Source organism: Perca fluviatilis, chromosome 23 (assembly GCF_010015445.1).
Source record: "Perca fluviatilis chromosome 23, GENO_Pfluv_1.0, whole genome shotgun sequence".
NCBI lineage: Eukaryota > Metazoa > Chordata > Actinopteri > Perciformes > Percidae > Perca > Perca fluviatilis.
The window spans coordinates 23,016,510-23,076,906 of NC_053134.1; the positions used below are offsets into that span (position 1 = coordinate 23,016,510).

Below are 60,397 nucleotides of genomic sequence, written 5' to 3' on the forward strand. Positions count from 1 at the left end.
ATTTCATGTGACAAATAAAATTGATTGATTTACTTTACAGTGTCAATACAATAGAATAATAAAACAAGGCACTGAGGCCACATTCAATTAGGTTCCTGCTCATACGGCAACCGATGCACATATTAGTCTCTCAAAATCAGAAGGGGGATGAGAAGCACGTGACCAGTGGCCGCTATGCTTGCGAGAAACTGAGCTCCTACACTCGCCTCCCTATTTCATTAAATAACCAGGTCTATTACTTTTTCTAAGACGCCAAATCGTTTTGTCTGTTGTCATGGTGACTCGGTGTAACTCCTGCAGGCACGAAAGAGCGGGTCTCGTCGTCTGGGCTGTTTACTCGTTTGGAGAAATTCGCTAGTGTGTCTGCGGCTAATGGAGTGGTGGCAAATGTTAACACGTTCTCTAATATGGAGGAATTAATCCACCGGGTCTTGGAGAAGCAGCTAAGTGTGCTTAAATCAGTTATCTACAGCGCAGTGAAGGAAGCGCTGGCCGAAATAAATGCCTCACAGCAACACATCACTAATTTGGGTCATACACAAAAGGGCAAAGATCCTACGGAGTGCTCAAACTACAGGCCCATCAGCATCATTTGGACGGATATTAAGCTCTATTCCAAAGTCTTTGCACTATGCCCCAGAATGCTTTATTGAGAAGCTAGTCCATCCCAACCAATCGGGGTTTATATCAAAGCGTCATGCTGCAGACAATATACGCAGATTACTCCATGTAATAGAAGAAGCCAAAAACCTTCCAACAATGGCAGAAGTTTTATCACTGGACGCGGAATAGGCTTTTGACCGCCTAGAGTGGAACTACTTGTGGCAAGTAATGGAGAGGCTTGGTTTGGGAGCCAAATTCATTGACAAACCAAGCCTCTCCATTACTTGCCACAATTGACCTTGAAGACTCAAGGCTCAGTCATCTAAATCATCATGATAAAATCAACTGGAATAAATCTAATCTTCTTCTGTTGAACAACGGACAGGTGATATCAGCTATTAGTGATACAATACCAACCCAAAGCAAAATTACATTTTTGGGCATCACCGTTCATGCATCGCTACAGCGAGTTGTCCAGGACAACTATAAAACTATACTAATAGCGTTCAAAGGGATCTGACTAATTGGTCTGCTCTGCCGGCATCGCTATAGTCCAGGATTGCTGTTGTTAAAATGAACATAGTTCCTCGTGTGAATTTCTTAAGTACAATGATCCCCTCATTTATGAAGCGTGCGTACGACCTAAAACAGGCGTAGGACGGGCGTACGCCGATTCCTACGCAAAGCTCGGCATTTATCACTTTGAACGTGAACGTAGGCTGCGATAAATTCTCACGTCTTGTCTGAACTCATGTACGCAAGTTTTCGAGTCAGTGTGGACTTGCGGTGCAGCATATAATCAGGAGAAGAAGTCATTTGTTGATCACTTATCAGCAATGGCAGATCTGGCTCTTTTAGAAGACCTCTAAGCGCCGGTACAACAGTGCCAGACCTACCAACAACATGTACGCATTTTTCGTACTCGGCATGCATTTTGACCCTTAAGTATGCTTGTACTACGATTTGCTACTCTCTAGGTACGCATTTTGTTGCATCTCGCCGGTTTCAGTTTCTATGCAATCTACATCTATGACGTTGATTCTGCCGCTGAGCAGTGGAGTGAAAAGCTTTCGGCCAATCAGAGCGCTGCATTTTAACCCTCCGCCCACCTGCCCCTCCTAGCCAAATGCTTCGCGCGTTTAATTCAATTCAGTGCCTCAACAAACCAGGCTGTAGTGTTGGGAGTAACTCGTTACAATTCAGTGGTTGAAATGACTGCAGAGACGGATACATTTGCGACACAGACATTATTTTCCGGAGTTTTTTATGCCGTGTTGAAGCGAGCTGTCCCATAACTGTTCCCTGTGGTCAGAGCCAGAACCAGACGGTAACGGACAACATCTGTGTCCTGTCAGTGGCGACAGCAATGTGACCGAGCAACTGACCGATAACGTCGGGAATTAATTTTAGTCTCGCTACACGTGATATTACATTTTATCAGCGATGGAAAGTAACAATAGCCTACCGTCGGCTACTTTTGATTAAATTTTAATTGGGTATTTTTCCACTTTAATCCTACTTATTAGGCTACTTCTAGTCCACCACAATTCAGAGTCAAGTAGGCTATTGTACGTTTTACTTAACTATTTATTTTATATCTTTAGTTACTTTGAAGCGTCAGATTAATAATACAAAATAATATTAATAAATTATGATGTATTGAAGTAGATAAAGATGAGACTTTGTTGACCCCGTGGTGAAATTTACAAGCTACCTGCCAAGAAAATACTCCCGCTTCTATTTTGGTGAAAGTAACGCAAAAGTAGTCTAAGCATTACAATTCAGAGACAGTAATATTGTAATATAACTAATTACTCTCAAATGACAGTAACTAGTAATCAATAATGTATTACATTTTGGAATTAACTTGCCCAACACTGGTGTCAATAGGCTAGCTTATCTCACCTGCCGTCCTTCCCATTAGTCGGGGGCAGTTAGAAAAGTGGTGGAATGGCTAGAAAACTAAAAGGTTTTAGAAAGGCCAGGTGCTGATTAACGTAAGATAAAGGTAACAGTTAGGCTATTTATGTGATGTGATGGCAACTGACATAATGCAATGTCACCCATGTCAGATCTTTAGAAGCGTATCTGAAAATATCTGATCCGTGTTATTTATTAGCCTAGAATTGGGTCTCGGTCAGGCTTCAATCTTGTGCTTTTTTAGTAGTTGCTTTAGGCCTATCCAAAGTTCCTTTATGAGTAAATCATTACTTAGACTACTTCATTTCCCTTCGGTAATCAGAAGAAGGCTATGTGTTAACCTGGTCTGACTCTCATCTTTAACACAGAAGTACTTAGGCATATTTATTAGCTCTCTCTGCCTCCTGTTGGTTAGACTAACAAATATACGGGCACAAAATATTGGACGGGATATAAGAAAACCTTTGTATACTAGTTTCACTGCGCGTACAGCCATTCATCCACTCCTCTACACAGTAATAATAATTTATTGTAATCTAGAAGGTAGTAATGAGCCAAACAATGTATTTTCAGTTTCCATGGGCTATGTCTCCTGTACAACAGTTTGTTTTCAATTCAGGATTTAGGAGTGATAGCAGTAATTGTATAACATGTATGGTCTACTTGTATATGGTTATGGAGTACGTCTTGATATTCCCTTGAACTTGACCTTATTTCAGGCTTCAAACAGAATATAAAACTTAATTTTTTAAAATCACAACATGACACAATAGAGTAAAATTTATTATATTTCAAACTTTTTAACAATAATAAACTGAAAATTGGTCAAAATTATTCAGCCCCTTAAGTTAATACTTTGTAGCGCCACTTTTCTGCATTACAGCTGTAAGTTCGCTTGGGTATGTCTCTATAAGTTTTGCACATCGAACTGACTTTTGCCCATTCCTTCCCTGCAAAACAGCTGCTCAGTGAGGTTGGATGGAGAGCGTTTTGAACAGCAGTTTTCAGTTCTTTCCACAGATTCTCGATTGATTCAGGTCTGGATTTTGACTTGGCCATTCTAACACCTGGATATGTTTATTTGTGAACCATTCCATTGTAGATTTTGCTTTATGTTTTGGATCATTGTCTTGTTGGAAGACAAATCTCCATCCGATCTCAGGTCTTTTGCAGACTCCATCAGGTTTTCTTCCAGAATGGTCCTGTATTTGGCTCCATCCATCTTCCCATCAATTTTAACCATCTTCCTGTCTGAAGAAAAGCGCAAACCATATGCTCCACACCATGTTTGACAGTGGGATGTGTGTTCAGGGTATGAGCTGTGTTGCTTTTCGCCAAACATAACTTTTGCATTGTTGCAAAATCGATTTTGGTTTCATCTGACCAGAGCACCTTCTCCACATGTTTGGTGTGTCCCAGGTGGCTTGTGCAAACTTTAAAGACACTTTTATGATATCTTTAAGAAATGGCTTTCTTCTTGCCACTCTTCCATAAAGGATTTGTGCAGTATACACTGATTGTTGTCCTATGGACAAGTCTCCCACCTCACTGTAGATCTCTGCATTCATCCAGGGTGATCATGGGCCTCTTGGCTGCATCTCTATCAGTCTCTCATTGTAAGCTGAAAGTTTAGAGGGCGCGGCTGATTTGCGTGGTCTGATACCCTCTATTACACAGTGCTCCTTGGGATGTTTAAACTTGGGAAATATTTTTGTATCAAAATCCGGCTTTAAACTTCTCAACAACAGTATCGCGGACCAGCCTGGTGTGTTCCTTGTTCTTCATGATGCTTTCTGCGCTTAAACGGACCTCTGAGACTATCACAGAGCAGGTGCATTTATACGGAGACTTGATTACACACAGCTGGATTCTATTTATCATCATTAGTCATTTAGGTCAACTTGGATCATTCGAGCTCCTCACTGAACTTCTGGAGAGAGTTTGCTGCACTGAAAGTAAAGGGGCTGAATAATTTTGCACGCAATTTTTCAGTTTTTATTTGTTAAAAATTTGAAATATCCAATAAATTTCATTCCACTTCATGATTGTGTCCCACTTGTTGTTGATTCTTCACAAAAAATTACAGTTTTATATCTTTACGTTTGAAGCCTGAAATGTGGCAAAAGGTCGAATAGTTCAAGGGGGCCGAATACTTTCGCAAGGCACTGTAACTAATAAATCTTGATTGGTGAAAGTATATTATGTAGTATGGTGTTAGGTAGCTCATAGGTTTTTCATTGGTGAGTGTGCAACGGTGGAGCGTATATTGCCGGTGGGCTGTCGGTGATTGATGCGTAAAATAAAAGACACTGCATAAACTCTTGCAGTGTGTTTATTTAAATATAAGTACACCTATGTAGGCCTAAGAGATTGCAATACTGGAGGGCATGTCGGAACCGAGAGCTGAAATGGAGAAGATCTTTCAAGATAAGGTGGAAGAAAGTTCAGGGTTTTACATCAGTGATCACAGACTGCATATCTGGTTTTCATCCTAACTTTATACAGTGCTGTGCCTGCATGATTTCATCTGAGATCTAGGCAATACAAAGAAATTTTTGTTGACACATTGAGTGGAAGTCACACAAAGAAATTCTGCCTTTATTAGCCAGAAAATTTAGATAACTGAGAAGACCTTCTGTCCTGGAAACAACCTGTCCCATAACTTAAAAGGGTGATAGAATGATTATATAGGGTATTTCACACTGTTCCTTATGGTCTCCTAATGGGGTATATAACATTAGTTGTGCTGAAAATGGCCTGGTTGATATTTTATTGGCCCTTATGCATCCCTGTGTTTTGGCCCTATTTGTAACAAGAGCTTTTCTTCCAAATATGGTATGGTCATGAATATTTAGATGAGCTGCGTGCTGCTTGGTTGAGCCTTATCCCCGTACACACACCTAGATTGGTTGAGCGAATCGCCATACACACGTATTAGAGACGCGTGCTGATTGGTTGAGCGAATCCCCAATACACACATATTAGAGACGCGACAGAATCTCATATTCCAGACACTGCAATGTTTCGTTACCAAATTCACTTCTGAGACTTTTTTATGTGATAAATCAACTTTATAAAGCTCAAATATGGGCCGTTTTACGAAAATGGATGGCTAATTGCAAATTTGGTAAAACTGTGTGTCGGAGTTCAGCGGCCGGTGCTGCCTGTGTTGCTGCCTCGCCGCCCGGCCTGCCTTCCTCCACAGACCCCGGCCTGCTGTGAGCTCGATTGAGCTCCGGCAGCCCACAGCACCTCATACCCGCGCCGTTTGGGCTAATGGACTAGCTACCAAACGCCGCTGGCCTGACAGAGCTCCAGGGCCTGCATCTCCTCTCTTCCTGCTAGCTAAATGGCCCGTTGTGTGAGAGTGAGAGCGCGGTCAGCGAGCTTGTTACACCAGCAATCTCTTACCACATGTTACACACATGTCACGCCTCTTAGCTATACAACATATACCTAAATGTCTTATAAAGCTAACAACGGTGTCCGATTTCAAGTTAATGAATATTTGTGAAGTTTAGGTGTTCCGTTAGCTGCGACTGTCCCTTCACTCCTATCTATGTGTAGTTACAAATCACGGATAGTTACCTTCATTTTTGGTCGTAATTCGAGTATATTTACAGTTTGAATTTCGTCACGCCACTTATACAACATCTAGCTAAATGTCTTATAAAGCTAACAACAGTGTCCGATTTCAAGTTAATGAATATTTGTGAGCTGTAAGGGTTTCGTTAGCTGCGACTGTCCCTTCAATCCTAGGTGTACAGATTGCGGCTAGTTAGCTTCATTTTTGGTCGTAATTCGAGTATATTTACAGTTTGAATTTCGTCACGCCACTTATACAACATCTAACTAAATGTTTTATAAAGCTAACAGCGGTGTCCGATTTCAAGTTAATGAATATTTGTGAATTTCAGAGGAATTCTAAGAGGAGCCTAGCTAGCTCTCATTGATAGACCTCCATCTAGCTGCAGGCTCTATCAATGAGACTCACGGACAAGCGGCGTTTATTTCCCCAATCGTTTGTTTAAATAACTCAATACATTATAATTACACACATTAAAAGAGTAACTGGAATCTGTGGTAAGAGATTGCTGGCGTAACAAGCTCGCTGACCGCGCTTTCACTCACATACACCGGGCATTTAGCTAGCAGGAAGAGGGGACTTGCAGGCCCTGGAGCTCTGTCAGAGCAGCAGCGTTTCGTAGTCCATTAGCCCAAAAGGGTGACTCTGCGCGTGTATGGAGTGCTGTGGGTTGCCAGCCGTGACTTAGCTCCATCTACCTCACAGCAGGCCGGGGTCTGTGAAGGAAGACAGGCCGGGCGGCGAGGCTGCAACGCAGGCAGCACCGGCCTATGAACTCCGAAAAGCAGTCAGACAAAATTTGCAATTGGACATACATTTTCGTAAAACGGCCCATATTTGACCTCTACATAGTTGATTTCTCGCATAAAAAAGTCTAAGAAGTGAATTTAATGGTAAAATAGCAGATGAACAATGTATACAATTTCTGAGATCTGCACGACCTAGATTCAGAAGAGTAACTGATCTCAGGTCAGTTGTGTAGCCTATGCAAATGTTGGGGCGTGACAAAGAGAGAGACTAGAGCCAAATGAGGAGGAGCCGCAATGGTCGATGTCAACTATGGGGCTCGTTGAGATTTGCCGTTTTCAGAGGCAGTTTCAAATAGTGAGATTTGCAGAGAAAAGAGGTGTCAATGGGATTTAGAGGTTCTATGTTATGTCCTAGTTACCCACTAAACTGTCATTATTCAACTATGACAAGGTAAAATCAGTTTTGCATTCTATCACCCCTTTAAACAATTCACAAATCTCGAGATTTGCAACAAGCACGGTAACATTAACCTGTCAAGACAGCATTACAATTTACGGTCTACAATTTTTTTTTTATAAGGTAATGACATTTATAAAAAAAATTGAAAATATTTTTGAATGCTAAATACCACACAAAATTCTCCTTTTACACGCAAATAAAATACTGACGGATCTCAATGAAATCTCAAATGTTTTCTAGCATGGCTCTATGGATGGCAATGTTGGTCGATCCACCACTTTGGTCCAGGCTGAAATATCTCAACAACTGTATGGATTGCAATGAAATTTTGTACAAAAATTTACCGACAGCCAGAAGATGAATTGTTATAACTTGTCAGCTCCATTATCAGGGCAAAATGGTTTTCCAATACTTAAAATCAAATAGCCGCAAAACTTATGACATTCCCATTAGCCTCAGCTGTACTTTGTGTTTCCTGCTAATTAGGAGATATGCTAACACGCTAATCAGGGAAAACCTTATAACTACTAAATATCCAAATGTTGGCATTGTAAGCATGTTAGCAGCTGATATTAGAGTCTCTCTCTCTCTCTCTCTCTCTCTCTCTCTCTCTCTCTGGATATTTAGAAGTTATAAGGTTTTCTCTGTCTGTCTCTCTGTGTGTCACAGCTACAGGAGATGTTGAATGACTTTCATCAGCGAGCCCGTGTTGAACTGATTGCAATTGAACCTGCAGGCGAGCCACACAAAACATACATTGTGTTCATGTCTTTTGATGCATCCAAAACTGAGGAAGACATGCCCCTGCCTGTTGAAGATCAGCTGGACTACATTCACTCCCTTAATACAGACCACATGACAGTTACAGATGGGCTCATTTATTGGGAAGGTAGGTGATAGTGGTCTGACCAGCTCAACTTGTTCAAGTGTAAAGTCTGCCAGATAATTCAAACTAATAATCTTGTGTTTTAATTCCCTTGACTGACTGTCAGGTCCTGATCTGTGTGCTTCCTCCAAGCAAACTTTGTGTCCCCTTAACTCTCTGTGCATCAACACCCTGGGCTCCTACGCCTGTTTGTGCCAACATGGCTACTACGATGTGAGCTCTGTCATCGACCCCCCTATGGCTTCACATCCAATCTGCAATGGTAAACTTTTTGGAGACATATGTTTTTACCTATTAAACACGTGTTGCCTTTTTAACAGGTGAAAATTCCGTTTTAACTGTCTCATGTGAAGTGGTTGATCCTAAGCAGTGGTGTGAAACTAAGAATATATCCCGTCCAGTATAATTGGACCTCAGCAATATAATACTAAAGCTTCTTTATTATGAACACTGCAGAAAATGTGCCCCGTTTATAGGCTGTAGAGGGTATCAACAAGTTAACCAAAATAACTTTTTGTATGGGTTTATAGCCTGCTGCTAACAGTATGTTGGTGGGTTTGGGAGTTAAAAAAATCAGGGCAACTGTAATTGGTTGGGACTACTGTCAATCAAGCAAATATCTATACATTTCCCTTTTGAATGCCTTAATATCTTTTTAGTGGTAATTTTACATATAGCACATATAGCAATTTTAGTTAAAGTTTAATGTAATTTCCCTCTCCTCTACCAACTGTTGATTTAACAAGTGTGCTATGAGGGTGCCCTGAAAACAGTTCTCCTGAAATATTGTATTTATTGCTGTTATTCAGCATTTTTTGCCTTCATTTTGATATTAACAGTACAGAGATGACAAAAAATGAGCTGAGAGAGTGATGGGGGATAATATACAAGCAAACATATAGCATACAGCAACAAAGGTCCCTGGCTGGATGTGAACCAGGAACGGTGCGGCTCATTATTGGTGCCATAAACCCTAGGTCGCCAAGAAACTTCTCCCTGAAATATTATCGCTGTGTTCCAGGCCACCTGAATCATTCAGACTCCTCAGACTCCTATCACAATTTGCTCAACCACCAAAATACATAAACGATGTTGAATTAGTTGTTAGGATGCAAAAAAAAGTATTTGATTTTGTCTGAAAGTGACTGGGAAAGCCCCCTCTCTCCATGTTAAGGAGAGCCCACTTTGGTTTTAGCATGCAGTTACGATGGCTGTTGCATTTTCAAAAATGATGAAGATCTCTACTACTGTATTATCAGAGTCTGCAAGTGTGATTTCTTGACTCTGACCCTTGTTTTGAAACAGAAAAAGGACTTTTCAGCCACTGTCTGGGTAAACTTATGACTGGTAGTATAGCAAAACCCTACCTGACTTCTCACATCGGGGGAAAGTTAGACGTGAGGCTGAACGATGGCTGGTGCCCTGTGGATGAGACGGAGATGTTCTAATATTTCCGCATCTCACAAAAGCCTCTGAATGTGGAACTGAGAGGCGGGTGAGTGGCTGATCGAGCTAATGAAAAGACATTTCATTACTAAGTGATGGGCCGTTTCTGTGCAGAGATATGCAGGGCACCACTGACCACCAGGGGTCCCTTTCAGAAAGCAGGTTTAGTGAAAAAAAACTTTAAACCTGAGAGAGAGGGGTAACTCCAGTCTGTTTCAGAAAGAGAGATAACATTAGTCAGTTACTATGGTAACGGAGTCTGTGAACCTAACCTGGTCGGAAGCAGGTTTTCTTCAAGAAACCTTGAGTTTCTCTCTGTCTTCTCCCTCTGACATGGCGCTCTTTCATTACCTCATTCATTCATTCAGTCTGTAGCAGATGCATTTTAGCGCAGTTTATCTGCATGAATAAAAAAAAAAGACAGGGTTGGTTTATTAACTGTGTTAGGCAGACTATAAAACTTATTTATTTATTTTTCCTCAAAACATGGCATTTCCTGTTGTCCACGATCCCGTTGATGAAGAAGCTGTATCAGGGCTCGAGAGTGCGACCAATTTGGTCGCAAATGCGACCAAAATTTGTAAGGGTGCGACTAAGATTTTTCCTAGGTCGCACCGGTGCACCTAACGTCCTCGCATCCGCTGCCTCTCCATTAACGGAGCGATGTTGTTTATATCGATATGGACGGTTTAATGTTGCGTTACATGACCCATTCCTTCTGGAAAGCAGTGCCTGTGTTTGGATTTGGATCTCTCCTCCGCGCAGCCCCGCCCCCATTCACTCACACACCGGCCGGCTCACCTGCAACATGGAGAGACACAGCGCCGCTGGTCCAAACTCCCGACATTTGTCTACAGTTTTAATTGTTATTAACACAGTTGTATATTGTTAAGTATGAGAGGGAAAACTTGTATTGGTACCAGTGTTTCCGCTGGTAACTCTGTTACTGCGGCCGCCACGGCGAAAAACACATTATTAAACTAACTTCAGTTCGTTGAGTAATAGCGTGTAAAACGGAGCATGCTGGATCATAGTTCATAAAAATGCAGCGCAGTGACGATCCAAACATTTCATAGCCTACACAAGACGGGTGTAACGCCGCTAATGTATGAAGGTAAATATGGTGCAAAACGTGAGAGCTTGTAGAATACAATGTGAGAACTTGCAGAACAAAAAAATTTAACTTGTATGTTAAAATTTGCACTTGTAAAATAAAAATTTGCACTTGTAAAATAAAAATTTGCACTTGTAAAATAAAAATTTGCACTTGTAAAATAAAAATGTGCACTTGTAAAATAAAAATTTGCACTTGTAAAAATTATTCACATTTGAAGTCACAAAAAGAAAAAAAACATGAGAGCTTGTAAAAAAAATCTGAACTTGTAAATTGAAATTTGCACTTGTAGAAAAAATATTCACAAATGTGTAGATTGATATTTGCATGAACACAATGACAGCTGCAAACTTGTAATGCAACATTTACTCATGTACTTTTTTTTTACTCAGGTTGATTTTCCATCACAACCACAACTCAGTGATTACAACCTCTCGAATCTGTCACCGTTTGCGCTCTCGCATCACAAAGAGGCGAATCTCCGCCTCGACTTTTGCAACACTTGTTGCGCGTACATTTGTGTGCAAAACTAATTTGTACCTGTGGACTTAGGCTGTGGAGCTCTGATCCAACAGAACGGGGAAAGCAGGGTTTCTATCGCCAGATGAGGGACAACTCTGTCCGGCTTATTTAGCTATGCATGGAAGCCTGGTTGAATAGCAAGCTAGCGTTAGCTAACTAACCAACCAGCCTGATTCTAAATAAATTACCTTTTTTTTTTTTATCCTTTATAATTATCAGCGAGCAACTATCGCTACTAAGCAAAAACCAAAAAAACCTTATTGCCAGAAAGCTTCGCTGCCGACCTCGACCTGCAGTCGGAGCTCCAGCGGGACACGGAGAGCCTATGACTATTTTAGAAAAATAAATAAATTAAAAAGTCCACATGGGATTTGTTTTAATGCGCTGGATTTAACCATACTGTCTATGGATTTGACCAATCATCGAACTTCCACCAACCTTCTGCAGCGCATGTTCAAGGAAGACGCCGGCAGCGGTAAGACGGGGCTTGCTAGTCATTAGATGCTAGTCACAAAGCTTCGGTCCGTGCACTCTGTAACACGAGTACGTTACCGGCAACGACCGCTACCGTTAAGACTGCGACTGTTCCTTTACTGACCGACCGTGATTCAAACAATACGAGTGTGCACGTTCATAGCGGATCATGATTTGTAAAGGCTATCTGAAGCCCAAACTGCCTTGATAAAGCTGTCTGTTTGGAATCAGCATGGCAGGTATTTGAACTTAACGGCCTTGTCCCAGAGTTTAGACGTCTAGCTATATGAAAAGATAAACAATGCCACGTTTTTAATAATTGTAAATAAAGCAGCTAATATCAGCATGGACAAAATCATGAATGTACTAATTTGCTTTTTTGATGATGACCTGGCCAAAGTCGTAAATTTTAGTTTTCACAATGATTCATTGTAGATTGTGATTATGATATTATTGCAATATGTAAATCCACATTGTGTGGTGGAAGTTTTCCTTGAAGCAGCAGAGTTAGTGATATTCGTGATAAAATCAAAACGAACTACTGTTTGAGAATTAAACCAAAGTTTGGACTTTGAGTATTTATTTACATTTGCAAATGGAGAAAACACAGTTTCAAAGGTACACGCAGCACAACTGAAAATGACTTTCTAACCTAAAGTCTAAACATCCAAACATCATATAGTGAAGAAACTCTGTTAAGCCACCCCTCTAAATGTATCTTTTAGTATGGCCATAGTTGAAAAGAGGACATCATGAAAAGTCAAACCATTGTCTCACCTTCCCCTCTGCTCTCTGTTCCTAACATTAGCCTAAACAACAATTTATCTCAGGAGACAGAATCCTACGTAGTTCTCACTGTCGTAAACAGTCATCGGCCTTCTCCACTTCTATCTAAGCAAAAGACAACAATGTGAGAAGGTTCAGGCTAGTAGAACTAAATAACTCTACTGGGCTATAGTTCACGGTTGCCAACTATTTCACTTGGAGCCTTTTGAATCTACACATGAAGAAGCTAAATCTTGGCGTTATAAAAGAATCAAACCAATGGTTAATATCATTAAACAAATGGTTAAAATAAAATTTGCCACCACAGTTCACCCTTTTGATTACAAAATAATCACAAAAATAAATTTTACTTTTAAAGATTCAACCCTTATTATAGAATTAATCACACTTCTTATTATTCAACCTTATGGATCTTCATGTCTATTTCTTACATGTTAAATGGAAAGGTACAAAAAAAAAAGCATCCACGTCAAAGAATAAAACAAAATTAATCAATCTCCCACAGTATCAGAGACGGTGTCCAAACATTATTATCATATTCAGAAAGACGGAATACGTCAGAAGGCTCAATCATATTTACCATAAGAATGAAGTGAACTCTTTTTCTTGATTAGGGTAACGACATAGCAAACAAAAAAAACAAATCCGAAGACCAAACATAATCTGCTAAAATCCCTGGACCTTAATGTCACTGGTTAATGTCACATCAGACTAGTGCCTTATAATTTGTGTAAAGAATGTGTTATGTATTTAACCATTAAAATAACCTGGTGTGAAGTGTGAACATTTACTAATTTCATATCTACCCATACGGCGAAGTCAAATTTTCCATAAAGCTGATAATTAAATTATCCAATAGCATCAAATGCTTCCCTCCTTTGGTTATTTTAATATAAATCAATTGAAGCACGCTCAGTGCAATTATCAAAGCTCTCACAGAGTGAAAGTTTGAGAAGAATCAGAAATAAAACTAACCCTCCTTGTCTCTAACCTCATTAAGTGCTGTCAGAGCACAAATAAAATTCAGTTATTCTATGTGTGTGGTTTCACTGGAAATAGCTTATTTCTGTGAGCGAAGAAATGGTGAACAAAAATCATTATAACCTACATCACGCATACATTTCTTAACTAAACCAAGTCATACTTTAGTAGAAAATGCATCTATTAGATAATCTTTCAAATGTCGAATGTGGTGTCTGTGTGTCGTCAATGTGGAAAGTGAAATTACCTCAATGTAATAAAAGATCCACAAGGAACTTTTCCTGAGTTCTAAAGCACACAACGAAATGGCCTAGGTCTTTATACTTAACTTTGTTCAATATTAACAATATTGCTGTTTAGGAATAATTTACTTTCTTTCATCAATCTATCAGTTGAGTTTGTGTGGTCATGAGGAACCACATAAGGTACGAAACCCCAATTAGCCCCAATTTAGTAGCATTCGTATACCAACCACCATTTTCTCATTGATATGGAAAGTAGTGAACGCATCACCCGTCTTTTCCTCCAGTCACCCTAATGTGTTGGTGTATGTAAATGTTGGGAGGAATGGTTACACGTGATTTATCATACTTTTCAAAAACCATAAATGCAATAGAAAATCATATTAATCACACTACAAATGTGGAAAAACCCCCCATGTTCTTCTTGAAGGGTACCTGTTCCAGTCCTTTCTGTCCGTCTGCTCCTTGTGTGTGTGTTCAGAGCACTCTGCTCTGAAAGTGTGTGTGTTTATCTCAGAGGAATGTCAACAGTTCCTCAAAAGAATGTGCAGTGAGTGTGTGTGTGTTCAGAGAGAGAGATATGGTGTGTCCTCTACAATTGTGAAGTATATTCTGCTGTCACTGTCAGAGAATGTGCTGTGGTTGTCAGAGAAGAGATCAGTATCACTGCTGTCTTCTGAAAAGATTTTAAACAGCAGGCTACAATACCAGTATGTAGCTTCTGGTTTTTCCCTCCTTGGAAAAACTTCTGTTTTTTCTCTCTCTCAATGTGGGCAAACAGTGAGAAAACTCCAGTTTCCCCCGGTGGGCTTCAGAAATGGCACGTAGGTGACTCAGCAGTGGATCTGCTCGTCACTTGTTGCAGGTTGTAGAAAAACCTGTTCTCTCCTCCACATCTGGAACCTTTTGTAGTGACTGCGTATCCAGGTGACTCTCCCTGGAACCTTTCACTGCCCTGTGTGTCACTGGAAGGATCTCGGGGTCTCTGTCACCGTCTATTTGCCAATCCTTCCTCCTGAAGTTGTTATCACCCCAGAATCCCCAGGCTTGACACCTGGATTCTTACGGCCAAAAGAGCAGAAGAAAATTCTCAGCAATAACCTAACCTATCATTTCCCTTATACTGCCGTGGAAGAAATAGGTGTTTTTGTTTATGGGCCTCTCCCTCTACGCATGTCTAAATAAAGAAAATCTTTAGAGCAAAATTCTTTAGAGCAGATCAGAACCAATAAAACAATTACTATTGCATCCCCTTACACTACTGTGTCAATCAGGGGTAGATGATCCTTTTGTTTACAGTTGAACTATCAATTTTGTCAATTTTGTTCTCAGCTAAGCAGATTTTCTCAATGTACAATTGTTAACTATTCTAGCACTTTGGTTATCCAAGGTCTTTTAAGCTGGAGCTACAGTGATGTCACAACAAATGTTTCAAACGTCTTTAGAAAAATTATTTAACACTATTTATTTCCCTTGCTACTTTATTAAACCCCTTATCTCTTTATTAAACCCCTTATTTATCATTGCTACTATATCCCTCCTATTTGAGACATGACAAAGCTCATAACTCAAAAGCAATATAAATAATCTGTTTAATATACTAATCCTTAACATTGTTCTAGGTTTTACAACAAATCCTGTTTATCAGTAACCAAAGTTCAATGAATTATTTCTTTAGGGGAATTTTCACCTCAGTAAAGTGTTTCAACGTCAACATCAACTAATGTAGTTTAGACAATTGGTGACATAGCAACTCAAAAACTCATTAGAGTATGATATGAAATGTACTGCTTTTAGGATTAAATCTCATTTAAACCTTCATTTATCCAATATCACCATTAAACTAAGACGAATTACCCAAAATACATTGTTTATGTCATTTTTATCTCCAGTTTACAAACCAAAGTAACACTAATTACTATCTGCTAGTTCCAAGAATCATTACAACTTAAAGTTTTTAGCCTTCTATTTATCCAAATCGTTGCCTGTTATGGGAAGCATCATATCATATAACATTCAACAAAAATGTATATCTAAATCATTTCTTTAAACCAAAATTTCACTTATACTACTCATGTTTGGTTTTAGCTTGTGTCTTATCTTTGTGTGGTGTGTGTGTGTCTCCTCCTCTGGCTGTCCTCTCTCAAAGAAAGAAGGATTTCTCCAGGGTACATAAACACACTGTTATTCTTTTTGTAATTTATGGCATCATTAATTAACAACTCAATGTATTCCTCATAAAGGTGTGTCAAGGTGTACAGCTTACCATCACCCAGACTATAAAACGATATTTACTGTCTTTTCTGCTGGAACACTGAGGAAAGAAAAACGTTAGACGAAACAACAGAGAATCAAAACATTTAACATTCCCTGCAGAATGTTATGTTTAGCTGTGGGAGATATTAGGTGCTCGAGCATAGACCCACTGCATTTACTGCTCGAAGGTCCTGAATGAAACAAAACTTTAACATTCATAATAAAAATTATTCTTCTTATTTATGTTACTTGAGAAAATAAGTGCACGTGTTGGAGAATCTAAACACGGAACTATAAACCCCATCCGTCAATAAAGAGTTAAAAACACGGTCGGATTTCTGTCGATTACTTCCTGTTTTAGCGTGTACTGATGTATTCTGGGGCCTGTAGTCCGAACGCAGCTTGATGACTACAGGTTAACAATTTGTCAATCAATCCACGTCACATTTGTGTGTTTTGCCCAGAGATAACGCTGTACCTGAGACAAAAAGTGTGGTGAAACATCAGTATATAAAAATGTCGTTTTTACCGTGTGAATATGCATCTATTTGTAGTCACAGGTTCTCTGAATATCTGAACACTGTGAATACAAAACATGCGCTGTTGTATAGGTTTTCTATAGTCTCCTGTCGATGGAGACAAATAAACACATCATCAATAGTGTCAGTCCAGTCAGTCAATTTTACAAATAGTCACAAGGTGTCCTAGGTCTGTCTCCTCTTCTGTTGGAGACAAAGAAACATGAATGTGAGCTTTTGAGTTAGAATTTCTGAAAAACTTCTGTAGTTTATCAGTCAAGGTGACAGCCACTGGACATGTGTATATGCCAGTAGACAAAAGAGAACTCATGCTCGTCCTTTGATTTGTTAAAAAAAAACACCAGTCTTCATCAGGGTCAAAAGGTGACAAAAGGAATGCATGTAATATTTGTGATTCCTTAAGTTTAACTACTGGTGTCCCAATTTGTTTTACCGTAGTCAGGAGATTAACAGACTGACATGGTAGCGGTTCCATTATAATTTGTAAACAAATTGCTACTTTTAGGCTGCACAAAAAATATGTCAGCCAAAGAGTGATTTTTATCAAACCCACAACTTTAAAGCCAGTGGCTTCAATTTCAAATAGACATTTTCAAATGTCTGCCTGCCAAATTTTCAGGATACTCAGATGAAAGGGAGAAAGAAACAATGAACATTTTCCTTTATTATCTAGTTCAGGATCCTAAGGATCTGAATACACACATATCATAAGAATGGTGAACTTTTCTGGGATCACCATTCTACTAATCACTTCTCTAAGGAAAAACTAGTTTACCAGAGAGTCCTGATTGAAGAACAAAACTTCACTAAACCCAAATTATTGCTCCCGAATCAACTAAAAATCCAATTTTCTTCCCTTGTATAATTAACACCATGGTAGGCAATTTGTATACTCATCACATAAATACATTGAATAAATTGAGCTATTTTCCAAAAGTTGTTTCTATTCAATGTGCAGTATTTTTGTCTAATTTGATCTGTCTATCGTAGGGAGTGTTGCAGCGCAAAAAGCATGTCTTCATTGCAAGCATGTATAGTGAATGCGGGTGTTCATGTTACCCTCCTGAAAAGATGCAAAGCGTCCTCCAGTCTCTTAGTCCCACCACCAACTCCATCCCCCACCTTCTGTCAAACTGCATACTGCCGAGGGTCATTTGTGCTGTTCTTCGGATGAATCCCTCCTGGGGTAAGGACAGTCATAGGACAATGTCTCTCTCTTGCCACAGTTGAAGCATGTGTCTCTAATCACTGCCCTATCCTTTGCCATTACCTTTGCCTCCTCTGCCCCTGAAGACCCCTTATTTGTGCCTCTGAAAGCTCCTCTGCCAGCACCTCTCCTTTCTTGGGACAGTGCTGCTACAGTTTTCATGAGAGTCAGCTGTGCATTGTCATTGTTCTGTTGTCTTTTCCTTTCTAGCTTTTCTTTCCTGTTAGCCATGATTTTCTCAGCATGTCTGGCATGTCTAACAATCTCCGTCAGAGCTGAATCTTGCAATCCAATGCATGTCTTCCACGTGAGCTCGAATGTCAGGGAGCAGCCCACCCAAAATACGTTTTGAAATGGGCTTCCCAAAGTTCAACCACCGCTCTGCGGCGGTTGGTGCAATGCCACTGTGTCGGTTCAAAGTCTCAGCCAGTCGGTGCTGGAAATCCTCCACGTGGCTTTTCAACTGCTTGGTGTTTGCCACACGTGACATATCAATCCTGACCGGAAAAGTGGTCTCTATCCCGGTGAAGAGTTCCTCCAGCGCGTCGTTGTAGTCATCATTTGCTCTATTATTAAGAGTTGGATGACGAATGACTGGATCGTGGGTCGGATCTCTAGGGAAAAAGTTTCTGATCTTTGCATACCCATAGGCCCAAGATTTTGCATCAAAATGCGCCGTATTTCTTGAACAGTGGGCAGAAAAGTCTCAATGAATGCTTTGAGGGACTTGGAAAAATGTGCACCACAGTCTTTACACGGGGGAGATGGCTTGTGGCTCTTCTAATGTCCGTTTCAGTCCAGGGTCTATACAGCACACCCACTCCCTCCCTGTAGCAACCTGAATCATTGGGAATGCATCAGCTTCATCTTCGTCTGCATCCCTCTCTGTTGTTCCTTCTGTGGGGGCTTGGAATGCTGATAATTCAGCCCACGGATGCACTAGGGTGGCGGTGAATTGGGTGGAGGTTTTCGCGTCCGCTTGTTTCTCGCCGTCCACCCGTCGGCCTTTTCCTTGCTGCGCGGGGGTTTGGGTATGGCAGTGGAACGTCGAGACCTGGATCCACGCCTTTCAAACTCGGATAGAGAGGAGAAATTGTGTCAGTGACAGTGTTCATGTCTTTTTTCTTTTCTCCGTTTTGTTAGTATCACTCATGTTTAACAGTGTCGTCTGTTTCTGCAATTGTTTTCTCTCTCTGTTATCAGCTTCTTTCATCCACACAATAAAACATGCCTTATTATCCTCAATTTGTTCTAAAATCTCTGTTTTAATGTTTTTTTTCCCCTTTTGCTTTCTCTCTTCCTCTTCTAAAGCGTGTTTTAACATCCTTAGCTTTACTAGACTTAGAGATCCATTTGGCGGAAAGCCAAAGCTTTTTGACCAATATAACAGACACCTCAAACAATCCCCCCCATATTTCTGACACATCTCACCCACAATGGGTCCAGATGCTTCAAAGGGCTTCGATGGTTCGTTACCCATGATGACAGAAGCTTTTATTTTTTCAAATGTGATCGTCACCACAAAGCGCCGTTATTTCTTCAGCAAACCTCGTAAAAACCGGGACAGCCCTGCAGACAAAAATCGCTTAATAGTCAAGAACCTGCTTAGGGTGTCACAGACTATTTACTATTTCATGTCTTCTGCAGTCCGTCTCTAAATAGTCAAGAGCTTGTTTAAAGTGTCACAGACCATTTTGTTTTTATAAGTAGTCAAGAGCTTCTTTAAAGTGTAGCTTCTTCAAAGTGTCACAGACTATCTTATAAATAGTCAAGAGCTTCTTTAAATTGTCACAGACTATATATTTTTTTTTTAATTTATTTTTAATTTAATAGTTTCTCAGACTATTTCTGTTCAATTGTAATTGTTTTGGTCTTCAGACCCTTTTGTTAGTTATCAAACTATCTTTGTTGACAGTCCACAGCCTGTCTCTTCTGTAATCTATTGTCACACCCGTATCAAAGAAATAATCAGAAATATGTCTGTCTGTTAAAGGATGTCACTCGTAACCCAGTTATATCTTTGTCCTATCTGACCCAAAAAATACCCAGTTACTCACTTCCCAAAAGTCAGAATTAGTTTAATTTATTCTCTTTAGTTAAGAGAATGATTTCGCCAATTATTCATTACTTAATTCGTTTAGCAACAGTTGCTTGTTTAGAATGTTTGTTCAAAACCTTGAATTTGCAATCCAATTGTAATTAATCAATTTTATCTTACCCGTGCTGCTTGAAATCTCTTCCTGTTCGTTTTTGACGGAGTGGAAAACAGTCAAGAGCGCTCCGCGGTCCTAACCCTCTTCTCTCTGAAAAACCTTTTTAAAGGTTAAGAGGTATGAGGCAGGTGATTTTTGATCCCTGGATAGCCAGTCATCAGCGACCCAACGGAGCTCTTTTCTCTGTTAACTCATCCATCCTGCCGACAACGCCAAATTGTGGTGGAAGTTTTCCTTGAAGCAGCAGAGTTAGTGATATTCGTGATAAAATCAAAACGAACTACTGTTTGAGAATTAAACCAAAGTTTGGTCTTTGAGTATTTATTTACATTTGCAAATGGAGAAAACACAGTTTCAAAGGTACACGCAGCACAACTGAAAATGACTTTCTAACCTAAAGTCTAAACATCCAAACATCATATAGTGAAGAAACTCTGTTAAGCCACCCCTCTAAATGTATCTTTTAGTATGGCCATAGTTGAAAAGAGGACATCATGAAAAGTCAAACCATTGTCTCACCTTCCCCTCTGCTCTCTGTTCCTAACATTAGCCTAAACAACAATTTATCTCAGGAGACAGAATCCTACGTAGTTCTCACTGTCGTAAACAGTCATCGGCCTTCTCCACTTCTATCTAAGCAAAAGACAACAATGTGAGAAGGTTCAGGCTAGTAGAACTAAATAACTCTACTGGGCTATAGTTCACGGTTGCCAACTATTTCACTTGGAGCCTTTTGAATCTACACATGAAGAAGCTAAATCTTGGCGTTATAAAAGAATCAAACCAATGGTTAATATCATTAAACAAATGGTTAAAATAAAATTTGCCACCACAATTGACTCTTTATTTAAAGGTCCCATGGCATGAAAATTTCACTTTGAGGTTTTTTAACATTAATATGAGTTCCCCCGGCCTGGTCGGAGTCAAACCTCTATATTTACCAACTGAGCTATCCGGGCGTCCTCTCTCTCTTTTAATCGGTCTGTTATTGTTGTTGAAAGCTTATGAAGGAGCTTTCTCAGGCTATTTATTTTAGATAACTTTCATTTACATGTGTTGCAGCTGTATATTTTCAAACTGGTAAAGAAAACCCTGTCTTTGCATTTTATTTTAATCACAATCTGTTTTAATAAAAGAGCTTGTGAAAAGTGGCTTTGACTTAAAACTGAACATTTAGCCCACTTTGTAAAAAAATACAGAGCTATATATCGTGTATCGCCATTCAGCGTTACGGCGATGCAAGGAAAAATTTGGGTGTACCTAAATTTTGTGCTGGTGCACCTAAATAAAAAAAAGTTAGGCGCACCAGTGCAACCAAGGCAAAAAGTTAGTGTGGAGCCCTGCGTATTACTTCCCAGGGAGTTAAACATATACGTCGGGAGATGATATTGAGGCCCCGACTAGAGATTCATTTTCATTTCCAAATACTAGCCTACCTATTTGAGCTCCCAGTCTATCAGTTATGTAGCCTACATAACCTTATCCGTCCTCATATCACTAACGTCACCCATCGTGGACATGCTCTACATCCCAGCACATTCTTTGTCACATTAAGTTTTTTGCAAACAGCAGTTTTCTTTACAACACTGGTGAGTGTGACTTGCTCTGAAACGTTTTATAAACGTTTTTATAGTGTTCCCTGGACACAAACCAGTAAGAACCATTAAAAAGGAGTTCCACAGGATTGCAGGTGAATGATGTAAACCTTTTGAAATAAAAGATTATGAATTATAATTCTGTTAATGATGGTGCTGCAGCCTCAGAATGGGACTAGTAGGCCTAGGACTTTTTCGCCCTCAGGATTGCAAATCCTGTAGGCGAAAAAGTCCTAGGCCTACTAATAAATGAAATAGATTATAGGTTAAATACCATTTCACCAGTAATATTATACTTATGATTAAATATGATATTAATGCACTATATTGGAACTTACATATTTACTCTTGCAGCAATTTTATCCCACGCAAATTCTCTCTTTTGCTGTTGCTTTATAAACAAAATATATGTTCAAACTCGCTGTATGTGGCATGAGTATTTCCGCCGACCAGTTTGTTTTTGATCGTTACCATGGTGAATCGTAGTATCATGGCTCCATTCATGCTGCCTTTTAATAGTGGTGGTGCACGTGTTTAACTCTGAGTGAACCTACTCTGAGTTGACAACCAACTCAAATCAGCTGTTCTGGAACCAAAAACGTTCCTGTCTCAGGGTAAATGAACTCAGAGATCAGGGTTAGACTCAGAGTTTGTTAAACCTCCTTCCTGAAACGGACCACTGAAGTAATGGGAACATAAATACAGATGCAATATCTGCCACAGCAAAATGTGTATTGCTCTAAATTGCGGAGAATTCAGAAGATCCTTGAATCATCACTAATTAAGAAGCCTTACAGTAGATTTGCCCTATTTACCCAACAAGGTTATTTTTACATACCAGGTAAAGTTACTGATTAAATTCAAAGTGATCATTTGAAACTTAAACTACATGTTTCAAAAACAGCAGCAAGCGAGACATCCAGAGAAAATTGGACATGGCATCCGTTGTTTTAAACCTGCTGTGAAATGTCTTGCACTTTTTTTCTTCACAACCTCTAATCCCAGAAGCCACTACACAGTCAGAATGGAGGAGGTAATGTCATCAATTTGTGACCTATTATTCTCATTCTTACTGGAAAATAAATTGTTATATATATATATATATATATATATATATCTCTCTATCTATCTATCTATCTATCTAAAGTGATGTAATCATTGGCATCGTGGGCTTCTTAATACGTACACAAACTAGAAGGGCACTCAGAGAGCACAGATCTCTGCCAAGAATTTCCCTGATTATTCCAACACCACATGAATGCAGCACAAATGCCCTCTCTCACAATGTTAACGAAAGTGGGAAAAGAAACGTGTATCCGCCCCGTGAATCTTTGGCCCATGCTACACCCTCCACTAAGGTTCGTGGTAATCGGGCCAGTAGCTTTTCTCTAATCCTGCTGACATTTAGGTCTGAGTCGTGTGCAGTTTGTCATCCCATAAGAAGATATCTCAATAATGCAGTCCTAAAACTGTAAAAAAAAAAAAAAACAGCAGATGCCAAAGTGTATTCAGTTTCTCAGTCTATTCTACCCTTGTGAAGTATGACGTAGGGCTGTGCAATTAATCGAAATTTAATCGTGATTTCGACTTCCAATGATCACAAAAACAGAATAATCGAGAAAAACAATTATTTAGCTCATTAGTTTTGTAAGTAAACTCTTATTTTCTCTTGTGTTCTCAATGAAAAAATAAAGTTTCAATAGGAAAATTATTAAGGCAAATTTCGCAGTTGTGTTTTTTTAACTGTTGATTTATTTAACTTTTTCCGCTGTTTTTTAAGTTCAATAATTGCAACATTACATACACTTTCCAGAAGTCAACGAGTAATCGTGTTAAATCATTGTAATTTCAATATTGACTAAAATAATGGTGATTATATTTTTTCCCATAATTGAGCAGCCCTAGTATGACGTATGAGTTAACATAACGTGTGTGTGTGTGTGTGTGTGTGTGTGTGTTTCTCCAGGTGAACAAAACCCACATCCAGTTACAAAACACTCTGACTGTGACCATCAGAGATCAAATCATCACCGACAGGATCTAAAAGTCGTCTGGAAGTGCATCTACCCGCGGCGTTATGTACGCAACGCTCAAGTCAGTGTGGATGTTGAGTGGTGAGACAAATGTCTTCATATTTTATCTCTTTGCCTGAATAAAAAAAAGCATTGTTAATGAATGAAGGGCCAAAACGTCTAAACCTGTTCTTTCTTTGGTTTGTGGGATATAGATACACAAGCTTTGCTGACCAAATGACTTATGTTCCTATAATATACTGCCTAATTATTACAGCAAGCTGCCTAGACTTAACGAGCTAAAAGTATGCTGCACGAGAACAGAGCCAAGGCTGCACACAGGTGGCCTGCATCGTGCAAAGGAGGACATGTTCCTCTGTGGGATGCAGTAAGCAAGGACGGAGGACACCAAGACCTGGCTCAGTCACAATCCATCAAAAGCAACAGCCCACTTTGTAGAGACAGATGTTCGTGTGTGATATGTAACTGCCCTTGTTAAACTTCAATAAAAGACAGGCAAAAGAGGAAGAGAGTCAGAGTTCTCTGGGAGAAGCAGACTGCGGAGTCTGCTTACGGAGTGATGCTCTCCTTCTATAGAAGCCTATTGTATTAATACATATCTGTGTCTGTGAAGTTATTGCTATCTATTTCAGAGAAGAAGTCCTCACCTGGGAGTGCACCTTGGAAGCACGACAATTGGGGGCTCGTCCGGGATAAAAAAGCAAAAAGGATTCTTCAAATTGGTTGGAAAAGTTCGGTCCAAGGGTGAAAGGTTGCGTTGAACATCTGGCGCCATAAATAAGGTAAGCAGACCATTATTCTGCATTGACTATTCTAAATCAAGGGTGTTCAACGTCTTAGTAACCCACAGACCGCTAAAATTAATTAATTAAATACATAGTGACAACTTCCATTTCTATAAAGGTACAGGAAATATGGTATGGTTTATGGAACAAATATGAGGAAATATTTGTGAAAGTCTGAGTTTGGCAACTCCAACCGTGTCCTGACGAGGAGCGGTTTTGGCTGGGTTGAAACACCCGAGAATTGAGACATCTTAAAACAAAAAGGTTAAGTTAAGGTTTATAAGGGTAAGTCCTCCATAGTAGAGGTAAGTCCCAGGTAATTGTAGGGGTAAGTCCTCCATAGTAGAGGTAAGTCCCCCGGGTAAGTCCTCCATAGTAGAGGTAAGTCCCAGGTAATTGTAGGGGTAAGTCCTCCATAGTAGAGGTAAGTACCCGGGTAAGTCCTCCACAGTAGAGGTAAGTCCCCAAAGGAGTTGAAGTCTCCTAGGTATGACTGGTGAACGATTGTATTATTGAACCATTTCACACTATTTAGGTGATATGACAAAATAATCCAATGTTCACATGACTTGTTGGTTTTGGTGTCAGACAATTGAGCTAGTTCGATTGTCCAAAGGCTGAGAACCAGGGTATAGCGAGCCATAGATCTCAGCTGGCCAAAATCATAGGGAAACTTGATTTTGGTGTCAAATAGGAATATTACTTTCCTGTTTAAGGGTTGAGAACCAGGGACATAGTGTCCCATAAATCTCAACTGGCCACAATCAAGGATTAAAAAAAAAAAAATAATGATGAAAAATTGACTCATCCAAATTAAGGGTAATGCATGAATGATCAATGTGTATGAATGCTAAATAGAAGCAATTGAAGCAGCAGCACTGCCTGAAACCTGACGGTGTTAACAACAAGCAATGGCCTGTTGAAGTAAATTGTGGATATTTAGATGAAGGGATTTTCTGTGTGGCAATTTAGGAAATATTAAGTGTGTGGCAGTTTTGGATAAATATTTCTGGCAAAATTAATAAACATACCTTGGCAAATTCATAAACACTAGTGTCACTAATTAAAGAAAATGGACGGGGAATTCGACAGAGAGATAGACGATGGGGGTTGGGGAATTAAAGGACCATATAAGCCAGTTGGGGAGCAGTTAGAAGTAATGGAAAAAGCAGTGAAAGCGGCCTATGGGACAGGGAAGGAGGCAGAGGATATGATGATACAAATGAGGAAAGATGTTAATCAGATACTGACCGATCAGGGGGAAATTGCTAAATGCACAGATCCACTGTTAGCAGCATTTTGGAGACAGGAAAAGAGAGCAGGTCAGGATCAGGAAGAAGCACAGAAAGATGTGAAAACAGGGCGTTAGCTGAAAAAAGGGAGAAGCCAAGGATAGGAGAGATAAAGCAAGTCAAGATAGGAAGAAGTGGGCACTATGGGCGCTATTTTGGCAGGGAGTGAGGCATCTAATGGTTGATAATACAGGTCATACACAACCACATAAACCTCCATCGTACTCACCACCTCAGCCCACTACAGGGTTGTACCCAGTGTTTGATGTTAAGGAAGGAGCAGTGGAAGTTACAGGGCTTGGCAGATGTGTCCCCTCAGCCCCGTTTGCGGGCCAGGACCAAACCCACAGGGGGAAGATTAGGCAACCAACTGATGAGTGGCAATTACAGAGACTCATGGCTTTAACTGCAGGGCCCCCCACTCCTGACCTTTTCCCCATTCCTGACTGGATTCCAGCCCCTCCACACACACAACCACAATCCTATGCCCAACCCCCACCCTATAGGCCGGGTCCTCCCCAATGGCAACAAAATAGTGGGAGGGGATATGGGAGAGGAGGAGGGAGACCAGGGAGGGGGCCGGGCGGCCCGCCCCGGGGGAGAGCTCCGGGAGCCTGCTTTGTCTGTGGCCAACTGGGACACTGGTCTAGGGAGTGTCCGCTAAATGGGGGTCAGTCACCAAGGGGGAAGGGGTTACCAGCAAAGGGGTCCATACCAGCCACCGCAGGGACCACCGACAGGTCCACCCCAAGCGCAACTGCAGATGGCTGAATGGAACTGGACTGGCTGGGAACCAGGCCAGCAGTTGCCACAATGACACTCCCCAGCAGAGCAACAGGACCCAGGGACCACGGCAGATCCCATGGTGTCCATGAGAGTAGAAGGAACTGTTCAGCCCTTCTTAGTTGACACAGGAGCTACTTGCTCAACAATCAGACATTGTCCATCACAACACATTTCACCAAGTCACATTACGGTGATGGGTTTCTCTGGGGAAAAGCAAAAACTGCCAATAACAAAACCACTGCATACAGCTATAGGGAACCAATGCGTCCTCCATCCATATGTTGTTTCTCCCACGGTTCCTATGAACCTCCTTGGCAGAGATCTCCTCATAAAACTGGGCGTGTCTATCCTGTGTTGTGCTGATGGAATATTACTGACTTTCCCTGACGGCCGTCAAATGACCTGTTCTGAAGGAAACCAGGGCCACGGACAATACATCCTTTCCCCCACCTCTGACTCCTACGCTGACATTTACTGGGCTATGTTGTCTCCAGAAGGCCCGGGCTGCGGGGGTATCCTGAAACAGTTCTTCCTCTGGAAGCCCTGGATCTCGCAAGTTGCACCCTTTGTCCCTCCCCCAGATCCCCCACATGTCACCCTAAATTATGATGTCCACTCTGATCTCTGTTATCAAGACGCTTTTACACGATAGCGGACACCAGATGGGACATCCACTCTCAAAACATCTTTGTGGGACCTGAAGCGTAGCGCGCCGGGTCCAGCTAACCCCTGATCAGTTGCCATGGTTTGTTATGACTGAGGAATCTGCCCCACATGTTTCACTTGCCCTGCACCCAGGGTATGAGGCCAAATCATTAGGTCCCATGGTCAAGACAGCCCTGACTGCCACCGACTGGACACTCCACTCCTCTCCCCAAGGTTCAATATTTTCCATACTCCACCAAAACCTTCCGCATTCTCTGTGAGGGTCGAGACACAGCTTTTTCTCCAACATGACTTAATTGCTAGGCACCATGGTAGGGAAAGGACTGACCATCAAGATGCTAAAGCCATGTTAGATGGTCTTCCCACCACTCTCTGGTCACAAACACCGACTGATGTAGGTTTAGTGCATTGTGCCCCGCTGACCTTTCACCTTAGGCCATCTCCGCCTGTATGGATACCACAATACTCATGCTCTAGGGAAAAGCAGCTAGGCATTTCAGATACAGTCACAGGATTGATTGAGGCAGGGGTGTTAGAACACACCTATCCTCCCAGTTTTGAAAGCAGAAACAGAAATAGGATGGTTCATGACCTGCGCGCCATAAATGATCTCATTGTAGACACCACTCTCACTGTACCTAACCCACATGTTGCTCTCGCTGACATAGGACCACAACACCACTGGTACACAGTGTTAGATCTCTCAAATGCATTTTTCTGCCCTCCCTGGGGGGCAACATCTGCGAGATATTTTCTCATTCACATACATGGGTCGCCCCATGCGATACACACGCCTACCACAAGGGTTTAACCTCTCCCCAGGCCTGTTTAACAAAGTTCTGAAAAACTCACTGGCAGATTGTACCCTACCACCTGACACCGTTCTGGTACAATATGTAGATGATCTTCTGATAGCTGCACCCACCGCAATTGCCTGTCTGCAGGCTACCAAAGATGTTTTGACCACCCTGGCTAGGGAGGGTTACAAAGTAAGCAGGAAGAAAATACAAGTCTGTAGAAGAGAAGTTACCTTTCTGGGCAGAATCCTTTCAGGCAGTGGTGTAGGTGTTTCCCCTGCACACAGATCAGTTATTTTGGCCCACCCGAAACCATGTACTGTGAAAGACATGTTGTCATTTTTGGGCTTGACAGGCTACAGCAAATCCTATGTTCCAGGCTATGTCGACCTTTACAGATCCCCTCCGGCTATGGTAGCGCCAACAGGGCATGCGCAATTTGTCCTCAGCCTTAGACTGGACATTTGAAGGCAATGAGGCATTCATTAAACTTAAACAATCCCTTGCTGCAGCAGCAAATCTGGCCTGCCCAAACTACTCCCTGCCCTTCCACTTGGATGTTTCTGAAACAATACAAGCAACTAATGGGGTTTTGTTTCAGAAAAAAGGGGGTGACAGAGTAGTGTTGAACTGGCAAAATGCATTCAGAAATCATCACACATAGTTATGGGACACCCCCTGATAGTGTTGACCTCCCACAGCATAGTGTCCTTTGTTAACTCAGCCATGTTTTCACTCACACCAACCAGACAAAAGCGAATCAGCAAAGTTTTGCAGGCCCCAAACCTGACCTTTACACATGAAGGCATTAACATGGCAGACCAGATGGGGGAGGGGGAACCACATGAGTGTGAGGACAGGACAAGAAAAGTGGAAAAAGTCAGACCAGACTTAGCTGCACAACCACTAGGGGAAGGAAGAGTGCTATTCACAGATGGGTGTTGTTTTAGACATGAGACTGAGGGACTGAAAGCAGCATATGCAGTGGTTGAAGACACAGGAGGGGAAGTGGTAACATTAGAAGCAGAAAGGATGCAAGGTGCGCAGTCAGCACAGAAAGCAGAAGTGGAAGCACTCATCAGAGCCTTAGAGCTAGGAAAAAATCAAGCAGTAACTGTATACTCTGACTCAGCCTATGCAACAGGAGCAGCTCACCTCGAATTACCACAGTGGCAGAGGGCAGGGTTTTTGACAGCAGGAGGAAAACCTATTAAACATGAGGAAGAAATGAAAAGATTAGCAAAAGCTATTCTCCTACCAGCCAAGGTAGCTATAGTCAAATGTAAGGGCCACAGCAATACTCAAGATAGAGTGAGTAAGGGAAATGAAGCAGCAGACAGCGCCGCAAAAACCGCAGCAGGATATTTGGCACACCATCTAATGATGACTGCAGACCTAGAAACCAGGGCCGAGCTTAGCAAAGAAACAATCATTGAGTTACAAGCACGAGCTTCCCCCCAAGAAAAAACTGTTTGGAAAAGCAGGGGAGCTATGCAAAGTGAGGGGTTGTGGCGGGGCCCGGATGGTAGACCTATTCTGCCACCAGGGGTACGGGAGACGGCCCTAGAAGAAGCTCATGGGGTGGGACATGTAGGGGTCAGTCAGATGTTGAGAAACCTACAACATTGGTGGCATCCATTCATGAAACCAATGGTAGAGCAGGTAACCAAGACCTGTCCCCAATGCCAAGCATTCAACCCTAAGCCTACAGTGAAACCAGACGGGGGACAGTACCCCCTTGAGACAGTGGCAGGGAAAGAGATTGGGATTGACTACACTGACATGACGGACAGGGTACAGGGTTGCAGGTATTTGCTGGTGTGTGTGGATTCCTACACTGGATGGCCAGAGGCCATGCCCACAAAAAATGAAGACGCTCAGACCGTAATTAAATTTCTAATCAACCAATATATTCCCCAGCATGGGTTCCCTGAAAGGATAAAGTCAGATAATGGTTCCCATTTCAAAAACAAAGATTTGCAAAAGGTGGAACTCATGTTGGGGCTAAAGCATAAATTTGGCTCTCGTATACCACCCTGAATCTCAAGGCAAGGTAGAAAGGATGAACCTGACCTTAAAAACAAAATGTCTAAAATATGCAACCAAACAGGGATGAATTGGCTGCAAGCCCTCCCCCTGGCTCTGCACGATAAGAATGTCAGTAAACAGTAGGACAGGCCTCTCACCATATGAGCTACAAACAGGGAGGTGTTTCCCGGGGCCCTGGTCTCAGCTTCCACTTACTGAGCCTTCACCTGTAACCATTTCTCACAACGCCTTTTTCCGCCAGCTACAGGGCACAGTCTCTTTGTTTTCTAAACAGGTGACCGCAGCACACCCAGACGCAGAAACCAAAACTCCTCCAGACGCTGAGTGGGTGCTCCTGAAAGCAATTAAGAGGAAGTGGTCTGAACCTCGCTGGCAGGGGCCCTTCAGAGTGACGGCGAGAACATCCCACGCAGTACAGCTCGAGGGAAAAGGTAAACAGTGGTACCACTGGAGCCAGTGTGCTGCTGCCCAGGAGCCAGGCCGCTCCACCAAGGAAGTAGCCAGAGATCTGGCTGCCAGCGCGGAGGGCTCTCCGCCAGACACTAGGGAAAAAGAGGCAGAATAATCCTCTCCAGTGTCCAACAAGGTCCAGGGTAGTCCACCCCTGTGACCTGAAGAAGAGAATCACCAGGGAGAAAGGTGAAATAAGCGCTTTCTCTCCTACATGTAGCGTGCCAAGCTACCATCCACCGTTGAACCCAACTTATTGGGCGTGTTTTCTTTAACACACGCCCTCCGAATCACCGCGGCTTTCATTAACCATTTTTCATTGTGTGCAAATTGCAGGAGTTGTCTGGTTTGAGTCTGAGCTGAGGGTTAAAACCAACTTATAAAGCGGTGCTGTTATAAGTAACTTGTATGGGAAGAGACTTGCCAGGGAAGGAATAAGCTTGCTAGATGTGTTGTAAGGTGATCTTAGGGGTACATAGCGTCCCCATTGTTACTTTCATTTTCTGGTATGATTTTGAACTCCCCCGCCAAAACTGCCCCACCTAGGTGTTACCCTAGAAGAACTTAAGTGCCTTGTAATTGTAAATAATATGTTGTGGACTCACTTAGGTGAGTCCAAGAGTGTGGGGAACTTTTTATTCCATAAAAGTTAACAGAAGTATGCTCTTAATATTAGAAGTGTTTTTCCATTTTCTACATTTTTTACCATCTTTTACATTTTCTACTGAAGTGTTTTACAATTTATCTAGAAATGATTTTTACCTAGAAGTGCCTTTACCTAGACGGGCCATGTTCTGACTCTATTTTTGTTTTTTGGAATATCTCATTCTCTGACCTCTTTTTCTCTTTGGTATGTTGAACTCTAGTAGAGTTCAAAAGGGGAATTGTGGGATATAGATACACAAGCTTTGCTGACCAAATGACTTATGTTCCTATAATATACTGCCTAATTATTACAGCAAGCTGCCTAGACTTAACGAGCTAAAAGTATGCTGCACGAGAACAGAGCCAAGGCTGCACACAGGTGGCCTGCATCGTGCAAAGGAGGACATGTTCCTCTGTGGGATGCAGTAAGCAAGGACGGAGGACACCAAGACCTGGCTCAGTCACAATCCATCAAAAGCAACAGCCCACTTTGTAGAGACAGATGTTCGTGTGTGATATGTAACTGCCCTTGTTAAACTTCAATAAAAGACAGGCAAAAGAGGAAGAGAGTCAGAGCTCACTGGTGAGAAGCAGACTGCGGAGTCTGCTTACGGAGTGATGCTCTCCTTCTATAGAAGCCTATTGTATTAATACATATCTGTGTCTGTGAAGTTATTGCTATCTATTTCAGAGAAGAAGTCCTCACCTGGGAGTGCACCTTGGAAGCACGACAGGTTGTAGGCACTCCTCCGCCTCCCTGGTGGCGTTCAACTCCTCCCTGCAGCTAGGCCTGACCATGACCCTGCACGCTGATGAGTCGTACACCGACAGCTACAGGGATGCCATAACCATGGGGCCTGAGGACACTCTGTTCTCCCAGGTGGCCCTGCAGACCAACAACTCCTTTGCTTCAGACGTGCTCCTGCAGGTGGAGTCATGCTGGACCACTGAGAGCCCCGACCACCAGGACACAGTCCAGGGTGTTCTTCTTCAGGATGGGTAGGTGGAATCAGACCTACAAAGGTGGGATATCTTACATTTGACCTTAGCTGGCAGAGTGAACTGTGTCAAAATTAATATATTACCAAGGTTTCTATTTTTGTTTCAATGTCTCCCTATTTTCTTATCAGTCATTTTTCCATCAGATAGATAAATTAATTTCAAGATTCATATGGAACGGTAAGACTCCTATGATAGGTAAAGACTTACTCCAGCGACCAAGAGTAGGTAGATTGGCCCTCCCTAATTTTAGGAGCTATTACTGGGCAGAAAACATCCACAAAATAACATATTGGGTGCAACCTCCAGATACAGACTGGTGCGAGTTGGAGTGCAGGTCATGCATGTCGACCTCTGTACATGCGTCATACATCTAGCTTTCCTGTCAAGATTTTGCAGTTTACATCTAACCCAGTGGTCATCTCCACTCTCAGAATATGGACTCGGTTTAGAGGGCATACTAACACGAGGGGAACACTTTTGATTCAAAGCCCGCTATGTAACAATCCTACGTTTTTACCAGCCAAATTAGACCAGGCCTTTGCAGGATGGCATAGGAAAGGAATCCAAAGATTTAGTGATCTTTACAGGAATGGCATATTTTCTAGTTTCAATGACTTGAGTTCCAAGTATGACCTTCAACAAACTGACTTATTTCGTTACTTTCAAGCTCACCAGTCACTAAGAGCTGTAGCTCACAATTTCCTACTCTCCCGGAAAAGTCCCTAGTGGACTCACTTTTGGAAGTTCCTTCTTGGTTGAAAGGTTTCACAGCACATTCCTATTCAATGATTATGTTACTTGATGATAAGATAGACAAGATCAAAACTGCGTAGGAAAAGGAACTCGGAACTGAAATTTCAGAAGACGTATGAACTAAAGCTCTAACAAGAGTGAACAGCAGCACTTCCTGTGCAAGACTGGGTCTAATTCAATTCAAGGTTGTTCATCGCCTACACTGGTGTAGAGCTAAGATATCCATACACTAGCAGGATACTGGTAAAGTATATGTGATGTATTGTCTGAAGTGCTTGGGGCGACTTTAGAACCATGCGCTATGATTGCCATATTTGGTGTACCAGATGAAGAAACAAACTTGACACAAAAACAACTCAACAACATAGCATTTGTATCTTTCAGGCCCGGATTGGCTAATCGGGAGCACCAGGAAAATTCGTGGGCCGGTCGTTTTTTTTTGGCCGCGAGGGCCGTTGTTGTCATGGCACTGGGTTGAAATATGGATGCTGTCCCTAGGCTGCCTGCACTCACAGCAGCCCCACTTTTTTATTTATTATTTTACCGCAGTCCCACTCTTTTCTTATTTAATATTTTCTCGCAGAGTGCAGCCTGCAGGATAATGATGACGTGATTATCTTTCGACTTAAAAATGGATAACAGGAAGCACAAAGGCAGCGCTGAAAAGGCCAGAATAAAAAAGAAGAAACCTTTGGAAACTGACGCGGCCAAATGTTCTAAGCTGAGCACATTTTTCCTCAAAAAAACAAATGAAGACGACGAGGCCGGTAAGTAAGCTAACGTTAAGGTAGTTAGGAGCACTGCAAGATGCTAGCGACCGTGCAAAACACCGTTGTTGTCTGCAAATCACCGTTCATGTATCAAACTTTTTCTTGTAGCTCTTCAGCAGCAGCCGCCTCTAGTCCGGTTTGCGGCTAACTCAAATTCACAAAAATGCATTAAATTGAAATCGGACACAAGCGTTCACTTTGTAAGACCTTAGGGTAGCTGTTATATAAGTGGCGTGACGAAATTCAAACTGTAAATATATTATAGTTCAGGGTTCGTACGGGTGCTTGAAATCCTTGAAAATGCTTGAATTTTGATGTTGTGTTTTCAATGTTTGAAAAGTGCTTGAATTTTGGATAAAATGCTTGAAAATGCTTGAAATTTTAACTATTTCTTTCACAACAAATACCTAACTTACTGAATAGTTTGTTTATTAAATGGAGAAACAAAATGTTGGAGAGCCTAAAATTAAACCTGCTCTCTGTGTGACTGCGATCTGTCCCCCGCCAAGACCCGCCCTAGGAAGCAGCTCGATTGATTGGGGTAAGGCATTTCACCTCGAGTGGTTAAGGTTAGGATCGCCGATTGTCACCGATGGTTACGCTACCTTGCATAAGCATCGTGGACACCTGGCCAATAAATGCTATTGAAGGGCGGGTCTTGGCGTGGCCATAGTGGGATTCGTAATATTGCTGCCGGCAGGTTGTCGTTTCAATGAACGTTGGCTGGAAGATAAAAAAATACAAATTATGGATTAAACGGGGACAAACCCTACGAGTTGCCTCTTGTAACGTCTGCAAAAAAAGACGTACAGCTTTTCACAATGGGCGAGTCTGAGCTCTCGAGTCACATGAACTAAGTTTCAAGTAAGCCAACTGAAGTAACCTGCAGTTCATGTTAGCGCCTATTTGTTTACGCTAGTAACTTCTAGCTAGGAATTCACAGGCTAAGTGACTGAGAGTACTTGGTGTGATAATGTAATGTTAGTATTGCATGTCCGTTATGGCACGTTCATTTGTGGAATATGCAGTGAACATAGCCAAAGTTACATCACCATAACTGTAACGTTAACTACCTGCAAATTAAAACCTGCAAACATTAGCCCAGTGCATAACAACAATCGTTGGTTGCTCAACAGAAATCATGTCAGATAGAGTGTCATACAAGTAAGAGATAAAGACCAGAGGATTCTGTCACTTAGGAATGTGGATTTTGATGGATGACCTCTTGACCTGGGGGGTCAAGAGGTCACGACCTGTCAAAAAGTGATTGATGCCTTCCAGATGTGTGTGACTGGACTGTTCCGGAAGCTTCTAGAAGGAAGGCGTGTCCCGGAAATGACGTGTGTTAAGTGATGCAATGAGGGAGACACAGGAAGTAGAAAGATGCTTCATTTAAATGATCCAATGAGCGAGATACAGGAAATATCCGGATGTGTTTCAAATGAGCCAGTGAGAGAAGAGGGGTGTAGCGCTAATTTCCGTCATAAAAAGGGTTTCTTCCCCGCTTGAAACAGAGAAAGATAGGCTTTTCATTCTACACACAGCATGAATGTAAGTTTGAGTAACACTGATGCGTTTGAAATGAGCCAATACAACTCTCATGCAACTGTGAGAGCAGAACGTGTGTAAGGCAGGGTCTGTAAAATAGGAATGTGTAAGGCTCCTCTTACAACAGGCCAAGGAAGTAGGGTTAATAAGCGTGAATGGGCCTAAGGCCAAAGATCAATGCATTTCTACCCACACACACACACACACACACACACACACACACACACACACACACACACACACACACACACACACACACACACACACACACACACACAAAGCCACAGTTCATGTTGTCAGTACATGTTGATCGTATGTCTGTGCATGCTTAGCTCTAGTCCATATGTCGGCCCCTCCTGCGTCCTCCGCTGCTCCGTACTCATCAGGCTGTGCCTGCGCCGTTCTGTCCCGGGATCGGTGTTCACTCCCCTTTTCCCAACACACCCCTTTTTCCCTCGCCTCTTTTTTCCCATGCCCACAGCAACCCTCTACCGGAAATTGCGTTTTCAATTCAAATAAGCGAACCAGTGAGAAGTAAAAAAAACAAACAAAAAAAACTGTACCATAAATATGGTATTTTTCAACAGATCACACAAAATCACAAATGGCATTTGAACACAACATTCATTGTGACTACTTTCTTTGAATTTTGACTGATTTATTCAACTTAGTCACACTTATTTTTTGTTTACGGTCAAAATGACCGCCATAGACAAAAAAGAGTATAATATTCATCCATACACACAATCCTACAACTTTCCTGTGCTTGTGTGCCATTATACACATGAAACACACGCACACAAACAGACACAGTTCATGTTGTCAGTAAATGTTGTCATGTTGCCGCTTGTGCATGTGAACCACTAATGTTAGCACACACATGCATATGAATTTTAATTTGTGAATACAAAACTTATTTTGTATCATTTAAATGTAACCACATTGACTTAAAAGATTGTTTGTGTTTAATGTGGTGAAAGATGCAAACAAAAATTACAAAAATTAAAAAACAAAAAGTGTGCTTGTAACATTTTTTTGTATTAATACAGCTTTTAAAATTATATTTAATTCTCCTCGATGTACGCAGTAGTTGTAAGAAAAGATTCAACTTGCAACCTGACCCAAATATGTTTCTTTGTAAAACGCCAGCGTTAAAAGTAAGTAGTTCTAACTTGAAGTTGCGTTGTAATTCAGAATTAACACATTGTTGCCAAAATGTAAGTCTTACAGGCAAGATATGGTATGTTCAACATGAATTTGTGAATACAAAACTTATTTTGTATCATTTTAATGTAACTAGCATATTTGACTTTAAAAAAAATGTGTTTAATGTGGTGAAAGAGGTCAATTGTTTTTTTTTTTTTTTACCATGCCCAGAACGCTTCCATACCACACCTCTTTTCCAGAAGTTTCCAAACTACGGCCCGTTCCAGAATTTTCCTAACCACACCCCCCTTACAATAGTATAAAGACTGAAGCAGACAGCGACAGAACATGCCACAGATGCGTTTGAAATGAGGGACTGAGTAAGAATTAAATCAAGTATCTTTACACTATTTGGAACAGAAGCGTGTAATAGGAACCACAGAGAGAAAAAAAAAAAAGAGAGAGAGAGAGAGAGGGTTTCCCGTTTTACTTTATGAAAGACACACATGTCCAAACAAGCATCCACCGTCTAACAATCTTGAATGTGGCCTCACACAGAGTATCTTACCATGGAAAGTCTTACCCGAAAAAGACTCCGCTACATAGAGGCCAGTAACATGGCCATAGTGAACGACGTGGCCGATGTTCTGTTGCACCACGAGATGATATCAGGTGAAGAGTTGGAGTACATCCAGGCTATGAGAGGCACTCGGGACAGGGCTAGGGCCTCGATCGACCATGCAAGGAAGAAGGGCAACGCGGTGTTTGTAAGACGTTTATGGAAACCTGGGAGGACAACGACAACCACAACGTCTTCTGTGGCTCGTCCGCAGCACCCGAGGTGTCCGGAGAGATACTCGCCATCTTGGACGATCTCGGCACGGAGGATTTTGTGGGACTCAAGTATTTCCTGCGCGACATACAAGTTTTTGGTCGAAGCCCCATTGCTCGAGCCGTTATGGATCGTCTGACTCATAGAACCCAGATAGCAGACGCAATCACCCGGCGCTCATATGGACCCTGCATCTCCCAAGCAGCAAGTCTGAATGTGTCACGAGTGTCAGTGACCTTGTAAAAGCATCCACAGAGCATGTAAATCATGACACGTTCATATACGTGGAAACCGTACATGCATCGCTGTGTAAGGTTGGGAGAAATGACTTAGCCCAAAGGTTGGAGATGCACATAGCTAGGCTCGGTGTCTGAACCTCGTGGCCTGCTTCGTTCTGGCCCGGTGTTCACTCCCCTTTTCCCAACACACCCCTTTTTCCCATGCTCCAACACTCTATACCAGTAATAGCGTTTTCAATTCAAATAAGCGAACCAGTGAGAAATCAAAGACGCGTGTGCATCACGCAGCGGTGCCTCTAGCGGCCGAATCTGGGAGCGCATCTCGCAGTCGTGATGACGTCGCGGCCATACTGCGTAGGGTGGGGTTACCTCTCCTGACGTGATGATGTATTTACATTTGTAAAGGTGTTAAAAACGCCTGATAGACCAATGGTTAGCTTGTAAATGTGAGGGCTATTGTTGTGGGTGTTAAATCGTCATGCAGGGCGTGGCTTGTAGGATTTAAAAGTCTTGGTTTCATGCTGGCTGCTCACTTTTTACCTGCAGTTTTTAACTAGTCTGTTAGCTAGCTCGTTTTTTTCTCACCCTTCAACAAAACCAGCTGTGGATTTTCTTTTTTAATTCTTTTGGTGAAAACAAGAGGAATCGTTTTTCAGCCATGTCTATCCACACATTTGGACAACAATCAGGATCATCTGATGTTGAAGAAGGTGAGACAGCTAGAGTAGGACCCACTACATTTGCTCTGTACACTAACCCCGAAAGAGTTATGGGGAGGTGGAGAGACTGGAACACTATTTGGCTTGCGGCAGGCCCCTCGAAAAGAGGCATAGACAGGCGGCCGATGCTAATACTGGAACAACATGCGGTTTGAGCCAGGCTCCCAGAAAGAAGCGATTCCGTCCAGAGATCTTTCCTACAAGCATGACTGAATCGTGTACATCTGATCTAGAATATGTCGGTGTCAATGGATACAGATATTCAATTCGATACAGTGCAGGAATACGTGACATTAGCTGTTGCTGATAAGTGACATTAGCTGTTGCTGTCGAACTATCTAGCAAAGCCAAAACAGCCTGTACAATCTCTGTGAAAGACTGGAGCCTTTTTCGTGAGGTTGTCTGCCCAGACCTTGACAATCCTGGCTTACCTGAGCTAGTGTATGTGTGTCAATGGGACAGTAGCATTGGCGCCAGTATCTATCGTGTGGAAGCAGACCGTTTCACTAGACCTACAGAGGATTTTATTTTCCTTAGCATATGCAGCGAAAGGGAGAAGTTAGTTGCAGCCCGGGGTCCTGAAGAATGGAAGTTAAAACCATACCCTGTTTCTAACGAGGAATACAACAAATGGTTTAAAAACGTCTTCTTTATACAATGGTGTGACTGGGAGATTTTGAAGAAACAGTTTGATACCATTGACTATGTCTTCAGAAGAGACAAAATAAGGAGTTCTTATGAAAACATGAGAAAAAGATTGATATTTGGGGATGCTGACCAACAGTCTCTGCCCCTGCCACGGACCCTCTATAGACCTAAAATCGTGAGACACAAAGACTAGCAAAACGGTGGGTCTAATTTTTATGTGCTAATTATTTGCCAAAATAGTTAAAATGCTTTTTTTTTTTTTATTGCGACTGTGATTGTAATGTGTGATTTTTTTTTTTTTTCTTCCCAGAGGATCTGGAGTGGTGTCATCCCGTCCCCCGACACCGCCCTAACACCCGTATTTATTTGCACCACTGACGGCAACCGGCTCTCCTAAATCCCTTTTCATCATCATCATCGACACCTCCAACGCCGGAACACTTTCTTAGTATTTGGTAGGATTGCCTGTTTCACTTGGGCCAAACGTTTTGGGTATCCTTCCACAAGCTTTCTACAATAGTTTGCTGGAATTTTGGCCCACTCCTCTTGACAGAACTGGTGTAACTGGGTCAGGTTTGTAGGCCTTCTTGCTCGCACTCGCCTTTTCAGTGCCGCCCACAAATGTTCTATGGGATTGAGATCAGGGCTTTGTGATGGCCACTCCAATACCTTGACTTTGTTGTCTTTAAGCCACTTTGTAACTAATTTGGAGGTATGCTTGGGGTCATTGTCCATTTGGAAGACCCATTTGTGCCCAAGCTTTAACTTCCTGGCCGATGTCTTCAGATGTTGCTTCGATATATCCACAACATTTTCTTTTCTCATGAGGCCATCTATTTTGTGAAGTGCACCAGTCCCTTCTGCAGCAAAGCAGCCCCATAACATTATACTACCACCCCCATACTTCACAGTTGGGATGGTGTTCTGAGGCTTCAAAGCCCCCTTGGCACTCTTTTCTTCCAAATATACCGTTTATCATTATGGCGCGAACAGTTCAATCTTTGTTTTGTCAGACACCACAGGACATGTCTCCAGAAATTAAGATTTTTGTCCACATGTCTGGCTTTTTTATGGTGGTTTTGAAGTGATGGCTTTCTTCTCCCAGAGTAACCTTTTAGCTCATGGTGGTACAGGACTTGTTTTACTGTGGACACTGTCTTACCAGTTTCAGCTAGCATCTTCACAAGGTCTTTTGCTGTTGTCCTGGGATTGATTTACACATTTCACCAGAGATGGCAAAAGTACTCACTTCCCGTACTTAAGTAGAAGTACAGATACTTGTGTTAAAAAATACTCTGGTAAAAGTAGAAGTACTGATTTAACTTCTTTACTTAAGTAAAAGTAACAAAGTACAGGCTTTGAAATGTACTTAAAGTATAAAAGTCAAAGTAGCCTTGCGAATGACAACCATTTTTTATGCAAAGCTACCTGGACCACACGTTACTAGAGTGCAAGATGAGAAACTTCAGTGGACATAAAAACCAGGCTCTTTATATTCCATTGTCTACATTTTAAATGGATGTCTGCCAAACATCACATATATGATTATTGTGACAGAGACTGGGACTCCAGCTTAATAAGATTCTGACTGAGTAGCTAGATATGAATTCAATTGTGATTCTGTGAGAATTCACAGATCCAGTTTCTCTTTTTTAATCGTCCCCTTAACATTTAGGAATCTACATGCATGTGTGTGTGCTCAAATATAGAAAGAAAATAAAGGATACAATATGAATTACTAAACATAGATTAATTAAGAAGTTCCCCATACTTTTAGAGTTACACAGCACATTGGCCAGGAGTCATACTTGATGCCTCCTAGCCTATCTCAAACATCTCTCTCAGATAAGGCCAGGGATGATTAGGAATGTCTTGCTGCTTGTCTGCCTAATCTCTTGGATCTCTGTTTTCTTCATTTTCAATCATGTCGCCGTCCATACTACTAGTGCTAACGTTACCACCATCAAGCTGCAATTATTTGCCGCAAATGAATGCGGCCGAATCTGTCGAGTCGTCTTGTAGTGGTGCGTTACATGCAACGTAGCCTACAGTATATTCCCATCCAATTAGATTGAATTCGGTATTGATCACGTGAAAAATAATAACGGTAACTCCAGCGAAATTATTTTAAACTTGTTAGTGAGGACTAGATTAGGACCGTATTTAAGTTTCAAACTTCGCCCCCCCCCCCCAGGTGTGTCTGTAAAACACAGACAGAGACAACTTCTCTCTTTTGATGCTTTACAAGCAACGTGAAACCTAGCTAACAGGTGAAGAACACAAACAACTAAATCACTAGCTAACCTACTTTAACTGTACATGAACTATAGACCAATACAACAACAGGCTTACATGAACTGACAACATAAGTTATACGACTTACAGTTCTCAAAGGGCCCACACACACGATCTCAACTGATTATCCCTCGGACAGCAGTCTCTTTTTCTTTTTCTCACTTTTTTCTGTGTGGCGCCGCGCCGCTCAGCGGTGTGGGGGGCGTGTCCGCGTATTCTCCGACATTACGACCTTTTGTACAAAACTAAAGTAACGAGCCAATTTTTAAAATGTAAGGAGTAGAAAGTACCGATATTCGTGTTAAAATGTAAGAAGTAAAAGTAAAAAGTCGCCACAAAAAAAAATAGTAAAGTAAAGTAGAAATATCCGAAAAATCTACTTAAGTACAGTAACGAAGTATTTGTACTTCGTTACTTCCCATCTCTGCATTTCACACCAAAAAAACGTTCCTCTCTGGGATTCAGAATCCGTCTCCTTCCTGAGCGGTATGATGGTTGTACATTCCCATGTTTTTTATACTTGCGTATTATTGTCTGAACAGATGAACGTGGGACCTTCAGGCATCTGGAAATTGTACCTAAGGATGAGCCACACTTGTAGAGGTCCACAATCATTTTCCTGATGTCTTGGTTGATTTCTCTTGATTTTCCCATGATGTCAAAGAAAGAGGTGTGCCTTTATATGCATCCACAGGCGTGCCACCAATTAACTCAAATGGAGATCTAAAACAGAAAAAGTTTACTCTGATTTCATGTATGACAGTAAAGAAATAAAAGTTTACTGATAAGTTTTCTGAAGTGTATGTAAATATCTGGTTTCAACTGTATAATCATATGTTTTGCTATGTTAAGATGTGTGATATGCAAAAGTGATGGTTTTAATCGCTCACCTTTTCAATTATGCTCCACATATATGCTATATCTATAAACGACTAAGCTAAGATGAATTTACAAATTTTGTTATTAAAAATTAATTTTTTTGTACTTTTTTTGCATGTTTTCATTCTACATGGATTAAATCTGTAAATTAAACCTTTATTTAATTTATTTGTTGCAAAGTCCCCAGTAATCACGATGGAATTTGTGTGAATTATGTAAATAACATGCAAATGAGGTCCAACCAACCATGTTAACTCAGTTTTTACAAGTCCCCATATAGGATGGGGAAGCACATTACTTTATCAATTCAGATGTTTGAAGGTATAAGCTAACAAAGCTATGGTGAGTATACCTGATTTTTTTCATAACGTCTAGCACCTTTAGAAAGGGTGGCCCCACCCACAAAAGTGATGGTTATAAAGTTGGTCCTCATAAAACATATAAATGTGTGTGTGGTGTGTGTGTGTGGGTGTGTGTGTGTGTGTGTGTGTGTGTGTGTGAGTGTGTGTAGAGTGTGTTAAGTGTGTATAAGTTGCAGAGCAGAGTTTGACCTTAGCTGACAACTGCAAGCTAGAGGCCCTTGCTCTGTTAAAGGTAGAAACTAGTCTACTCCAAGAGAGATCTTCCAACATTGATAGATGTTGTAGATAGAAAAAAAGACAATTAAAATAATCTAACAAACAAAACAAAATTAACAGAACATTGTATACCAATAATAGAATTACAAAGTCGAACAATATCACATTTGGATATATCAATTCAAAAATAAAATAGCAGTTCGCTTGGAGGGACAAGCTCCCTATTTTTATTTTTTTTAAATTTTTTAACAATCTCATAGTTTTCTTAAATCCTCTCTTTTTTAGTAAATAACAAGAACCTTGTTTGAGTCAGAGTTTTGATGTAATCATAGTGGCCATTTCAACACCCTTCAGGGTCTTTTCAGTGATATGTTTAGAGGATAAATAGTTGTGGTCTTAAATTCTTAGTTTCTGCTCTTAAGTGATATATAATGTGTCGGTCATTCTCTGAACAGGCCATCAAATATTATGATATTCATATTATATTGACCAAGTTGTCAGTTGCATTCATTTGTGTATGTATATATTTTGTATAAGTAATGATTATGATAATTGAGCTCAGGTTGAAATGCAGATAACATGAGACCAGGGTAGTATTACTTACTATTAAATACTTCAAGATAGTACTACTTACTTTTAACGTTGGTGTTTTACAAAAAAAACAAAAAAAAAAAACAGGGTAGGGTGCAAAGTTGAATCTCATCTTACATTTTTATACATATTGTGTACGTCAAGGAGAATACAATATCATTTTAAAAGCTGTATTAATACAAAAATGTCACAAGCATTTTGTTTTTTTAACACTGGTAATGTTTGTAAATAATAAGTAAAATCCATAGTACGAAGCTCTGAGCTCAGGTTGAAATGCAGATAACATAAGACCAGAGAAAATGCAAAAGTAGTACTACTTACTTTTAACGTTGCCCCAAAATTTCTTTCTTTGTAAAACGTCAACGTTAAAAGATTTTGGCAAATAATTAGCACATAAAAATTAGACCCACCGTTTTGCTAGTCTTTGTGTCTCACGATTTTAGGTCTATAGAGGGTCCGTGGCAGGGGCAGAGACTGTTGGTCAGCATCCCCAAATATCAATCTTTTTCTCATGTTTTCATAAGAACTCCTTATTTTGTCTCTTCTGAAGACATAGTCAATGGTATCAAACTGTTTCTTCAAAATCTCCCAGTCACACCATTGTATAAAGAAGACGTTTTTAAACCATTTGTTGTATTCCTCGTTAGAAACAGGGTATGGTTTTAACTTCCATTCTTCAGGACCCCGGGCTGCAACTAACTTCTCCCTTTCGCTGCATACGCTAAGGAAAATAAAATCCTCTGTAGGTCTAGTGAAACGGTCTGCTTCCACACGATAGATACTGGCGCCAATGCTACTGTCCCATTGACACACATACACTAGCTCAGGTAAGCCAGGATTGTCAAGGTCTGGGCAGACAACCTCACGAAAAAGGCTCCAGTCTTTCACAGAGATTGTACAGGCTGTTTTGGCTTTGCTAGATAGTTCGACAGCAACAGCTAATGTCACGTATCAGCAACAGCTAATGTCACGTATCCTGCACTGTATCGAATTGAATATCTGTATCCATTGACACCGACATATTCTAGATCAGATGTACACAATTCAGTCATGCTTGTAGGAAAGATCTCTGGACGGAATCGCTTCTTTCTGGGAGCCTGGCTCAAACCGCATGTTGTTCCAGTATTAGCATCGCCGTCGTCTGTTGCCTCTTTTCGAGGGGCCTGTCGCAAGCCAAATAGTGTTCCAGTCTCTCCACCTCCCCATAACTCTTTTCGGGGGTTAGTGTACGGAGCAAATGTAGTGGGTCCTACTCTAGCTGTCTCACCTTCTTCAACATCAGATGATCCTGATTGTTGTCCAAATGTGTGGATAGACATGGCTGAAAAACGATTCCTCTTGTTTTCACCAAAAGAATTAAAAAAGAAAATCTACAGCTGGTTTTGTTGAAGGGTGAGAAAAAAACGAGCTAGCTAACAGACTAGTTAAAAACTGCAGGTAAAAAGTGAGCAGCCAGCATGAAACCAAGACTTTTAAATCCTACAAGCCACGCCCTGCATGACGATTTAACACCCACAACAATAGCCCTCACATTTACAAGCTAACCATTGGTCTATCAGGCATTTTTAACACCTTTACAAATGTAAATACATCATCACGTCAGGAGAGGTAACCCCACCCTACGCAGTATGGCCGCGACGTCATCACGACTGCGAGATGCGCTCCCAGATTCGGCCGCTAGAGGCACCGCTGCGTGATGCACACGCGTCTTTGATTTCTCACTGGTTCGCTTATTTGAATTCGAAACGCTATTATATGGTATAGAGTGTTGGAGCATGGGAAAAGGGAAAAGGGGTGTTGGGGAAAGGGGAGGAACACCGGGCGAACGCAAGCAGCCACGAGGTTCAGACACCGAGCCTAGCTATGTGCATCTCCAACCTTTGGGCTAAGTCATTTCTCCCAACCTTACACAGCGATGCATGTACGGTTTCCACGTATATGAACGTGTCATGATTTACATGCTCTGTGGATGCTTTTACAAGGTCACTGACACTCGTGACACATTCAGACTTGCTGCTTGGGAGATGCAGGGTCCATATGAATCTTTTCATGGTGTCAGCGTCGAGGTCCCCGAGTGTATGGCACACATTCTCCCTGACATCAGCTGCATTTCCTTGGATAGCGATATTCAGCAAAGGTAAAGGGTCGTGGCTGATTTGACGTTTGGCCACCGTCCACGGGTGCCGCTAGGGATCCTTTCCACCAGGTCATTACGGTGTATGCGCTTCAGCAGGATGATCAAGACCGCGCGGGGCTTTACTCGTAAGCGCCGGGCGATGCGTCTGCTATCTGGGTTCTGAGTCCAACGTCAATACGGCGTCCATAGCGCTCGAGCAATGGGGCTTCGACCAAACACTTGATGTCGGCCGCAGGAAATACTTGAGTCCCACAAAATCCTCAGTGCGCAGATCGGCCCAAGATGGCGGTATTCTCTCTCCGGACACCTCGGTGCTGCGGACGAGCCACACGAAGACGTCGTTTGTTGGTCCTTCCCAGGTTTCCATAAACATCTTACAAACACCGTGCGCTTCTTCTTCCTTGCATGGTCATCGAGGCCCTAGCCCTGTCCCGAGTGCCTCTCATAGCCTGGATGTACTCCAACTCTTCACCTGATATCATCTCGTGGTGCAACAGAACATCGGCCACGTAGTTCACTATGGCCATGTTACTGGCCTCTATGTAGCGGAGTCTTTTTCGGGTAAGACTTTCCATGGTAAGATACTCTGTGTGAGGCCACATTCAAGATTGTTAGACGGTGGATGCTTGTTTGGACATGTGTGTCTTTCATAAAGTAAAACGGGAAACCCTTTTTTTTTTTTTCTCTCTCTCTCTCTCTCTCTCTCTCTCTCTCTTTCTCTCTCTTTTTTTCTCTCTCTGTGGTTCCTTACACACGTTCTGCTCCAAATAGTGTAAAGATACTTGATTTAATTCTTACTCAGTCCCTCATTTCAAACGCATCTGTGGCATGTTCTGTCGCTGTCTGCTTCAGTCTTTATACTATTGTAAGGGGGTGTGGTTAGGAAAATTCTGAACGGGGCCGTAGTTTGGAAACTTCTGGAAAAGAGGTGTGGTATGGAAGCCGTTCTTGGCGTGGTAAAAAAAAAAAAAAAAAAATTCCCCTTTTTCCCCCCCAAACACATTTTTTTAAAGTCAAATATGCTAGTTACATTAAAATGATACAAAATAAGTTTTGTATTCACAAATTCATGTTGAACATACCATATCTTGCCTGTAAGACTTACATTTTGGCAACAATGTGTTAATTCTGAATTACAACGCAACTTCAAGTTAGAACTACTTACTTTAACGCTGGCGTTTACAAAGAAACATATTTGGGTCAGGTTGCAAGTTGAATCTTTTCTTACAACTACCGTGCACATCGAGGAGAATTAAAAATAATTTTTAAAAGCTGTATTAATACAAAAAATGTTACAAGCACACTTTTTTGTTTTTAATTTTTGTAATTTTTGTTTGCATCTTTCACCACATTAAACACAAACAATCTTTTAAGTCAATGTGGTTACATTTAAATGATACAAAATAAGTTTTGTATTCACAAATTAAAATTCATATGCATGTGTGTGCTAACATTAGTGGTTCACATGCACAAGCGGCAACATGACAACATGTACTGACAACATGAACTGTGTATCTGTTTGTGCGCGTGTGTTTCATGTGTATAATGGCGCACACAAGCACAGGAAAGTTGTAGGATTGTGTGTATGGATGAATATTATACTCTTTTTTGTATATGGCGGTCATTTTGACCGTAAACAAAAAAATATGTGTGACTAAGTTGAATAAATCAGTCAAAATTCAAAGAAAGTAGTCACAATGAATGTTATGTGTTCAAATGCCATTTGTGATTTTGTGTGATCTGTTGAAAAATACCATATTTATGGTACCTTTTTTGTTTTTTTTACTTCTCACTGGTTTGCTTATTTGAATTGAAAACGCATTTCCCTGTAGAGGCTTGCGTGTGGGCATGGGAAAAAGAGGCGGGGAAAAAGTGTGTTGGGAAAAGGGGAGTGAACACCGATCCCCGGGACAGAACGAAGCAGGCACAGCCTGATGAGTACGGAGCAGCGGAGGACGCAGGAGGGCCAGACATATGGACTAGAGCTAAGCATGCACAGACATACGATCAACATGTACTGACAACATGAACTGTGGCTCTGTGTGTGTGTGTGGGTAGAAATGCATTGACCTTTGGCCTTAGGCCCATTCACGCTTATTAACGCTACTTCCTTGGCCTGTTGTAAGAGGAGCCTTACACATTCCTATTTTACAGACCCTGCCTTACACACGTTCTGCTCTCATAGTTGCATGAGAGTTGTATTGGCTCATTTCAAACGCATCAGTGTTACTCAAACTTACATTCATGCTGTGTGTAGAATGAAAAGCCTATCTTTCTCTGTTTCAAGCGGGGAAGAAACCCTTTTTATGACGCAAATTAGCGCTACACCCTCTTCTCTCACTGGCTCATTTCAAACACATCCGGATATTTCCTGTATCTCGCTCATTGGATCCAAGGGGGTAAGCTTCGCTTCAGAACTCAAGCCATCATGGCGCCATTTTGTTGCTAACTGGCCATCACCTCCTGTTAGCATTCCGCTGACCGCCATTTTTTTTTTACGTCACTTGACTGAGAATAACTTTACATCCGAAGCGTTTAAAGACTCGATTTGTCCATTGTTTAGTTCTAAAGAAACACAACAATGTATAAAAGGCTCCATTACCTTGTATCTCACGTTATGGCTCCGTAGCAGACGTTTTTATAAAAATAGGCTAACGATTGTGTCATAACCAAGTGACTTACTGTCCCACAGTAGAGGAATTACCGTATAGTACAGGAGAAGCTCGCCGGCAGTTTCGACTTACGTTAGCTGTTTAGGTTTAATTACTAATGTTAACTAGCATGTTAGTTAGAAATAATTAGCCTGTGCCTATGTTATCTCCTTACATATACCTACACTCTCCGTCTCTGTAAGATTGGGAATGATTGAGATTTCTCTTGGCACAGCTACCAGAACACTTACAACTTTCAGACACGTTGCTCACGTCACATTTACGCGGTCTCTCTCAGTTGGAGGCTGCGCAGTAAAGCTGGCAGTAGTATAAGGATGGCGGTTTCGCGCGTGCATGTGTGACGTCATCACACGCACGCGCAAACCTGCCATGCCAACTGATGATATGAGCGTGCGTGATGACGTCGCGGCCGCACGTCGTTACTCGCGATCGCCATCTAGTGGACGAATATGTTAGTGCATCTAATCGTCGAAGCTGCGCACGCATCTAGCGGATGTGATGACGTCGCGGTCGAACGTCCGGCACTTCCGCGAGGGCCATCTATGTGGCCCAATATGTTAGTGCATCTAATCGACGAAGCCGCGACGCATCTAGCGGATGTGATGACGTCCGGTATCGCGGTCGTCATGGTTTACGAGGGGTGAGGCATCATTTACATTTTTGTAAAAAAGGTGTTAATACGTCTGATAGACCAATGGTTAGCTGTTAAGAATGGGTTTGCTATTGGTTTGATTTTAAAAACGCCCTACAGGGTGGGGTTTGTGGTGTTTAAAACCCCTTGTTTCAAGGCTGTCTGCTCACTTTTTTTATCCACCATTTTTAGCTGTTCTGCTAGCTCGCTTGCTGCCTCGTTTTCTCAGACTTCCTCAAAGCACTCTGGAGTTTTCACTTTTTTAATTCTTTTTTTGGGGAAAAAGCAAAGAGGAATCGTTTTTCAGCCATGGCTTTCCCCACATTTGGACAACAATCTGGATCATCTTTTGTTGAAGAAGGTGAGACATCTAGAACAGGAGCCACTACATTTGGTATGCGACTAACCCGCCAAAAAGAGCTATGGGGGTGCGGTGAGACTGATACTGGAACAACATGCAGTTTGAGTCAGGCCCCTCGAAAGAAGCGATTCCGTTCGGAGATCTTTCCTACAAGCATGACTGAGCCATGTACATCTGATCTGGAATATGTCGGTGTCAATGGATACCGTTATTCAATTCAATACAGTGCAGGATACGTAACATTAGCTGTTTACACTAGTGCTGCTGTAGAACTATCTAGCAAGCCAAAACAGCCTGTACAATTTCTGTGGAAAGACTGGGGCCTTTTTCGTGATGTTGTCTCTCGGACCTTGATAATCCTGGCTTGCCTGAGCTGGTGTATGTGTCTCAATGGGACAGTCGTGATGGCTCTAGTATCTATCGGGGAAGCAGACCGTTTCACTAGGCCTGCAGAGGATTTTATTTTCCTTAGCGTATGCAGTGAAAGGGAGAAGTTAGTTGCTACCCGTGGTCATGAATAATGGAAGTTAAAACCGTATCCTGTATCTAACGAGGAATACAACAAATGGTTAAAAATGTGTTCTTTATACAATGGTGTGACTGGGAGATTTTGAAGAAACAGTTTGACACCATCGACTATGTCATCAGAAGAGACAAAATAAGGAGTTCTTATGAGAACATAAGAAAAAGATTGATATTTGGGGACACTGACCAACAGTCTCTGCCCATGCCACGGAACCTATACAGACCTAAAATCATCAGACACAAAGACTAGCAAAACGGTGGGTCTAATTTGTATATGCTAATTATTTTGCCAAAATAGTTAAAATGCTTTTCTTTCTTTTTTTCATGCTACTGTGATTGTAATGTGTTGTGTTTTTCTTCCCAGAGGATCTGGAGTGGTTTCATTCAACCCCCTCAGGTACGCCTAACACCCCTGGTCTATTTGCACCCCTAACGGCTTCCGGATCTCCTCAACCCGTTTCATCATTGTCATCATCGCCACCTCTATCGCCGGAACACTTCCTGCCACCCCCACCTACACCTCCTCTGCCCCCATCTCTATTGTTTGGGGCACTTCCCCCTCAGACATGTGCATATCAAGCTATACCCTCAACAACTGCTGTATTACAACAGGGAGGTGTTGCTGATTGTTCGGACACAGAGGCGCCTGATCAGACTGATGGTGTGGTGTCGTCTTTGTTTATAGATAGCGTTAAAACAGCTTCTCTACATCTTCTTAACATAGTTCTTTACAAGTATTTGGAAGAGCTTTGTTTGGGCTGTCAGATCAATCATCCAAGCCAGAAACAGCATGTCTGTTTACAGGGGCTACCAGAACACTTCTACACTGTCCACTTTGAACAGCTTATGAAAAGACTACTGACTGATAAATTCATTGGTGTCGTGCAACGTTTTTCTGTCCTTGAAACATCTCACGGCTGATGAGGGTAGAATCAGGGGAGTATCCAAACAGTTTTGTAACCGATTGAAAACGTCTGAAGATGTTACGACTAAAATCAGTGCTATGTATGACTCTATGATAGGGAATGATCTTGTCAAAATAGCCGAAATTAGAGAGATTGGTGACTATTGGAGAGATTTATATGCTAGAAAAAACTAACAGGGTGAAAATATGGGGAATTGTTTATGTGTAATGTATAACCATATCAGTGAGCGATACCAATGTGACGCATTTATCTGGTATTTTAGATCAAGCCATTGCTAATAAAGTGAACGATGTTGAAAAATACCAATGTAAGAGTGTTGATGTAGATCGTACAGTTGTGAGTAGGTTAAAAAAACTGATGGTGATTGTAAGAAGACAACATAGCACCCTCCTTGGGAGGATCTGTTGCAGATGTTATTATCAATGTTAATGACACGTGAGAGCATAGTGGAAACATTTTGTGATGTTATAGCCAACATTACACGTAATTTTAAGATGCTGAAAGTTTATCACCTGCTTACTATGTATACAATGCTTGTAGACACCGTGAGTTTGTATGTGCAGAAAAAACAGTATACCGATGTCTTACAGGATTTGCGCAAAAACTGCATATATTCATAATCAGTAAAAGCAATGTATCCCGATAGCCAATATGCTATCTATGATAGAATAGGTTTCACTGTCTTCATAACTGTCAGTATGTAGGGCTGTGTGAGTGTGTTTTGTAAAAATAAAAAGAATGACATAACTCTAATGTGTTTACTTGTGTTTTTAAATGAATCATGGAGAAGGTTATGCACAAAATATACTATGATTCCGTCCAACCCAGGAGGGTTAGGAGGTGTACAGAGGCTCCGTGATTCCGACAAAGAATGTACCGCTTGTCTCCAACTATCCCCACACGGTTAAAAAGTTTCTGCTGAGGCAGGATGTATATACACTGCACGCCCCTGCATTGAAACACTTCCCAAGAAACAGAGTGATTGTTAATGGTATCGATAAGCAATTTCAGGCTGATTTGGTCGATATGTCTGAATATTCAACGGAAAACGATAATGTGCAGTATTTATTGACATGTATTGATGTGTTTTCTAAATATGCCTGGGTAATATGTCTTAAAAACAAACCGGGCCTAGCGTGACAAGTGCCTTTAAGGAAATATTGGAACAAGGACGCATACCCCAGAAGCTTCAAACAGACTCTGGAAAAGAATTTTATAATAAGGTTTTTCAAAAATTGATGACACAATATAATATTCATCACTTTTTCCACATCGAACGAAACAAAAGCAAGTGTTGTTGAGCCGTTTCAATAGGACTTTCAAAACCAGAATGTGGAGATATTTAACGGCTGTTAACTCCGCCGCTATATTGAGGTAGTACAAGATATGGTTGCTGCTTACAACTCTGCATACCATAGGTCAATAAAAATGGGCTCCGTCCTCCGTGATGTAAAGACAATGAGAAAACTGTCTTTAACACCTGTACAAACTGAAACCACATGGAACAGTGCTGTTTAAATTTCAGATGGGGACACCGTTAGGATATCAAAGCACAGAGGCGTTTTCGAAGGGTTACGAACAGACGTTACAGATGAGTTTTTACAATATCAAAAACGTATAGGTAGAACTCCTCCTGTTTATATACTGAAAGACAATAGTGGGGAGCCGGTGACAGGTACCTTTTACGAAGCCGAGTTACAGTCTGTAATTGTAGACAAAAACAAAGTGTAAAAAATTGAGAAAGTGCTGGCTCGAAAGAAAACAGGATGTAAAAAGCTTGTACTTGTGAAATGGTTAAGATGGCCGCAGAAATTCAATTCATGGCTCTCTGAAAAGAGCATAGTTGATGTAAGATAAAAAGCGCTTGTACCAGTCTTGTAATATTAGTCATTGTGTTTTGTTAGTGAAAGGTGTTGGAGCTATGAATAAGAACGGATTTTTGTTACGACTGCCTAGTAATGCCTCACAATTAGTTTATCCAAATAATAAGATTTGGCAATTCAGAAAAAACTGGCTAAACCACTCATATTACAAGCGCCGTATGAAGTTGGTCTTTATTGAAATTCAATACCCCAGGGTCTGGAATAGTTTCACCGAGAATGATGCCAAGGTTGATTTCATCGACACAAAAACGAAAAATGTTCACAAGCTAAGGCTAACAGTTGGTTCTTATAATGATCGACAGCATTGTTAAAGAATATAATATGAAATGTGCTGCTAACCCAACCCTAGCCCACAAACTATGACCCACAATCCTATCACTAATAAGATTCCTTTCACGGAGGAGACGGTTGGAATATTGTGTTTAACGTCTAGCGAAATTCTTGGGTTCATTCCAGACTCTGTGTTCGAAATTCACATTGGCCCTCATTTAAAATGTGCAGCTCCACACCCGCAGATATCTATGGGGGCTGCGTTATAATATATTTATTTATAGTGACATTGTGGACTACCAGCTAGTCGGTGATAGTCATGTACCCCCTACCCGTTGTATAAATATCTCTGATGAGAGCAAACGTATGCCCTACCTAAGCATGATAGCCTCACTAACACATCGCTGGGCACGCTGAGTATTACTGATATTCAAATAGAACTACAGACGATCAGAACCAACACATCCCTTTCTCATACGGAAAAGTAATTGTCAAACTACATTTTAGACCTGTGAAACCGCATTGAAATGATGAGGAAAGCGATACACATCCGATGATGGAAGATATATGCACTATTACATGAACAAGCTGGTGGAGAGCTGCCGGATTCTAGGCTCCAGCACACAATACGGACATGGATTAGGGGATATTCAGAAATTTATTTAATGGGTCCCCCTTTAAAAAAGGGGTTTAATATAGCCAAACCTCATCTGAAAACGAGCAGCAAGTGGTTTTATTGGTGATGTTGTGACTAATGTCAGGAATGCCGGGCATCCGGACAACAGGAAATGGGCTAATGGTGTACAGACGCAAAGCATTAAAAAGAGCCCCACCAGGATGTGGGCGTAACCGGACTGTTAACAAAAAGCATAAAAACGCCACCAAAAACGGGATCGTCAAAGAAGGCATCTGTTAGCAGGCGTAGAGCTCCGAACCCCGTCTCTGGCCCTGACAAAAGACATTTTAATTTTTACAGAATCAATCATGGCGTTTATTCATAATCAGACCAAGAGTGTGTGAAGATAGAATTGGATCTGTTTACAGTACCGTAAACACAAACATCTATCGAAAAATCAACATTTGTAGAAATCCCCCAATGTCAGCTCTAACGGACTGCCGGTCCTATTGAATTTTTCCTTTCGCTAGCCGGGAGAGGATTATCTAGACCTTAACGATTCATACTTGTATACACGCGTAAGGATTACAAACCCTGATGGCACATTGTTGGCTAACGAGCTGATGTAGGTTTTACAAACTATCCTGGATGCAGCCTTTTTTCAAGTAGATATAATGTTGAGTGATAGACTGATCACACAGTCTTCAAATACGTATTCCTTATAGAGCCCTTATAGAATGTCTTCTGAATTATGGAGAGGGACACGTTGGCTACGCAATTAGCACAGGGCTATTTTGTAAGAACACAGCGGGAAATGGATGAGACATCTATCACAGGCGATAATGAGGGGGTGGCACAGGAAGTGAATACACATCCGAAAGCCATATTGTGGAATTAATAGCACCAGTACATGCAGATTTGTTTTTTTCAAGAAAAACTATTGCTAAATGGTGTTGACATGTCTTTGAAATTCATCCGTTCAAAAGACGAATTTTGTACTAATGACCCTGGGAATGTCCAATCTGGCTGTGAAAAATAATGTCTGCTAGTCTATTTGTCAAGAAAATAACAGTTGCACCTCACTGTTAGACTAGCTCATAGTCGTCTGCTAACAGCATACTAATGCAAAATATGCCATTGACAGAGTATCTCTAAAACCTTCTCAACACCTACAGGCACACACACGTGTTTGCAACCAAGAAAAACTTGTTCATAGGACAGATTCCTAAATCTGTAGTCACAGCTCAGAGATAATGAAGCATACACAGGATGTGTATGCCCATAACCCCTTTAATTTTGGAAACTATAATACAGAATTTATTAGCCTTTATGCAGATGGATAGCCTCACCCAGCCCGTCCTTTTCAGCCCTTTTCAAAGAGGACAATATGTACAGGAATATTATCAACTGATTGAACTCAACAGGGACGCCATTTAAAAGACCGGTCACTAGCCATAACACGATCTGATTTTGGGGTCTGGTTATACGCGCTATTTTGTTTTAATTTGGAATCACGGGTCAGGAACATTTCACTGATTAAGAACGCTCGCTTGGAAGTGCGTTCAGAAACCCCCCTCCGAGGATTGTGACCCTTATCTGCTATTCCGTTTTGATTCTGTAATCAAACATCTAACAGAAGGCAAGTCCCATTGGATCATTACTAAAGATGAATACGATAGAACTCACCAGCTACTCAGAAAAGAATGAATAGAGACACAAATTCTTAAGAGTAATGCCATGTGATCATCTCCCAAAAACCGTGAGTTTGTAAATTACCCGCTATGTTAGTTGTAATACACAACCTAGTAATATGCCAGGTGAACACTGGCTAGGTATTTTAATTGACAGAGCCAAGCATGGCTTGTCTTTGATAGCTTTGGACATCCACCTACCTTTTTTCCCCAGGAAATTAGCAATTTTTAAAAACTAGTGTGGAGATGTGCCATTCAGTAAAACAAGGCAAAAATAATTATTCTACAACATGTGGACAGCACTGTGCTTTTTATGTCACATTCAGAAAAAGATTCCTTTATACAAAAAGTATTAAGCATGTATGGTGCCAATCTGTATGCAAATCCATACAATGGTTAGTCATTTTGTTAGCAGAATACATCCAGATGTGGATCGTGATAAGAAATTTCAAATGTACAATGTTCATGCGCCGCCACCACAGGTAAAAAAAAATTGTGTAAAAATGGTGTGATTTTTTTTTTTTTTTTTTTTTAAATAAAGAATGTGGAATATACATGTTCTTACAATGTCTCAATTTTGCATTCTTTTTATTTTTAAACAAATTATACAGGAAAAATGCCTTCAATAGATAAAATTAATGTAAAACATTAATTTAATGTCACAGGTTTACATACAACACAGCATTTCCATATGCTTGAAGAAATTACCCACTCAATGGAAAAATATTAATAAAAAAATATAAAAGGTATGTCACAAGTTAACATACAACACAGCAGCATTTTAACATAGTTGGAATAAAGAAAACACCTGAATAGAAAAAAATAATAATAAAAACAGATTTAAAAAAAAAAAGAAATTTAGTAAAACACATCTGACAGAATGTCACCAGTTTACATTCAACACTGACTTTTAACATAGTTGGGAATCAAAGAAAACACACCTCAATAGAAAACACACATCTCAAAAATAATAACAAAAATAGGGTTTAAAAAGTAAAATATAAAAAATTTGTGTAATAATAGAAAATAATAAAAAATAGGTTTAAAAAGTAAATATAAAATATTAGTGTAATAAAAATAATAATAAAAATAGGTTTAAAAGTAGAATATAAAAATTAGTGTAATAATAGAAAGATTAAAAAAAACTAGCCCAACGAAGTCTTAGTGTATAGAGGTGTAATAACTAAAGGTTCTAGGAGTACTAGCTATGCTAGAATCAGATGCTGCTGAAATGTAAATACAGGGGCCATTCTTATTGCCTAGGGAGTTCGGGCCTGTGCCAGTCATGTGCATTTGCAGGCCATTCCAGATGATGTATCCGCTTAAAAGCCTGGCACAGAACGGCACCCTTGTGTTTGGGATTACTGATATTGCACATTTAAGCTAGCTAACGCTTTTAAAAACATGTTCCACCCTTTGGTCTAGAGCCGGCCCGGCAACATTATTATGTAAATAGACACTTTTCAGTAGATCATACAGACACTACCTGGCATATCTCTATTTCCAACAACCATTTCCCTGGATCCGTCCAAGACTATCTGGTCATTGTGTCGGATAATGAAGCCAATATGTATTCCTCGCAAGATTTCTTTGTTTTATAGGTATATGTTTCTAATAACACTTGTTTTAAATATATTTTCTTCTTCTCATCTTTGAACTTTCTTTGAATCAACTTGCAGGCATTGATAATGTAATCACATCGCTTCTGCGTCTACCCTGTTTTATCATGACCAGGTACCTCTGTAGAATACTCTGAATATCTTTTAGCTTTTTCTACATACATCAATGTCCTATTGTTTCAATATATCACCTATGGCTCCTCGGTCCAATTCACTTTGTACAGACTGGGTCGAGAGATACATTTGAGGAGTCCGGCTGCTCTGAGGATGCTGTAATGCTGGCACTGGATTTTGTGGAACTAAAAACATTTTCCAGGTTCCATCTCTAACTCCTGTTGATAAGACTTGCTATGAATGGGATAGCAGCTCCTGTAGAGGGAAACCCTCCTGTTTGGATTGATTGTCTTTTAAATGTTTAACTTTTATCAGCTATCAGTCTAATAACTTCTTCTTTTCTCTTTAACAGCTTGTACTGAATATTAGACAACGGTACGTGACCTTGTAAGACATTCAAAGCCACTTCCACAGCTGCTACTAATAAAGTTCGGACTAGCTGTCACAATGACACCTCGCTTCCTCGGTGATGCCTTATGTTACGTCCAATAACAAATGTAAAATTCCTCCATCTCGGGTTTGACATTATTACACCTTTTCTAGGAACGATACAACCTGCTGTGGGGATATCAGAGCCAGTTCCGAGTCTTCAAAATATCGGGTTGTGGTTTCGAGAATCTATCAATAGATAGCCAGTTGTGTAACTAGTTAAGGCCAAGTTTAAAAGCTCTAAAAAGGCCATTTACTATTACCGAACATTTCCATGTAAGCAGTAAGCTTATCTGATGTTGATCTGTGCATTTTTAGGTAATAATCATATAGTTTAGAATTAAACTGATTGTAATGACTAGCTTTAATTTTGAATAAATAGATTCTGCACCAGATATATACAACCAAGACGCCTATGATGGACATACTGGGTGAAAACTTTGAACTTCCAAATATCACTATTTGATTCCATTAAATCGCCTATAATGAGCAAATTATTCTTAGTAGTAGGCAAGAGTGTTTCGTCGCGAGAACGACCGGAGACCTTGTACAAAAAATTCTATATTCACCGCTTTTAAGCAAATTGATCGTATATTACATAGAATAGATGTATAATAAATGTTATCATGTTTTGTGAAATAACCTATACATGTTTTCTCATATTAATGTCTTTGATAAAGTATAGTTTTTCCACACCAGAGTGGACCACTGGATAACAAGGCTGAAAGGGTAGTTGAAGCCTACCATCAAATCCTGAAACATCCCTAGCAGCCGCCAAGGTACGGTTGTATAGTCTTTGAGCACGCTACCGCTTGTTGCAAACTAATCTGTACCTTCCCCGGTGAGTGTGTCGCTTTTGAGATGGAAACTGTTTTTGTCGCTGTTGTGGAAGGCCGCTAGAAGCCAGATGGTTAGGGAGGCTGCTGATGCTTGGTCAGCCAAAAGGATCGAACAAGACCAATTAATCCATTCATGTGTAACCACTTGAGATGGCATTGAGGGGTTACACCTTTAGATGAACTTGTGGGGATTTTGAGCGGTCCTATACATAGCATTTAGGGACCCCGTTCCCCAGTTAAGGCTATATAATCTTCGGTAGGAGCCCCTACCAGACTTGGGGCACCATTTAGTTCATCCGCTTAAATCGCCAAGGTAAGGACCTAGGAGGTGATCCACTGGCCTCTCTGCTTGTGAACAGAATGCTGTCAGTGTCAACATATAAAATACGCTCCTGCAGTTTATCCAACAAATCATATAGCTCCATGCGAGCATAGGCTGTGGTCATGGCCCCTATAAAAAAACATTCACATCTTTTACTCTGATGCACTTCTGTGTATCGCTTTCATTGACAATCGCTACTTCTGGTGAGATGAATGAGAACTGGCGAACACTCAAAGCGTCGCTGAACATGAGCTGTGTGAAGGGATGGTTCGTGGCTTATGAGCTCAGCAGTGGTCATGCCACGCATGGCAAATTTGCCCCCAAAGACCATTCAGAAGCAATTCTATTTGTATGCCTGACAGCTTCTGTTAAAACATATCCACGGATCAAGATGAATGCCTCGTGGTGCATAATAGTCATCTGGCGTACTTTTTTCGCCTTCCGCTTTGATATGCCCAGGGTATCCCGAAGCTTCTGTTTACGCTTTAAGAAAATGTTTTAACATAGGCTTTAAAAAGTTGATCAGTTTTTTCTGGGAAATGCCAAACTCAAAGCAAATGGTGAAACAATCTTATACCCTTTCTATGGCTTTGATCAAATCACACCCAAAACTTCAGACAACAACCTTCCTCTTGATCGCCAGTGTACGTTGTTTGATTCATCTGAACGGCACATGCCACCATAGGGGAAACATCAGTTTACAGTTACAGTGGTAGGTGATTACAGGGCCCCCTGTATGCTACTGTAATATTTCCACAATGCCAAAGCATTTGTTTGTCATCAAAAACTTTGTAAAATATTTGGGGCGTCCTAATACAATCTCTTTAGACTGAACAGTTGGGTACAAACTTGTTAGAAATCATAGTATCTGATCTTTTCTGTTTGCTTTTACCTTGTGGTACAGTTTCATTTCAGATGAAAGGCTTCAAAGAGGGATTCTCGATTGAGACGCTCTGACTTTTCATATGTTAACATGAACTCCTTAACGCTTCAATATTGTCCAGACTGTCTCCACCTCCAGATTCCCTGTATCATCAATGTCTCTTCAGTTGATGCTTATTTTTTAGAGCAGTCACTTGCTATGGAAACCCGAGAGCAGTTCACCCTGTGTTTTTTTTTGTTTTTGGTGAGAGGATTGATTTCACCTGACGATAGCACTTATCATAGCCGTGCGGAAAGAAGCAGCCATTAAATTCATAACACGTGTGTGTCTTCTTCACAATAGCCATCTACAAAGAACTGACCAAATTACTTTTCACCTCTGTTCAGAGCGCTGTATGTCAAGGCCCTCTGGTTCGGCAACATACCAAGCCACTGTACGGAAACGACTGCCTTATGTTTCCTTTTGCCTAAGGTAGGCCCCTTCGCAGGCCGTGAGCACAGAATCTTTGGGAGGAAACAACGCTTTTTGGGGTCATTAATATTGCTTAGGAGCCAACGCAGATGCAAACCTGCCCAGCCTGTGCACTCGTGGAAGGCTCTCTGTATATTTTGCATGCTTTAATCAAAACCGCTAGCATGGTTAACAATAGCTGAGCAGTTCTTTTCGAAGTCAGTGCTGTGTCAGCTGACCGTAACGTATACTCACCTCCACAGTTTTAGAGGCTTACCATAGAATAACCATATAGAGCTGGTGCAGGATACTTGACCAATATAATTTCATTCTCTCAGCTTTGTTAAATCTGTAGGAAGAAGCCTTTGAGAAGATCGGAGAACCCTGCTGGCTGCCGGTGGTGTTTTAGATAGAGCCATAGGGATAAACTTCGAACTAATCATCCAACGCCGATTGGAAAGTAGAATCGATCATCAGAAGCAATTTGTAGAACTGCGCATAATAGTTGGACAAAGTTTCTGACTCAACAGATAATTTAAAAACCATATATAAACTGTCAAACCTGATGTTTACTTTTCAAAGCAGGCATATACTCTGTATTTCTCCTGTCTGTAGTTCTAATGAAATGATGCACAGTTTGTTGTTTCAGAGCAGTTTTGACCGGCCCATCCATAACGTGATACAAAAATTAGCTTCCATGGCGCCCGCCATTTTATTAAATCACCGTGGTTTCAAACCAAAGCCATGATAATTTCTATCAATTGTACTTTCGCGCTCATCGGTTGTATATAGCAAGAGGCGTAGTAGCCCCTAGCCTCTACAAATGGTGGCATTTCTAGGTTTTTACAGCTGTGTGGATTTTTCGACACTATATGTCATGAGGACAGGACTCGCATTATTTGATTTTATTAGCAATAATGTAACTGAAACGAAGCGCACAGGAACAA

At 41.2% G+C, this 60,397-nt stretch overlaps 1 protein-coding gene across 1 annotated transcript; it reads left to right on the forward strand.

The window, feature by feature from the left end:
* The first annotated feature begins 4,905 nt into the window (after positions 1–4,905).
* LOC120553757 lies at positions 4,906–32,085 on the forward strand. The gene is made up of 5 exons (XM_039792453.1): positions 4,906–4,955; positions 7,988–8,207; positions 8,311–8,466; positions 23,546–23,693; positions 31,824–32,085. Exons 1-5 carry the CDS (start codon positions 4,911–4,913, stop codon positions 32,083–32,085), a joined length of 831 nt encoding a protein of 276 aa, XP_039648387.1. The 5' UTR covers positions 4,906–4,910.
* Positions 32,086–60,397: the final 28,312 nt, after the last annotated feature.

Coding starts and splice junctions, on each gene's coding strand:
- LOC120553757 (XM_039792453.1), top strand. CDS start 4,911: ATGTCGGAACCGAGAGCTGAAATGGAGAAGATCTTTCAAGATAAG. Junction 4,956..7,987: donor AGAAGATCTTTCAAGATAAG/GTGGAAGAAAGT, acceptor TGTGTGTCACAG/CTACAGGAGATGTTGAATGA. Junction 23,694..31,823: donor GTCAGTGTGGATGTTGAGTG/GTGAGACAAATG, acceptor GACAGGTTGTAG/GCACTCCTCCGCCTCCCTGG.